The sequence below is a fragment of the Benincasa hispida genome, chromosome 5, assembly GCF_027475165.1.
Source record: "Benincasa hispida cultivar pf3 chromosome 5, pf3_genome.v1.1, whole genome shotgun sequence".
NCBI lineage: Eukaryota > Viridiplantae > Streptophyta > Magnoliopsida > Cucurbitales > Cucurbitaceae > Benincasa > Benincasa hispida.
The window spans coordinates 55,798,518-55,870,606 of NC_143482.1; the positions used below are offsets into that span (position 1 = coordinate 55,798,518).

The following is a 72,089-nucleotide window of genomic DNA, read 5'->3' on the forward strand; positions in this document are numbered from 1 at the left end:
CTTTGTCCTATAGTGGCAGAGCAGATGCAAAGCTATCTCCTGAGGATTTGACCGCTACCTGGGGAAAAGGAAAACATTTGAAGATGGGGTGAGCTTGCTAGCCTAGTGAGTGACTTAAGAAAGATAACTGATTCTCATGCAATATTCTTAATAAAGAGATTAAACTGAAATATAAACTTCTACGGTAACCTCGTACTGCAGTATAAACGTTTTCCAAGCATAAAACATACAAAGTTTTTTTATCAGAAAACATTAAAATTGTTTCTTAGTTGAGAATAACCCTGTTGTGGTTAAATCCCAACACCAACTGCTAGTCAAGAGAGAACCCATTTGCTCAATCTCTGACTTTAACTACCTACGTGCACGTGGCCATACTAAGTACCATCATACCTTAGGTACTTCTGCTTAGATACCTTCTCTAAACTTGTCCTTCAGTATCGAGCTGCTCAGATATCTTCTCAAATGTCCTTCGATATCAAATTGGTCGGATACCTTCTCAAATGTCCTTCGGTATCGCATTTCAAGTAAAACTAGTCATAAATGACTTTCTCTTTAAAGCATGTAAAGTATAACGCATATAAAACATGTCTTCAAAGATATTAACACATGTTGGATGTATTTAACACACATAAATAGCTTTTCAATAAACTTTTCATACATGCATGCGTTTAAAACATAACTCATGGTTTACTTGGAAATCACTTTGTAAAACTAGCTAGCATGAGAACAATCTTTCTTTAAAACATGCTTTCTTTAAAAAATTGTAAATATTTTAGTCACTCACCTTGATCGTTTAGGAACCTTTCTCTCTAGAAGTTCCTTGTTTACCTCGGCCTCCCTTTAGAACCCCTAAAATCCAGATTCAATTTAAAACTCAGATCACCCATAGTTTTATGCCTTATTTTGAGATACTTCCTTCTACAAAAATGTTCTAACATATCTCAGTAATCTTACCCTAAAATCTAAGCTCAGAAATCCTTGTGGTTTGGCCGAAATCTCAAAATATTCAAAACTAGCCCAAGCTTACCCGACAGCTTGACTTCTCTGCCTTTTTCTCAACTTCCAGCCTGATCCCTTAGAGTTTCTTCTCTGGAAGCCCTACCTGAAAACTAGACTTATGGAGCTTTCAGGTGGCTTTAGAATCACTTCAAACGCACGAGTATACTGGGAGAACCCCTCGTCCCAAGTTGATGTTGTTTCCAAACTTCACTATCTATTGCATTTTCTCTTGAAGCTTTATGAACAACACATAGATTTGCTATCAACGCAATGTTTAATCAACTTTCCTACTCTTCTTAATGTCTTTTGAACTGTGATCTGAAAAGAAGTCCTTGGTTCTATTTATAGGCGTCCAAAAACTCTCCAAGGTCGACACCTTCTACTTGGCCGCATGTCCAAGTGTTTCTTCCTCACACCATCAACGCAATCTTCAATCAACGCAATCTAAGGTGTCTTCTTCATCCTTAGCCAGCACAAAATGCTTAACTTTGCATGTCCTCTTGTGCAACCACCTCATTTGCTTAAGGCTTAAGATTTCTTCCCAACAAGCCACATGTCCAGATAACGACCTTGCATGCGTCTATCCAACCTCATATGTGTTAACCACAAATGCGCCCACAAACCCTTGGATGTTCAACACATAGCACATGTCCAGCGCATAGCATATCACCAACACATAGTACATCACCAACGCATAGTACATCACCAATGCATAGCACATCACCAACACATAGTACATCACCAACACATAGTACATCACCAACGCATAGCACATCACCAACGCATAGCACATTACCAATGCATAGTGTAGCACTATTGCATCCATTGCGTCCATCACATCCATCGCTGCTTTCCATCGCATAGCATTGCCACGTCCAACGCCGCATGCCTCCCTCGTCGCATGCCATCCATCGATGCATGTCTCGCACCGCGTCATCACATGCCCTCACCTCACCGCATGCTTTTGCACCACATGCCCTCGCATCACTGCATGCCCTTGCATCGCAAGCCCTCGCATCACCGCAAACTGCCAATGCATTTCCTTCGATCGCATGCCTTCGGCTACTTACCACCGCATTCATCGCGCCTGCCTCTATCGCCGCATGCCTCTATCCATCGCATCCAACGTCCAGCACCCTTGGATGCACAACTTGAGGCTGCCACATGCGTTGTTCTTGGCCACACTTTGGCTTCCTTCAATGCCCCAAATAACCCCTAAATTATCAAGGGCAACATATGGACAACACTTAGTCAAGTTTCTTGCTTCCAACGCATGGATTATACTTAGCCAATTTTCCAAGCTTTTCCCAAGAGTCAAGTTTTCAAATTCACTCTTTTCTTCTAATTTCCCACCCTTTTCTCTACCATTACACATTAGTTTCCACACCAACCTTCTCACCATACTAGTCTCAGTAGAAAACATACTCAAGTAGAGAAATTAGAGTTCAAGGTTCACACAATCTTTGTGTGAAGGCTTCACCACCTTCTCTAGGATCGGCTTGATTACCCTATTGGACACCTCAGCTTGGTCGTTTGTCTGTGGATGGTATGCGGTGGTGACCTTATGGTGGATATTATATTTGAGCAGCAATTTGTTGATGACGCTATTGACAAAGTGGGAGCCTTCGTCACTTATTATGGCACGTGGGGTGCCAAAACGAGTGAAGATATTTTTTCGCAAGAATTTGGAGACTATCGCCCATCGCTTGCGACGCACGATACCGCTTCAACCCATTTGGAAACATAATCGACGGCCAACAGAATGTACTTCTGACCATTTGATGGTGGAAATGGCCCCTTGAAGTCTATGCCTCATATGTCGAATAGCTCCAATTCTAAGATAATATTCATTGGCATCGCATTCTTCCATGAAATGTTTCTCGTGCATTGGCACCTGTCACATTTCATCAAATAGTGTCTTGCATCCTTGAATAAAGTTGGCCAAAAATATCCACTTTGTAACACCTTTGCTGTTATGCATTGACCTCCAAAATGTCCACCATACAGTGAATCATGGCATTGGGATAGAATGCGCTAGTGAGCCGTCTCTAGTACACATAGACGCAAGATCTGGTTTGACCCCCTCTTGTAAAGATTTGACTCATCCAAATAATAGGATTTACACTCGTGCATAAGCCGCCTCTTTTGGTGGTCTGTGTAATTTTCCAGGAATTGTTCACAGACCAGATAATTGACCACATCTACATACCATGGTAACTCTTCAATTTTGAACAGCTGCTCTAGGAAGGTTGCGTTTACCTCCGACTAGTTGCGGTCGACTTTCGGATTTTCTAATCTTGATAGGTAGTCTGCAACCTGGTTCTCCGTTCCCTTATAATCAATGATTCCATGTTGAATTCTTGAAGAAGGAGAACCCATCGAGTCAACCTCGACTTTGCATCTTTCTTGGTCATTAAGTATTTGATTGTCGAGTGGTCAGTGTAAACAATCACTTTGGATCCCAATAAGTAAGCCCTAAATTTCTCCAACGCAAAGATCATTGCAAGAAGTCCTTTTTCAGTGGTAGTGTAATTCGTTTGGGCAGGGTTCAAGGTTCTACTCGCATATGCGATGGGGTGTAGCATTGTTCTCTTCTTTTGCGCTAGCACCGCCCCCATCGCATAACCGCTAGTGTCGCACATCAACTCAAATGGCTTTGTCCAGTTCAGTGCGATCAATACAGGTGCGGTTAATAATGCGTTCTTCAGTATCTTGAATGCGTTGAGGCATTGTTCATCAAAGTCAAACGTTCTCTTGGCCTCCAGCAACGCACTCAATGGTCGAGCAATCTTTGAAAAGTCCTTCACAAAACGACGATAAAATCCTGCATGTCCCAGGAAACTCCTGAAAGCCTTCACATTTGCTGGTGATGAAAGCTTTTCAATGGCCTTAATCTTTGCCTTATCCACCTCTAGCCCTTCCTTGGAAACTTTGTGCCCGAGCATAATACCTTCATTCACCATGAAGTGACACTTCTCCCAGTTCAGCACAAGATTTGTCTCTTCACATCTCCTTATTATCTTCTCTAAATTGTTTAGACAGACTTCATATGTTTGCCCGTAAACCGAGAAGTCATCCATAAAAATCTCCACCGAATCTTCAAGATACTCAGAGAAGATGGCCATCATGCACCTCTGGAACATGCTCGGCGCATTGCATAATCCAAATGGCATTCGGCGAAAAGCAAACATTCTGTAGAGGCAGGTGAAAGTGGTTTTCTCTTGGTCTTCAGGAGCAATCATTATTTGGTTGTAGCCCGCATATCCATCTAGAAAACAGAAGTAATAATTTCCTGCAAGGCGGTCTAGCATTTGGTCAATAAAAGGCAAGGGGAAATGATCCTTCTTCGTCGCCGCATTGAGTTTGGGTAATCCATGCAGATCCGCCAGCCAGTGACGGTCCTCATTGGTATTAATTCATTGTTTGCATTGGGAACTGCCGTCATTTCTCCCTTCTTGGGCACACATTGCACGGGGCTAACCCACGTGCTATCGGCGATTGGATAAATAATGCCTGCCTCTAACCATTTGATTATCTTTTTTTTCACAACCTTCTTCATCGCAAGGTTTAGTCTGCATTGAGGTTCGATAGACCCTTTTTGGTTTTCTTCGAGATGTATCCTGTGCATGCAATATACGGTGCTGATTTCTCTTATGTCTGCTAGCGTCCACCCTATTGCTTTTATATACTTCTTCAAGATGCTAAGCAGCTCATTTTCTTATTCTTCTTGAAGTGCAGAGGAAATTATTACTGGCAAAGTTTCATTTTGCCCCAAGAAAACATACTTCAGGTGGCTTGGCAAGGTCTTTAATTCCACGGTAGGTGGTTGTTTTAAGGAAGGTTGTTGTGCTTTTCTCTCTTCATTCTCAGTCAATTGTCCTTCTGTGTTTGTCGTTTCCAGGATCACATTGCAAGTTACTACGGATGCGGTTGCATCCTCTCTTTCATCTTCATCGTCGGACTCTTCTTCTTCATTACAACCAGGTTCATTGTCGGAATCTGTTAGGTCTTCTTCTTCTGGATACTTCATGGCTTTAATAATTTCAAACCTGAGCTTCTTTCCATTCACACTAAACGTGATCTCTCTCTTGTACACATCAATTTGAGCGCGACCAGTGGATAAAAATGGTCATCCCAATATGATGGGTACATCCTTGTCCGCTTCATAGTCAAGAATGATGAAGTCTGCTGGTAAGATAAATTTGTCAATTGAGACCAGGACATCCATCACCTTCCCCTCTGGATGAACTAGGGACCTGTCTGCCAACTGAAGAGTCACCGTCGTGGGCGCCAGCTGCCCCACATTCAACTGTTTAAAAATTGAAAGGGGCATTAAGTTGATACTAGCCCCAATATCGCAAAGTGTTTGACCTATGTATATCCCGCCAATTGAGTAGGGTAACGTGAAACTTCTGGGGTCGTGCATTTTTGGTGGAATAATGGTGTTTAACTCTTGCGTTAACGCCACCGTTGCGAATTTTCCTATGCTCTTCTTCTTAGTCACCATGTCCTTCAAAAACTTAGCATACCTTGGCATTTGTTCAATTGCTTCAGTGAAAGGGATGTTGATATGTAATTGTTTTAACATGTCCATGAAGCGATGGTACTGCACTTCATCATTTTTCTTCTTCTTAAGTCTCTGAGGAAATGTGACAATTGTACTTTCACGGTTCCCTGATCCATAGGCTTAGAAGTGGATGTAACTTCTGATTCCATCATCTCATTTTCTTCCTATTCGTCTTGAGTCAACGGGGTCTGGGGTTCCATGGCAACTTGATTAGTCCTACTTGGCTCCTTTTTCTCTCCCGCTACTGTTTTTCCACTTTGCAAAGTCACAACTTGACATTGCTTCTTTCCTGTACTCCCCGAGTTGCGAGGGAGCTCAGTCGAACTCAGTAACGCCCCTTGCGGTCCACTTTTAAGCTCGGCCGCAATCTGTCCTATTTGGATTTTGAGATTGCAGATTGAAGTCGCCTGATTCTGGAGTACTGTTTCATTCTTCTCAATTACTGCTTTAATAGGCTCTCCAGGGAAGAAGATGGCGGCGCTTGCGAGTTGCTAGCTTGATTTTGCGATTGATCGTTTGTTCGCGGGAAAAATCCTAGCGATCATGCGCCATCGGTTGATAACTTTGTTGATGATTTTTCCACGCGAAGTTGGGGTGGTTTCTCCACCCGGGGTTGTAAGTATTGGAGAAAAGATTGTTCTTTACGAAATATATAGATTGTCGGTTCCTCGAACATTCCTCCATCAGATGGGCTTCTTCACAAGTGGCACAACTTGCGCTCATCTGATCGATTGTGTTGACCTGCCCTCTTTGCGTTCCCGAGCTATTGATTGTGATGCCTTGTATCAGATTCATCATCGCATTCATTTGGTTTTGTAGGGATGCGATGGCCCCATTGTTTGCGTCACCTTCTCGAATTTTCAATCTTTGATCGCTTTCCCTCCAATCTTCGTGATTCTTTGATATCTGATCAAGAATATTTTTAACCTCATCATACGTTTTGTCAAGCAGACCTTCAACTGCTGCATCATTGGCAGTCGTCTGTGATGTAGGGTTCAAACCAAGATAAAAGATTTCCATTTGGAGACAGTCAAGTAAGCCATTATGCGGCCAATCTCGCACCAATCTCTTAAACCTCACCCAAGCATCACTGAGCGATTCGTCAATATCCTGTTCAAAATTTGTAATCAACTTCCTCCTTCTTGCATTCTCGGTCGGGGGGAAGTATTTCTTCATGAACTTCTCTACTACTTGTTCCCAAGATATTATCTCCCCTGGTTCGAGAGAATAGGCCCATTTCCTTGCTTGGTCACATAGTGAAAATGGGAACAACGTTAGTCGAACCTCTTCAGCTGAGATGTTTAGGAACACAAAAGTATTGTAGATTTCAATAAAACTCCGGAGATAGGCATGTGGATCCTCGCCACGCCTTCCACCAAATTGTCCGGCCGTCTGAATCATCTACAACATAATCGGCTTCATCTCAAACCTCGATCTATCTAGGGCTGGCCTCATGATTCCTGGGGAGAAATCATAGAGGTTAGGCGATGCATAGTCTCGGATGGGTCTATTGTGGTCGTTTACCAGGAGAATGGGGTTTGCCATGATGTTGTTCACGTTTGCTGCTCTATCTTCCGGTTGTTCCACCATTCGAGGATTTCTCTCTTGTTATTGTTGGCAGCTGTTTCATTGTCTTCTTTTGGACATTCTTTCAATCTTTGGGTCGTAGTTGGGCTCAGGAACTTGTCCTTTGCTCATACGACACATGCTTTTTCCCTTACCAAAAAAGAGGCAGTGCACAGAGGTCGAAAGCTGCAAAGAAAATCAAAAAGTTACTGTTAGTGCAATATGTACTGCCGTAGTCCCCGGCAACGGCACCAAAAACTTGATGCATTGTAAATGTGACAAAATAATAGTGTATAATTGCGATGATGGTTTATTCGTTACACATGTAAGTTTTCCTAGTACAACCCAAGTATAAATCTCACTAGGTTTCCTGGTAAGTCCAGGGTCAAACACAGGGACTACTAAGACACTATGCAACGGTAAATTTTGATTCCTTTACGGTTACAAAAACAAATAAGTGATTGATGTGTTGTTTATGTAACGACCCGAGTTCAATAGGGGTACATGAATGAACCGGTATCACATCCGAATGAGAGGGATCCTGAGGACATGAAAGTATGGTTAAAAGAAAGGCTTAAAAGAATTGAAAGTTACTACCTAAACCAACAAGGTGCACCTTCCTTTTCGGTGGCTTAATCATAAGAACTTCAAAGTTAAGCGTGCTTAGCTTGGAGCAATTCTATGTTAGGTGACCTCTTGGGAATTTTCCTAGGTGCATGTGAGTGAGGACAAAGCATGCTGAAAGGACCCGTGTTGGTTTATGAGGACAACTTTTACTTCTAAAAAGCATTCAAGACAAGGGAGGAAGGGAGGTTGAAATAACCAGGTCGTAGGGGACGTAGGGGAATGTCGGGGCCGTTATGGGTCGAATCCGGATTCTGAATCCTAGTCCAGGGGTGTTACAATTTAAGTATATTTCCTATGCGGAAAATTCAAGTAAAGAGTTGATGAAATCGAGAATAAAATGAGTATGCGATGAACGGGTTGAGAAGGGATTTAGCTAACACTTCCTAAGATTGTGTTCAAGTTCTGCGATCATGCTACATACACACAACAGCATGTCATCTCTCAATGCAAATTCCATAGTTCCTACGCCTCTATTCTTGTCTATGCAATGATGAATGACACACACATACACAAGGTGACCGCATACTATCATATCCTATTTCTAGGTTGCATGTGATGCATAATAGTAAACAGAACTTATCTCTAAGTTTCTATCTCTTGCTTATGCGGTTCTAATATAACTCTCTCAAGCCTAGATTTTAACCTGACTCTCTCAAGTCTAGGTTCTTTCTTTAGACTACTCTCTCAAGTATCTCTAAAGGTTGAATAACGCATACATAAGACAAGATGATCGCATAAAGTGAAGATCCTAGGTCATGCTAGCTAAGTACTTCTCAACCCATTCGGAAATTTAGCTACTCATGCGAAATGTGAAGAGATTGAACAGATGTTGAGATGAGAATTCCATTTTATAAATAAAGTCAAAATAAAAAACAACAATGGAAAGTGGGGATAAGAAGCCCGGTAGCAATGTCTTGCTTCCCATGGCTTTTACACTGTCTTTTTACTCTACTCTATCCAGAAGAATGTCCTTGCTTTCGCAAGTGTTGGCCCTCTCTCCCTTTACAGTGCTTCCCGGCAGTCTTTCGAACTAACCAGAAATGATCTCTCGGTGTCTTCTTCTCTTCACTCGCCTCCGCCTCTAAGTATATGAATAACTACAGACTAACAACTATCTATTTGTATATCTTCTGTATATGGCGAACTGTGTTGAACTCCTTTACTGATGGTGGCTTTCGGGATTTATAGAGCTCAAGGTGAAGAAGTTTTTCTCTCTAATGATTGCAATGATGGGAGGTCATTAAATCTTCTATCTGATGCGCAGATTATTGGTCACCGAAAAGTTGAATCTACTTGCTATAGTGTGTCGTTAACGGCTTGTCAACTAAATTCGGATTCGACCGTCATCAGCTTTCCGTCCCATCATGATTTATTATGCTTTCACCTTGATGCGCCGTCTTTATGCGGCCACCTTTTTTAGCAAATTCTCGCGAGCACATACGATCGCATGGCTTTGCGGTCGCAATCTTTTAATGCGCGCGGACGCTGAATTCCTTGGATCGCAATTTGCTTTGCGCCAACGCATTTTTCCTGCACAATATAAGTAAATTAGCTGCTTTTATGCGATGGGCGCATGCGATCGCAATATTCTTAGTTTAACGCTTTTGGACATGATTTTGTATATTTTTATCATCTCATACCCACATTGTTTTACATCTTTATGCTGTAATAACGTGCATTTCTGCCTGTTATCATGCTTCTAGCCCCGATCAAAAAATTCTTGACTGATCTAGAGGTAGTTCCAGATATGTCAAAGTCCATCACCCTTTATTATGATAATAGTGGTGTTGTGGCTAATTTTAGAGAGCCCAAAAGTCACAAGCGCGGGAAGCACATGGAGCAGAAGTATCACCTAATACAAGATATTATGCATTGAGGGGACGTGATCATCACGCAAATAGCTTTGGTGCAGAACATTGTTGATCCGTTTACAAAGGCCCTCACGACTAACGTGTTTGAGGGTCACCTATAGAGTATGGGTCTACAGGACATGCCACATTTAGTCTAGGGCAAGTGAGAGATTTTGTATGGGGTGCGGATTGTATGTCCTAGTTTCTTGTTTTATTTGTATTTTTGTAATAGTTTGACTTTTATGATATACATCTCATTAACTTTAGGACAAGTGGGAGATTGTTGAGGTTTATGCCCTAAATCTCATGGGTCCTGTAGTTTGTAATTGTAATGTACAAATAATTTATTTATTTATTAAAATTACTAGTATTTTATGTGACATTTAGTAGCATTAACCCACAAAACCAATAAATTAAGATCCAAGGTTGCCTTTTGTAACTTAAACATGTATGTGGAGACATACAAGTGGATCATGTTTAAGAGACAACCTAAATGGTTTGTGGTAGATGGATAATGTTGGGTATCTTATCCTGGTGACACACGAATACGACCCGTTTTGTAGATGTTACAATTATTGTAAAGTGCTACAAATGATCTGATCCTGATCATTCATGTAGAGACATGTGAGCGGGGACGTTCTACGCAAAGAGTTTGTATATGACCGGACTACAAAATGACTAGTCTCACTATATAACACCGTTGATAGAAGAGACTTACATTTCACAAGGATGACTATAGGTGACTTGGCCTGAATCCTGTGTGAGTTGTGAACTCCTGCCTATAAAGGTGGTCCTTTGTTCTGCATGGTAAGAGTGACTAGTGTCGTCGACTCAATATGCCTACTATTTTGGAAATTCGTCCAATTTGGGAGTTGGAATGCAGCTATAGAAGAAGGAATTCACTCCTTCTTTATAGTTGAGAAAGTAGAGAAATTGCTCCCTTAAGGGTTGAGTCCGGGGTTTGAACAATGTGACGCCACACCCTCTCCTGGCCCAAAAGAGGTTGGATCATAGTTAAACTATGACTTATTGTTCATTAGAGAGATCAGTGGTACCTAAGGAGTTGATGTAACTACAGGGACAAAACGATAATTTTGACCCTACTGTACTTACGAGCAATTTGTGAAGGTCAACGCACCCTTGATTAGTTATATCCAATGGACACAGAAATATATATATGTAGTGTGAAGAGTGCAGTGCCGGTCTTTAGTGGAGTGACCGACAGTTAATGGAATTTTGGTAATTTAATTAAAGAGTTTAATTAATTATCCAAATACCATTAGTGCTTCAATCTATAGGTCCATAAGGTCCTTTCAGTATCTCAACTAGGATTATTGGGAATCAAATTAATTTTAGATTAATTTGAATTGTTCGAATTAATTGAGAAAATTAATTATATATGATATAACTAATTAATTAATTAATGATATGTGATGTAATATAATGTATTTGATGTATTATAATATATAATGTGTATTTTGAGAGGAATATATATATGAATATGATTCAAATATTAAATATATGAATTAGATTCATATGAACATTATAGGTTAAATTTCATATGAAGTTGATTTATCTTAGATACTATAGGTTTAGTGAGAGAACTACAAACTATAAGTTATATTATATTTGATATGATATAAACTATAGTTTATACGTTATATTATAATATATATGTATTATATAGTAAGGTGGTTATTATATAATTATATATTATTAATTAAATTAAAATTAGTTTTAATTTTATTTTATTTAAATTTTGAATTTAAATTAAATAACGAGGGAGTTATGTATAGCTCTTTCCCTTTATTTGTAACATCCCAAATTTTCACTTTTTATATAATTTTTGTAATTTGGCTAGTGGAGGACATTTTTGGAATTTTGGAGTGCAAGTGTAAATGCGATAATTTAATTTTTGACCTTACAAAATTATGCAATTTAGGAATTTATGGCAGGAATTAATCTCACTTTTTGGGAAAGAAAAGAAGTTAATAAAATAAAATGGAATAAGGAAAGTAATAAAATAAAGTTTAATTTATTTCCTTTTTTAAGTTTTAAGTTTTATTATTATTATTTTTTTATTATTTTTTTTATTATTTTTTTTTTTATATAAAAATAAAACCTCCTCCTCGTTCTTCTTCCTCATCGTGTGCCCCCCCCCCCCCCCTTGAGAAAACCCTAGCTGTCGTTGACACCAATCGCCGCTGCCTACCGCCGAAGACCCACCCCAGGTTAGCCATCGCTCCTTCCTCGCGTCAACGGTCTGAGCCACACGCACAAGCCCCAGTCGCTCGTCGTCGCTATCGAGGTGCTGCTCATCCGCCCGTGGGTCGCCGCTGCTCAGATCGGTGGCAACGAACTCGAACCCTAGCCACCGTGAAGCCATCGACGCTCAGCCTCAAGTTTTGCAGTCGCCAAGTTCCCAGTCGTCGATAATGCCAGAACGTTAGAGTTAGTGGTAAGTTATTCGTTGATTTTTTTTTACGATGGGTTTTGGATATCTTGGATATGCATTAAGTTTCGATATTTTTGGTTGACGATTCAGTGTGTTGAATTAGAGATTGGGTCGTTCCGAGTCACCGTCAAGCAAAGATTGCGAGCAATTGGCGAGTTTAAGTGGGTTCTTAACACCCTTCGTTTTGGCGTGTATCTACAGTCAATTTCGTGTCTGAAACTCGATTGTAATTCGACTTGACCAAACACTTCGAGTAAGTGTTTTGGAGATATTGATGTAGATTTTTTATTTGGGTTATATTCTTAGGATTGGAGTTTAATTTTGATTTTCACTTAGGGTTCGATTCAAGATTCTTTTAAGCAAGGAAGGAGATAAATTTGTTTCATTTGAGCTCAAACTCTAAGGTAAGTAATCTTACTATTGGAATCGTTTTTGTGCCAGGCGTTTTTGTGCCAGTATGCCAGGCGATACACTGTAGATTTAACATTGAGTATCCTATAGCAGTTTTTCTTTGATTAATTTTGATTATTTTGAGATTGGATGGACTGCTTATGAAGGACATATGAGCATGTGGTAATATATCAGAATATCATTATTTTTTAGCTCGATTTGGAATTTTATGAGTTATAGTAAATGATGATTGAGCCTGACCCTTAAATTTTGAGTTAAGTAGCACTCCTATTGGAGTGCCTTAGGAGTTCCTTAAAGCTAGATGAGCATTAGTCATTTGCGGATTTATATAGTTATGCGATTTATTATGAGAATGTGTAGACTGTATGATATATATTACGAAATCCCAAATACTGCATTGTTTACATGATTTAGTGCATGAAAGTGATGTGCTATAGTTGATTCATTTAAAACTAGATTAAATATGTATGTTGAGGTTAATTAACATGAGATTGACGATGAGGAGATTTTAGAGGATTTATGATTAGGTGAATGTTATATGTAATATGAAGTTAGATAAAATCCCCTTTTTTCTTTCCAGACTATGTGACTGCATGAAAGTAATGCATGTCCAAAGGCGCTAGTACATGAAAGAGATGTACTAGGGCTGGTGTGTATGAAAGTGATACATACCTAGAGGGTATTGGGGTGTACGAAAGAGGTACATACTCAGTGACTTTTGTGTATACGAAAGAGGTGTATGCCTAACCATGTGTACGAAAGAGGTACACATTAAGTGGGTTTATGTGTATATGAAAGAGATGTATGCATAACCATGCGTATGTAAGAGATTGTGTTTCCTTCGGGATTCATCAGAGGTTGTGGGTCCTACGGGACTTACTAGAGGTAGTGGACATACTCAACTACAGTAGAATAAAAATAAGTTTTTCATGTATATATGTATCCCATGAGGCCTAGAGCAGTTTATATGTTCCACTGTTCCACTAGAGGTAGGCATCTAAAGAATATAGATGTCTAGCCTGACCCCAGTGGTGGGGTTACTTATTGAGTATTTCATATTCATTCTTTCTTATGTTGATGTTTTCAAGTGAGGGTAGAGATGCACCGGCGATGGCGTAGCGGAATTCGTGATCGTGCCACTGGGACTAATTTTTACGCTTTCGCATCATGAAATTTAGAGTCCTTATTTTTTCCTTAATGTTTAGTTTTACTGTTTGGAACTTATTATCAAGGATTGTTTCTTTTATATACATTTAATAGTCTTTACGAATTATGGGTACCCTATTATTGTTTTAACAATTGCATTTAAAAATGGCTTTTGAACTTTTCTTGTCTATTTAACATTTATTTCAACAAAACTGAGCGTCGTCTTAAATCCTATGCATGCATTTATTTTAGTAACAGCCTAACCTAAGTCCTAGGGGGTCGGGTCGTTACATTATTTCTCTCCATTAAATCGTGGGATGAGGGGAGTTGTGTTGGATCATCTTCTTCCCTATGAATACAGAAGGTTTGTGCTTTTTTTTTTTTTTTTTTTTGGCTTCCTCAATAAATCTCTTCGAAAAAGAATTCCTCTAAAAAATCAATCTCTCCCTCTTCCCAAAATTTCACAAAGTCCACAACTCTTGTTGATTATCAACCCTTAAGAGAATACCCTGGTTTCCTTTGTGGTGGTGTCTAACCAATTGGTGTTGCCCATTTCTGGATGTTCGTTGTTTTTGGTACAATTCGAAGGAGATGATTTGTGAAGAATTTTGTGACTTCCAGGGTTAGTTTTCTTTAAAACCATAATTTCCTCTCTATTCTATTTTCTTTAAGCATGTTGTTTTTGTTGAATGCATGTCGTTTTTAATCTCTGTAATTTATGTTTATGTGAATAATTAAAATTGGGATGTGATCTCACTTCCGCATGGTTTTCACAAATCTTCAAGTAATGGGTCACTTACTTACTCATTCTTTCTTATATTATGTTTTTCAAGTAAGGATAGAAACAAACCAGCGAGTGAAAGCGAGACTCGTGACCATGCCATATGGGATAAGAAAACCGATTCCGCTCAGTTTATATTTTCAAGTTATTTAAAAGTTTTGATTTGGAACTCAATGTTGATCGAATTTTTTTATTGTCTAATTGTTATTTTTCTTAGTTGTTTTAGGGACCCCGAACAAAGGTTCTAATTATTTGTTATTCTTAAATTTATGGATTGTTTTGGAAATTTTCCTTACTTTTTAATAATTATTCCTCAATGGTCAAAATGTTTAGGTTTTAAATGTACATTTATGAGGAACAACCCTTGTTAGTAGTCTTGAAGGGTCGGGTCATTACATTTAGTTTACTTAAAATTAAGAACAAAAATATCGTTATTGGCATAAGAATCGGTAAGTCAGGTTTACAGATATATTGAAGAATAATTAAATATCGATGGATATTTTTAGAAAATCCACAAATATCACGAAAATTCATAAAAATATTGAAATTTTTTTGGTGAAATATTAGAACAAACTTATTTGGATAATAAACTATGACTTTAAGCATATAAATCAATAATTAGAAGTCAAATATGATTGTCAATAGAATAATTAGTAATGAAGATAAATATATATATATATATATAAGAGGTATTAATATTTTATTAATAAAGTCTAGGTCATACAAAATGAAAGTCAAATACAAGATTCAATAATAAAAAGATGATCTAAGAGGTACTAACACAACATTAGCATAATGCATTTGATAATGACAGTCCTAAGTCATTGTATGTTAAAAAATATATAACATAATTGGAAGTATGTCTTCCATGAGTCTCAATGCTAATAGGAAGATATCTTGGATCAAACTAAGTTTCATTTAAATGAGGATGGTTTGAAGATTGTAGATAACTTGAAACAAGTGACTATCCAAACTCATCCCCTTTGTACTTGAAACAAGTGAGTCAACATCAATCGCCATCATGTGTGGATCTTCAATGAATGAAAGGTTTTCCTATTGTTCCAATTCCTAGTCCACCAACTCTATGGTCATGGTTGGAGTCTTGTGTAGCATCCGTGAATTGAAATTCTCTAGTGAAGGGGCTAATTCCTGCTCTACCAGCTTTATGGCCATGGCCTAAGTCTTTTTTTTTTTTTTTTGTGGTTTTTCTAAATTGAATTTCTTTGAAAATGAAAGTTTGTGGATGAAAATTTAGGAAGATTTGAAAATTGAAAAAGGTAGAACATTGGAAAAGCTTGATATTGGAAAAAGAAAAAAAGAGATAAGTAGAGATAATTAGAGGACATTAGATGAAATATTCATGATATTTCCATGATATATCCACAAAATATCAGCAATGTATCCAAAAAATATCCACAATTTTGTTGAGTTGTAAAATATATTAGCCCAAAAAGATATATCGGAGATATATCGCTAATCGGTGATATATCATGAAATTTGGAGAAAAAAGATCTTACCCCTAATATCTTTATTGAGTATGTGATTTTACGAATATATCACGGATATATCATCAATATATCAAAATATTTTCATCCTTGCTTATAATATGCCCTTAAAATAGTCTCTCGTGTTAGGTTATTGGTAATTTAACAAGTGAAGATATGAAAATTTGAATCTTCAACCACAAAAGAGATAGTACATATCAATTACTACACACAAATTTGTACAACATGTATTTGGTTTCTTTCCTTTTCTTCTTTTTTTCTTACAATTTGTGAGGTAGGTGAATAAAAAAATTAATGTCGAAGTTGATAGTATAAATTTTATTTTAGTTGAGTTATGCTTATTTTGAGCCCATATATTTGGTTTGTGAATATATACGTTGTAAAATTAGTATGAAGTGTCAAAGGAGGTTTCCATGCTCTTTTTTTTTCTTCAATTAATAATGACTTTTCTTTCAACTTTCTATTTTCCAAAATGTAAAGAAATTTGCAAGTGATTTATTTGTTCTCTTAAAGGCCCTAATATAGATATGTTTTCTTTGTTTTCATAGTTTTGAGTGTAATTTTTTAAAAAAATATTTCTAAAATGGATTATAAAGACAAATAACCTTACTTTGTAAGAATATTTGAAACTAAAAAAAAAAATAGTAGTATTGTCAAACATTTCTTAATTATTCAAAAAAGCCTCTCAATAGTTCAAGTTGTTTCAATTTAAAGTAAATATCAAGTTGAATTTACCTCGTTCATTTCATTTTCTTTTCTTTCTTTACACCTTGTCTCATTCTTTTTGTTGGGGAGTTTCCCATCTCTTTCATGTTTCATCTTTTCATGTCAATAGCCAAATCATACACATACTAATGTCCATGGTCATTAATTACTACTCTTGAATCTTTGAGATGGTCCCATCTTTTCCAGCCTCCAGTAAGTTCAAACTGTCAGTGTTAAGCCATATTGAAAGTGATTTTGAAGTAACAAAAATTCTTTTCTATTATTTTCAAAACCACTCCTAAATAAATTTCAATCTAGTGTGAAAATGGGTTTAGAAGTATAAAATTAAAGATCAAATTGATTTTACAAAACTGATTTTAATTATTTCCAAAATCACTTCCAAACATGTCATCGTAGAGTCGGAACAACTGATTTTTCTACCTATAGAAGTTTATCGATCAAAACTAGGTCGGGCGAGGCTCCCAAAGATTAGTAGGGTGGGATCTACATACCAAAGTCAGAAAAAGAAACTTCTTTTCTTCAATCAAATATAAGAATTGGTATATTAGAGGATGAGTAGTTGTATTGCTTCACATTATGACATTGTTGATGTATTGAAACATTGAATTGTAAAACAAATTTCCTTCCCCATCATAATTTATAGACCACACAGTAGAAATTCTCATGCACAAATCCAACAACATATATGTTCACAAAAAAATGGAGTTTCACATCAATAACAGAACAAAATGCCAATATAGTTTTCTTAAATGTAATAAATGGGTGGTAGGATTTCTGATCACAATCAAAACAAAAATCCACCTGAAATTGCCAAAACAATTTGAATAAAAATTCCCCAGTTGATGATCCTATCGGAAGATGACGGTTTTGGTTCTGAAGATGGAGCAACCTTTCCATCACTAACAGCCGAAGGAGCATCTGCAACAGGAGCGATATCAGGTGTCGGTGCTGGGGCTGGGGTTGGTGGGATGTCGGTTCCGAAGATTGCCTCGGGCAGCAGAAGTTTGTCAACTTGGTAAACTGCAACGGGATCACTTGAATGCACACTGCTACTAACTTTTGTGTTGGTCCAGCCAGAGCCAATATGGATAGTCCCTGAAACATCTGTGAAGTTCAAACTGTACTGCCCGCCAGCGAATGTCGGGATCGGATTCTGAAGGCTGAGGTTCCTGAATTCAGCAAGGGAATAGTAATGTGGCAGGCCATGAAATAGGATAAGAGATTTGAGTTGATCTTCAGTGAGATTCGAGAGAGACGGTTTCTTTTGCGCCGAGAAAGCGCTGTCTTTTGGGACAAATATAGTCACTCCTTCCTCTGTGTTATTAGCTTGGTTTTGGAAGGTGTCAATAACTTTGGTGGACTGGAGGTAGCCGAGGAAGGTGTGAAATGGACCAGCAACAGTGAGCAGATCTGTAAGGTTGACAAAATCTGGGGCTGGTGCCGGTGCCGGGGTTGGGCTAAGTGAGGGGGGGCTGGCTGTTTGGGCATTGGCAGATGAAGAACTCAGAAGCAACAATGCACTACAAACAGTGAAAATCATGGAAAAATCCATTTTCCACAACTTCCTGCAGAGAGAAAAGGTGTCCAGCATCAGATCTTAGCTATTTTAGGTAGTTTCAAATCACAATGTGAAATTTATGTGCTTTACAAGTTCACAGTAACATTTTCACAAACAGTTCATATGCAGGTATGAAATTTTCAATAACATGCATTGCCAAAGCTTATATAACTTCCCAAATTGACCAAATCTCAGCTAGAACTAAACTAAACAAGTCCAGAAACTCAGCAAATTAAGTATCTGTTACCCCAAAACCCAGATCTCAGAAGCTCACTAACAGACTAAAACAAAGCAAAAACATGCCAACAAAGAAACAAGAAAACAGCACATTCAAAGATCCAGAGAAGTAAATCAAACAGTAAAACTAGAAGGAAAAAAATAATAAAAATTGCAAAATTCAAAGACATACAAACACAAGCAAACAATTCAAATTGTCCCATCAGCACTTCAGCCACACACATTCCCACAAAACCCAATTCAACAAAATCTCAAACAAAAAAAAAAAGTAAGAAAGACCCAGATCTAGATCAGGTCAGTAGAAATGATAACAGGCAAAACCAAGCAAAACCCAAATGTAAAAGAAGCATAAATTAGCAATGCAAAAGGCAAAAAGGCAGAAGAATGAGAGGGACACTGACCAGCCAAGCAAGAGAGAAGGTCTGTCTGACAGAGAAATAATGGGGAAGGAAATGAGAAATACAAATAAAGATGGAAAATTGAAGCAAGTATTTAAAGAAATGGAGGAGAAAAGCAATGGGCTGGTGAAGAAGAGATAGTAATTGGATCATAAACTAAGGGTTGGGATCTTCCTTAGACATAAAAAAAACCATACTTTATTGGGAAGGCTTTTTCTTAAGAAGTGGGACATGTAGGGTAGCCTTTCTTAATCACATTTGAACTAATTCTTTTTTACCTTTTCTTTTTTTTCTATTTCTTACTTCTTAAACCCAACCTTGCACTCTACCCCATCACTCCATTATTTCCACCTTTTTATTCCTTCTTCTCTTACAAAATTTTGTTTACAACATAGTTTGATCTCTCTTTTTTTAAGTTTATTGAGTTAAATGTAGAGTATCTATTTCTTTAATTTAAGTTTATCAATTGTTATTGTCGAACATTTTTTATTTTCATAATGTGAAGATCACGTAGTATTGAAATAATATAATTTTTTAACCAAATAATCATAATTCAAACCTCTAGCCTTTAAGTCAAGTAATATATATGTCTTAAACAACTGAGTTAGGCTTAAGTTGACAATTCAACAATGTGATATTATTATTATTATTTAAACAGATATTTTTTTAAAGGAATAGGAATTACAAATATTTTTTTAAAAAAAAAACATATACATTAATTTAATTTTTTTTAAAAAAAAATGAGCCTGACTCAATTGAAATGTGATCAAGTTCGATTTCTCCACTCCACATATTTAAAAAATAATATATATTTTTTTTAATGATCGGAGTCTATGTTTTTATCTGATTTATTATTATTATTAGGAGGTGAAGGAGTAAGAATTATGATCAATTTATTCACGAATGACTCGTGCCCTCATGGTAAAATTATAACAAAGAGAGAGAAAAAAAGGAACGAGAAATTAATGAAAATATCGTGAGAGGAGAAAATGAAGGAGGATATATCGGGGGCCCACTAAGGGAATTTGGGTGTCGGGTTTGGTGCTCCAACTCCGAGGTCCGCCCTGCCGCCAACTCTGTCTCTCTTTCAATGATTGTAATCTAATAACAAAAAGACCCAACATCCCATTTCCCAATCCCCACCACCGGCTGCCGCCGTTCACGGTGGTTTCTGCCGATCGGGACGACCCTATGACGGAGATCGGATCTACATTCTCATTTGTATTTTCAAAAAGGCAATGATGTCCCACCCATTTTCATGCTTCCCTTGCCTTTATGTAATAATAGGAAAAAAAAAAAAAAAAAACTTGACACATGGCAAGCATTCATTGGATGTTATCTGGGTTGTACCAGAGATAGATGGAATACCTAGTTTTTTTCTTTTAAAAATTTCTTATAAGTTTATGAACATTCAATTTTGTTGAGGTTTGAGACGTTGAGTTAGTTATTATAGTTTGTCAATTATAATAATTTGTAGGTTAAGCAATATGTGTTTGAGGTACATAATATTTTAATATAGGTTCTATCGATTATAATAATTTGTAGGTTAGACAATATGTCTTTGAGGTACAGACTATTTTAATTTGGATAGAAAATAATAAACATTATAACAAACAGAGAGCTAAGTAGAAAATAATAAACATGGCAACAAATAATAAATACTATAACAAAAAAGAATTTAGAATAGTAATATTGTAGTTAATTTTAGGTTCTAATAGTTGAAAACGTCAACTATTCTGATTGGAGCCACAAATATGTAGTACATTCCACCCATTTGAAGTTGGAGTCCAAAACTATCCTTTATTATTAAATTTGCTTGAGATTAGCTGGTGATATCATATTTAATAACATAAGGGAAAATGTAGCCATGCAATTAATAGAATTAATGGTGTAGACTTATTAGTCATACAATTATTTTGATATGTTAAGAAAAGACACTTCAAACTTAATAATCAAATGGTTAATTATACGGACATTCACATTTTTAGATCTAATGAATAAATTTTTCTTTAAAATATTATTTTCAACTATTCTACTTTTGATTTGGGTCTGTTTTGATTCTTGTATTTTTATAATATTTGTTTATATTTTTGTACTTTTAAATTTTCAGTTTTAGTTTCTCTACCTTTAAAATATTCGGTTTTTATATCAATACCTTCAAGATGTCTATTTTGGTCTCTCTACTTTTAAAAAGTAGAAATTTTGACATGTTGTTACAAAAAGTTTAAGGAAATTTTCATAGGTAAAAAAAATATCAAATTATTTACAGAAATTAAAAAAAAAAAAAACACTAATAGATACTGGTAGACTTCTATCGACGTCTTTCAGTAATAGACTTCTATCAGTTTCTATTACTAAATTTATCAGTTTCTATTACTGATAGAAACTGATAAATTTCTACCAGCCTCTATTAAATAAGATTAAAATTTTATTATTTTGTATTAATAGGTTTCCTTATTTTTTCTATTTTTGAAAATCTCCCAAATTTTAATATAAACTTTTTTTCAATATAGAAAATTTATGATTATATTTAAAGAAATTTAGTAAATGAAATAAAAGGTTAAAATTTCTTTTGAACGATGCAATAAAAATGAAAGGATTAAAACAATCACAGATTAAATTAAAATTTTAAAAATTTACAAACCAAAATGAATAGAAGTTAAAAGTATGATGATCATAAATAAAATAGTATTTGATCAATTAATTACTCTAAACTTTTGAGGTTATATTGATTTAAACCTTAAATTAGTAATTGTATCAATTTAAACCTCAAACTAACAATGGTATCAATTTAAATCCTGAACTTTCATAATTTTATCAATTTAAAACCTCTATTATTTAAAAAAACTTATGAAAGTTCATGGTTTTAATTGATACACTTACGAAAATTGAGGATATAAAATGATACAATTATTAATTTGGGTTTAAATCAATACAACTCCGAAATTTTAGGATTTAAATTGATACAATCCCAAATTCATAATTTAAATTGATATAATTATTAATTTCAATTTCAATTGGTACAATATCTAAAGTCGAGGATATAAATTGATATTTTTCCTAATTTCCTCATTCAATTTTTTTTTGCAATTTTTCTTGGAAGAGTTATTTAGAAGAAAGAAAATCTCAACAACCTTATTGTCGGTGACAGCCACCTCATGCTTATTTGGAGAAGTGTGATAATCAATTTTTTTTTCTTTTTTTGTTTAATTTAATTTTTAATTTAGCCAGCTAATTAAAATTATGTTTGGAAGGAATTGGGAAGTTGTGACCCATTAACCCACACCGTTTAATGATTGATCACACCTCCAAATTTCATATTAATTCATCCTATTATTAATTGTATTCAATCATTGATTTGGAGTTTCAATCATCAATCTTATGTCTTTTCATTTTTTCAATTATTCATTAAATGTGATAAGTGATTACATTTTATTGCCTGTATTGAGACAATACCATTTATATAAGGAATGAATAATTATATTTTAACTTGATATAATGCATCTTCATAATTTTCATCTCTTTTAATTAATCATTTAAATTATTAATCAAATTCGAAAAAAATATAAATTTTTAAACAAATTTTCAAATTTTGGTTTAGCTTTTAAAAACACTCATAAAAACACAAATAACAAAGAAATCAATAGAATGAATGAGTATTTATAAGCTTGATATTTAAAAACAAAAATCCCAAATCAAAAGTTTATCAAACAAAACCTTAATTAAACTCAACTAAGTATATCATAGTATTAAAATGTATAGTAAAAAAATAAAGGATGGGAGATTGGACCTTCAAAACTTTTAGGAGGAAGGTCATGTAAATTGTTACTAAGCTAAGCTCAGTTTAACTCATATGAATCATATCATTTTTAAGGAAAAATCATAATAATTTAAAAGAAGATTTTCAAAAATAGAAAAAATAATAGAAACTATTTACACAAAATAGCAAAAATTAATCTTCTTTGATAGAGGTTTTATAGATGTGAATAGAAGTCTATCAGTGATAGAAACTGTAGAAATCTATCATTGATACTATGTGATAAATGTTAATATAAGTCTATTAGTGTCTATCATTGTGTTTTTTTTGCTATTTCCGTAAATAATATGATATTTATCAATTTTAAATAATATTATTTGATTATTATAAATATATTTAAGTTTAAGTTTAATTACGAATTTAGTCCATCCTTTATATATTCAATATAACTCTTATAGACTAATTTTTTATATAGTTAATCATTGTTACTTAGTAATTTGGTCTCAATATTTCCGAAAATTTTAAATTTAGATTCCTATGGTTTGATTTAAATCCACAAATCATCTTTGAATCAATTATTTTCACCGGCCTAAAAACTCACTTATTTTCCTCTAATCTTTACTCTAATACAAGGTAACTAGAACAATCAACCAACCAAAAAATCATAATAGCTCATTATCATGTAAATATATTTTTTTAAAAAAAAAATTCATCTATTTACAATAACATACAAAACCAAAATTGTAATTTGATGTTGATTACTTGTAAATAAATATTTTTTCATATGAAATTGAAATTATAATGTTTTAACTATGAATTAAAGATAATATTGACACGTTTTTAGGCTTTCATAATGTCGGTATAGCCTAATGTTACTATTAAGAAATTCATTTTCTTGGGAAAGAGATACATTATATTATTCCTATTTTATTTTCTTTTTTCACAGTGTATCATTCATAGAGGTGTCAATGAATTGCTTCCTTTTTAATTTTTAGGTAAATATAAATAATAAAAAATATCCATAAATTTTGTATTTTGTTTCAAAGTTATTCCTGAACTTTTAGAAATATCAATAATGTTCTTAATTTTTCTTTAAAAAAAATCAAAAAGTATAATTTTTTATGAAAATGGTTAGTAGTACTTTGTTTCAAAAATATCTTTGTGCTAAGGTTGATTTATACATTTAAACTTTTATCAAATTCACAAATATTCTTATCGTTAGTTTATGATTGGAAATTATTAGTTCCTCATTTAAAAAAAAAAAAAAAAAAAAAAAACTGTTTGAACCTTCTAAAATTGCATTAATACACTTAACCTTAAGATCTAAAGGTTAAAAAATGTCATTACCATTAAAAAATTGTACCTCCAATCTCTAACGTCACGTTTGGTAACCATTTGGCTTTTTATTTTTGTTTTTTAAAATTAAGCATATTTTATCTACATGTCTTACAATCATTTGCATATTTCTTAAGTATAATGGTTGAATTTTTAGCCAAATTTCAAAAACACAAAAACAACATTTTGAAAGCTATTTTTTTTAATTCTCAAATTTGACTTTGTTTTTTAAATTATTGGGGTAAAGTAGATAACAAATGAAGAAATTTGAAAGTGGAAATAGTGTCCATAGACTTAATTTTTTTAAAAAATGCAAAATGGTTACCAAACGGGGCCTAAACGATTGCTGATCCATTTTAAAAGTCAATATTAGACTTAATTTAAAAATAAATAAATAAATAAATAAAATGATTACCAAACGGGACCTAAACGATTGTTGATCCATTTTACAAGTCAAAAAATTAGTCTATTTGTTGTAATCTATTAATAAAATTCTCAAGATCGAAGATGATATTCTTTTTACGACATTTTTTTTATATTTGACAATTCATTGTTTTCCTTAGTTTCGATGAGAGAATTTGATTTTGGGACTCTTTAAAATTTGTTTAGATTTTAAATTTAAGTTTTTAGACCTCTAGTCGTAGAAAAAATTGGTATAAGAGTTAGACAAATGAAAAAAAAAAAGGAAGGTTGTTATGGTGAAGGTTTAAGTGAAAGTGGGTATATAATAAAATGTGCGAAAGTGGAGAAAATAATACAATTGATTAAAATGTTGGATCCCACTTTATCATATGACGATAGTGGGCATAATTCAACAAGCATAAAGTATGTACTATCAAACTTAATGTTAGAGGTTTGAATCTCCCACCACTACGCTAAACTAAAAAGAAGTTATAATTGTAGATATATTATATTTTTGGTTTGAAAAACACTACTGGTTTTGAATTTTTTAAAAAGTAACAATTTAGTCTTTGAACTTTAATTTGTAACGGTTTAGTTCATGCACTCTTAAGACTAGAGTTGTCCATTTAACCCGTGGGGCCCTACCCCGAATGGGGTGGGGAATCTTCGATTAAATGGGAAATGGAGAAAGGAAGCAGCCATTGGCTAAACGGGGATGGGGACGGGGGCAAAAATTATATTCCTTGTCCTCGTCCTCGTCCCCGATCCCTCTGCTTTTCCGCCCTCTCCAATTATATATATCTAATTTTTATTATATATTTTCATATAAGGTATATATATAATTTATTTGTCTTATTAAGTAGAGACTAGGATATATTATTGTAATATTTAAATTTTAATTTTTAGAAATGATGAAATTAAACATTTTAATCGTATATTTGTCACATATGAGTGAGATATTTAACCATCTAAGTAAAAAAAATTTATATAGTGATTTAAGTTAATTATTATTTTTTTTTTGTAAAAAAATTCGAACAAGGAAAAAATCTCTGCGGGAAATCTGATCCCCATAAATACCCATGGGGAGTCCTCTCCCCTGATCCCTGCAAGAAATTTCGTGGGGATAGAGAATGAACTAGGTAGTAGGAACGAGGGATAAGGAAGCCATCCTTGGCCTTGTCCAGTGGACATCTCTATTTAAAACAATAACATTTTAGTTTACTAAATTTAATAATTAACCATTTAATTAATTCTTATACTTAATAACGTTCCCATCTTGATAAATATTATTAAGAGTTAATTAAATTTTTTGCACAATTTTTTTGCACTTATAGATTAATAGACTACTCAAGCTTCACATATTTGTATATAAACTATAAAAACCAAGTCATTCTGTAATTTAAAAAATGATAATTAATTTTGATAAGATTTATCATAGTTAGAGACTGAATTGTTACTTCTATTTGTTAATCCTCGTTTTATTAATTTTTAGATATTGTATTTATATTATTATATATTTTAAAAATGAATGAAAACAAATTGAGAAGAATTTAATCTGTACCTTTTACTTTTTATTATTTTACCATTTTTTTTCTTTTATGGGAAGTGACAGATTTAATCTGTTCCTTCTTTAATTTTTTTAGGTTCATTTAAATTTATGTTTCAAGTTTTGTTACTTAAAAATTAAGCTTATAACTTAAAAGCATTTGCTAAGAATTCAATTGTCTTTTTTTTTTTTTTTTGAAAACTTTCAAAAGAAAAAAACAATAGTTCTTTTTTTCTTTTTGAAATAAGATATTAGCAGTTCTAATATATAGGGGTATATATATATTTATTTAGTTCAAGGATAAACTTTTGAAAGATATGAGTATTTTTAAACAGAATACGTACAATTCTGATCCATAATTCACAATAAGGAAAAAAAATTTAACCTTTTGTTTTCTTTTTAAAAAAATTTAATGGTATTATTGAATCTTTTCAAGTTTAAAATTATTTTTTAAACAAAGTATGGAATTAAGGAGAATTGTTTTTTCTACCATTTAGTAAAAAAAAAAAAAAAACTCGTAAAAAATATATGATTATCTTAATTTAATTATAAAAATTAATTTCAAATATTAGAATATGTATGTATGTATGTATGTATGTATGTGTGTGTATTAATAAAAAAACGTGTTACGACCTAGAATGTTGAAGTTTTAATTTAAAATTTAAAAGTAAAATCTAATTTTATAAAAATTTTATAACCATACAAAAGGTAGACACCAACTTAATATATTATAATGAATAACTTTAAAATGAAAATTGATCTTATGTCTCTTCTTACCACATTTCTATCTCTAAAAAAAACTTGCTTTCATTGTATTAGTTTTTTATTATTGTTTTTTTTTATATATATATATTTCTAAAATATCTTCAAATTTATGGTTGATTTACTGCATTCTAACAAACCTTCCAGTCGAATATACTCTCAAAATATACTTAAAAGGATCAAGATGAGATTCAATAAATAAGAACGAAGAATAGTAAATAAATTTCTTTTGTGGGCTATATAGCCATACTAAGTTAAAAATATAGATGAAGAACGTAGAATTTTGGAAGGAAGTTAAAGAACATACATGCGAACAACTTTTTGAATTTTCTTGCATTCCACTAAACTTCAAGAGAACCTAAAAACCACTTGAAAGAAAGTAACAATAATAGGCCATTATATAATACCGCCACATAATTTCAATACTCCATAGCAAAACATATGTGTTATAATTCTTAAGTTGTAAACAATTAGTCAAAAATGAAATTAAACATAAAAAAAGGAAGAAATTAATATTAAAGCAGAGTAAATAAATCTGCTATATCATTTATTAACCAAAAGAGGCCTATAAATAGGCATAATTACAACAGTGACTAACCATTTAACTACCCGTATAATAAAACTTATAACAAAAATATAAACTAATTTCTAATACTCTCCCTCAAGATGGTATGGTTATATCAAGAATACCCATCTTGGATAGTAAGGAGAAAAACAAAGTTTTGGGCAAAGCCTTGGTGAAGATATCAGCAAGCTACAAGTGAAACCGGATAGGAAGAAGTTTGACATTGCCACGAACAATGTGATCTCGGACAAACTGGCAATCAATTTCAATGTGCTTCGTCCTTTCATGAAAAACCGAATTTTCAGCAATATGGATAGCAGCCTCATTATCACAGTAGATTAAAGAGGGATGAATAAGAGGTACCGAAAGCTCATGAAGAAGTTGTTCAACCCATAGCAATTCACTTATAGTAGCAGCTAAAGCTCGGTATTCAACTTCGGCAGAAGAACGGGATACCGTAGACTGCTTCTTAGCCTTCCAACTAATTATGGAATCACCCAAGAAGATGCAGAAACCGGTTATAGACTTCCTTAAATCAGGACAAGATCCCCAATCAGCATCAGAATACACCTTTAATTGGGTGTGGACAGGTTGTAGCAGAAAACCTTGGCTTGGAGAAGCTTTCAAATACTTAAGTAAGGACATGGCAACATTAAGATGAGGTTGTCTAGGTTAAGCAACAAACTGACTGAGCTTATGGACAGCAAAAGCTATGTCGGGCCGAGAAATAGTCAAGTATAGTAGTCTTCCAATGAGTCTCCGATACAATGTTGCATCAGGAAGGAGGGTGCCAACATCAAATTGGAGCTTTAAAGCCGGATCAAGAGGTAGAGGAGCCAGTTTACAAGCCAACAAACCATGATCTTCTAGGAGCTGCAATGTATAATTCCGTTGTGAGAGAAGAATACCCTGAGACGATCTTGCAATTTTAAGGCCCAAGAAATACCGAAGAGACCCTAAGTCTTTGAGCTTGAAGGCCTCGTGCAGATGATCTTTGATCTCATGTAGTACAGGTAAAGAAGCACCGGTAATGACTATGTCATGAACATAAACAAGCAAAGCAACAAAGGATTGAGCAGAACCTCGAGTGAATAAGGAGTAATCGGACTTGGACTGAGAAAATCCCAAATAAAGGAGTGCCTTTGAGAACTTGTCAAACCATTGGCGTGATGCTTGCTTAAGGCCATATATGGATTTATGCAAGCAACAAACAAGATGCTCCCCCTGTTTGTGAACAACATTGTGCTTATAACCCAAGGGTAGATCCATGTATACCTCTTCAACTAGATCACCAAGTAAGAAAGCATTATTAACATCTAGTTGAAGTAGAGATCAACCTTTTGAAAATGTAAGAGTAAGAAGTAATTTGACAGTAATAAGCTTTGCAACAGGAGAAAATGTCTCAATGTAGTCGAGGCCTTCTTGCTGCGTGCATCCCTTGGCTACTAACCGTGCCTTGTAGAGGTCAATGGTCCCATCTGCACTATACTTGATTTTATATATCCATTTGCATCCAATAGAGTGTTGGCCTTGAGGTAAGGGCACAACAGACCAAGTACGGTTGGTTTCCATTGCTAGAAGTTCATCGTGCATAGCTTGGCGCCAATGTTCATGAGGGACAGCCTGGTGATAAAACTGAGGCTCATATGTGGCTGAGATATTGAGGGCAAACATCTTGTAGATAGGATTCAGTTTGTCATAAGATAAAACAGCTTGCAAAGGATACTTAGTAGCTGTCTGCTGAGAATGATTGTGTAAAAGGAGGTTGCAATGATAGTCCCTGAGATATAAGGGTGGTTTAGTCGTCCTTGTAGAGCGGCAACAGTGAGAAGAATTGTTTAGTAAAGACAGATGGGGCTGATCAGTGACTGTAGCATCATCATCAGCAGGTGCAAAGGGAACAAAGGGAGCAGTAGGTTGAGAAACGTCATGTGAAGTAGGCTGGTCAGAAAGCTCAGGAGTAGCAGAAGCAGATGATGAAGAGGCTTCACTGCTGGATAAATCACCTAAAAATGGAAGTGATAATAGTAAAACTAGATCAGGAAAAGGGTCAAGTACCTCTGCTTGAGAACTGATTTGATGAAAATGGAATATGTCTTCATGAAACACAACATCCCTTGAAATAAAGAATTGCTTCTTCTCAACGTCATATAAGCAATAGCCCTTAATGCCAGTGGGATATCCCAAAAAAACAGAGGCAATGGCCCGATGCTGAAACTTAGTCCTGTGAGAAGGTAAAGTAGAGGCAAAACAAAGACAACCAAAAGTTCGTAGTGAAGTATAGTCAGCATGTTCAGCAGTCAAACGATAGTAAGGTGTTTGCCAAGACAAGATATGAGATGGAATGCGGTTGATCAAATAAGATGCGATCAATATGCACTCTCCCCAAAACAAGATAGGTAACCTAGCTTGAAATAACAGAGATCATGCGACATTTAACAAATGTTGATGTTTTCTTTCTACTACCGAATTTTGTTGAGGCCGTTCAACATAAGAAAACTGATGGAGAACACCTTTGGCAGCAAAAAAAATCAGTAAAAGCCAGTTCTGGTGCATTATACGATCGAAAAGCTTTTATGGAAAAACCATATTGAGTTTCAATCAACTGAAAGAAGCGAGGGACAATAGTAATAGCTTCACTTTTGTTCCTCATAAAAAAAACCCAAGTGTACCGAGAATAATCATCAACTAGTGTTAAAAAGTAACGATATCCAGCATGAGTAGGTTCATTGTAAGGGCCCCAAATGTCACAATATATAAGATCAAAAGCATGAGCAACAAGTCTATTATGGCTTTGAAAAGACAGTCGTTTTTGTTTTGCTAGAGGACAAATCATGCATTTATTACAAGTACTATCCATGTCTACATGTAAAATGTCTTTTAGGAAACTAAGATGTTTATATGATGGATGTCCAAGCCGATTATGCCAAGTAGAAGCAGAGAATGTAGTAGTGGAAGAACAAACAAGTTCTGTAGTATGTGAAAATGAATGTAAGGACTTATCAATTGATGCTTGCAACAAGTATAATCCATTCCATTTGTTAGCCTTGTCAATCGTCTTCAAAGAGTACTTGTCCTGAATGAGGCAAAAATCACTAAAAAAAGGTGACCATGACGGGCAGATAGGAAGTTAAAGAGCTTATGGAAATTAAGTTGAAACAAAAATTTGATATATATAGCACATTCTGTAGCATGATATCTGTACTGATTTAAATATCCCCAACAAATTCAACCAGAAGTTGAGACTGATTAGGCAAAGTAACAGTTGTCGGTTTAATTTGTCTTCGAGTAGTGAATAGGACCTTATTATGACAGATATGAGCTAATACACCAGAATCAAGTATCCACTAATCAGAAGATATATCAGAAAGGGAACAAATACCTGCAACGTGAGCTGTAGGAGTGATAGAATTTGCCTTATTGGACGTTGCTGCTATGGTGGCTGTTTTGGACTTGTTGAGATGGGACTAGAGCATAGCCAATAAGCCTTGGCATTGTTAAGATGTTAAAGAGGATAAAGAATCAGAATGCTCTACTCTTGCTGATTCGGGAGGTTTGTAAAGCTTGTGCTCTGGTTGATATCCATGGAGTTTGTAACAACGATCAACAGTATGCCCTTGAATATTACAGTGGGTGCAGATCGATCTATCCTTCTTGTTTTGATTGGTGTTACGAGAATAGCTTGGAGCAGTCTGGTGGGAAGCAGAAGAACCATTTTTCACAAGGAGGGCAGTGACATTAGATGAAGATATCGCATTGCCAAAGGATGAAGAATAAGCTTTCTGGTCAATCTCCTGTGCAACTAGAGAGAAAGCCCGATTGATTGATGGTTCTGGTTCTATTAGTAACAACTGAGATCTGATAGGAGCAGATGAATCGTTTAAACCCATGAGGAAAGCCATAATATACTCTGTTTGGAAGTAAGTCTATAGGTTCTTGACACCACCACAATTGCATTTTCCATAAGAACAAGATGAGCGGTAGGAGATGCGTTCATTCCATAACATTTTCAGCTTGGCATAGTATGTGGTAACAGAATCTTGATTTTGAGATAAGTTGGAAATTTCACGGCGTAGTTGGAAGACTCTTGGTCGATTTTTACGCTGGTACCGTTCTTGCAGATCAGCCCAAATTTCTTGAGCTGAATCGGAGAAGTTGATGCTAGCAAAAATCTCTTTGGAAAGAGAGTTAAGAATCCACGTGGTGACAATGCCATTATATATGATCCAAGAACTGAGTAACTCACCGGAAGGTCGAGGGATTTCACCATTGATGAAGCCGAGTTTATTCTTGACAGTGAGCCCGATCTTCATCGCCTGACTCCACGAGTCGTAATTCGATTCCGTAAGAAGATTGGAAACGAGCACAAGGCTGGTGCTGTCTGAGGGATGAAGAAAATAAGGGTTTTGATATTGTTCAAGAAAGGAAGATAGGGAAGCTCGAACATTCTCCATGGAGTTGGAGTTTCCGGATGAGGTTGGGTCATCAGATCTGGTCATGATCGTCGTTTCAGATGAAGAAGGAGAACGAAAAATCATGAGGAATAAGGCAGCGGCTTGAGGACGGAGGCGAGCGAGATCGGCCCGAGAAGAAGAAAAGTCATGAGAAAAGGAGTGGCTGGAAGGAAAACGAAAAGTCAAAGAGTTTTAATTTTCTCTGATACCATATTAAAGCAGAGTAAATAAATCTGCTATATCATTTATTAACCAAAAGAGACCTATAAATAGGCATAATTACTATAGTGACTAACCTTTTAACTACCCGTATAACAAAACTTATAACAAAATATAAACTAATTTCTAATAATTAATGAAAGTAATATGTGGAATTGCATCAATGTATCAATCATTCCAAGTGATTTAGTTTGTATTTTTTATATAGACACTTTTGGTAATTTTTTCAAATTTTATGGTCTTTCACTTTTTCATATAACTTTTACAAGTTTGTACATACTCATACATAAAAGGATGGATGCATCTTTTCGATGTCAATCACCGTTGTCTGAATATGTACAGTCCATCAATATCAATTGTATCTATTGGGCTTAAAAGACAATTAGATTCAAAGAGTCGTGTCTTATCAACAAAGTGTAAAATGATTTGAAAGACATGTAGATTCAAACAGTTACGTCTTATCAACAAAGGACAAAATAGACATTTACTAATATTGTAGGATAAAAAAGTATCGGAAAGATTTTCCCTTATAGTCTTTTAAGGACCAACTTTCCTTTTAATTTATTTTGATTTTGTACTAAAAAGCCAAAATGAAATTTAAACTTAGTGACATAAAATAATCAATTGAACTCAGGGGTCAATTAATTTTTTTTTTCTTTTGGGATTTTCTAAATAAGTAGAGTTGGTAAAATATTGTTTAAAAAATGTCTAGAAGGGTTGGAAGATGTGGGAGCAATGTCAAGAACCAAACAAACAGATTTGGTGGTTTAAAGCTGACCAAATTAATGCAATTTTAATCACATGTGAGACCATCTCACTTACGTCACTAATTTCTCTTAATTTTCCCATTTTAACAACGGTCAATTTTTAATTTATTATTTTTCTTTAAAACAAGAATAGTAAAGTTTAGGCCATATTTTCTGTTTTTATTTTTAAAAATTAAGTTTATAAACACGGTTTCTACCCTCATATTTCTTCATCTGTTATCTATTTTCTACCAATGATTTAAAAAACCAAGCCAAATTTTGAAAATTAAAAAATAATTTTTAAAAATTTAATTTTGTTTTTGGAATTTGGTTAAGAATTCAACATTGTACTTAAGAAATATACAAATCAGGGTAAATCAGGGTAAGAAATGAAAAGAAAATATGTTTACTTTCTAAAAAGCAAGAATAAAAAACGAAATGGTTACTGAACCAAACTAATAATTTTGATTTCAAAAGTAAGTCGGTGAAGAATTGTTCTTCACAAGAATTGACTTTATTAAATTGACTTTTTAAAATAATGTAAAGAATATAGATCTATTGTTTTCACATTTGAATTCCAATACATTTTTTTTAATAGTGAAATGTATTTCAATAGTTTGATTTAGATCTCATCTTCATGTTTTAAAATATATATATATATATTTGAGAATGGAATATTTCATTAAGCCTCAAAGGACAGTCAAAATGAAAGTGCCCATTTAGGGAAGTTGTTACACCAAACACCTGACAATTTAAAACTTCTAAAACTTGTTTTAAATTTCTTTTCCGAGTAAAACTATATTTATCTTCGATTGATGAGTTAAAAGTTCAAGTCTTTACTTTATATTATATGTTATTGATTTAGGGAAAAAAACAATTTGTCCCTAGATTTTGGGTATAGTTTCTATTTAGTCCATAAATTTCAAAACATTACACATTTAGTTCTTAAGATTCGAGTTTGATTTCAATATAGTCCTTAAGTTTTAAAATGTTACAATTTTATCATTGACATTTAAGTTTTGCTTCAATTTTGTAACATCTCAAATTTCAGGAAAATTTAAGTTAATTACCTAAAATTATTGAGTTTAAATTTACCGTTCATTTGGAAAATTGGGATTAAATTGAAATAATTGAAAAACTTTTATTAGTTAAATTGAATTTAATTGATTAGATATTCGAACGGATTATCTTGAAAATATTGAATTTTGCTTCCTTTGATTTTGGATTTTAGGGCCAACTTAAAAAAATAAATAAATAATAAAAGAGATAATTAATTTCATGTGGTTTTGAATTGATATATTTAGAAGGATTTAATATGTATCAAATTGATGGATCTTATGCCCTTTAATTTTGGTTTTTGAAGCGATAATTTAAAAAGTTAATTGATTTCTAAATTTAATAAAATTTTTAAAGATTTTGGAGATATTGTGATAAAATATTTTATTTATCTTTTCAAAATTTGGAAAAAATAAAAGAATTGAGATTTTTTTAAAAAAAATTAAATGAGAATGAAAAGAGGTCAAAAATTGGGGAGAAAGCAATTCGATTTTTCAGCAACAGCTTTCACAAAATTGTCAATTGCCAGAGTTTGAACCATTGGATTGTGCTCAAATTTGGTCGTTCGAGACATATAGAGTTTCATTTTGAATAGTTGGATCATTGTTTGAAGCTCTGATTTGTTCGTAATCGCTGCTGAATAAAATCTGTAAACTAGAAATTCCCCTTCCCTTCCACTCTCACAAACCCTTCTCATGCAAGACCCTCATTACCAGCTGCTAGCCTAAACAATTTATGCCGTTCGACAACAACACACGCTGCCTATCTATGGCAGCCACAAGTCGACGCGCTGTCGGTCGCCATTGCCCCGATCTTTGTCGGAATTTTGAGAAAAGCCTTGGGTAAGACTTATTTTTCCTTATAATTTGGGAGATGAAGTTCACCACTTTGATTTTGGGTCAAATTAGTAATCTCTTTGGTTTGAAACTTAGATTCAAGGTTTGAAATTTTTGAGGCATTGACCATCAAGCTAGATACCATTTTGTTTTGCAGAAAATTAGTGAAGATCGATAAGTTTTGTAAGTTGTTGAATGGTTATTCTTTTGGATTGAGAGTAATAATGGGAAAATTAAGTTATTGATTTTGGATTTAATTCATAATCAGATTGGCTAATTAAATCGAGTATTGGAATTTGTCTTGGACCAAGCCACAACTTTATGTTGATTCAAGTGTGCTAAAGAAGTTTTAAAGAGATTTTGTTTTGCGTTTTTTACCAAGTTGAGGTAAGTAATCTTACTACTGGAATTGCCTTTGTGCCGATAAATTTATGATTTATGTTGGGGATTGTAAGACTAGTTACTGTTATGAGATTTAATGGACTGTTTAGAAAAGATATATAAGCATGTGATAATATGTCTGAAACATGTTAATGTATGAGTATGATTTATAATTTTATGAGATATATTAAAAGGACGATTGAGCATAACCCTAAATTATGAGTTAAGCGACACTACTACGGGAATGTCTTAAAGTTAGGTAAAAGTTGGAGCAATTTGTTGATGTGCTTATTTATGTGATTTATTATGAAAGTGTGTAAGTTATATGATGTATTATAAAATTTCAAATGTTTGATTGTTTACATGAGTTAGTGCATGAAAGTGATGTACTAGAGTGGATCCATTAATACTAGATTAATTACGTATGTTGAGGTTAATTAACATGATCAAGACCTTGATCAGGAGATTTTATAGAATTCATGATTATGTGAACATTATATGTAATATGAAGTTAGATGCAATATCTTTTCCTTTCCAGACTATGTGACTGCATGAAAGTGATGCATGTCCAAGGACGCTAGTGCGTAAAAGAGACGTACTAGGGCTGATGTGTATGAAAGTGATACATACCTAGAGGGTACTGGGGTGTACGTAAAAGGTACACGCTCAGTGGGTTACGTGTATACATAACCGTGTGTACGAAAGAGTTGCGCATCCCTACATTTATAGAGAGGATCTGGGGTGTACGAAAGAGGTACACGCTCAGTGGGTTACGTGTATACGAAAGAGGTGTATACATAACCGTGTGTACGAAAGAGTTGCGCATCCCTACATTTATAGAGAGGATCTGGGGTGTACGAAAGAGGTACATACTCAGTGGGTTATGTGTATATGAAAGAGGTGTATACTTAACCAGGTATACGAAAGAGGTATACATTCAGTGGGTTATGTGTATACGAAAGAGGTGTATACGTAACCATGTGTATGAAAGAGGTACACATTCAGTGAGTTATGTGTATATGTAACCATGTGTACGAAAGAGGTACACATTCAGTGGGTTATGTGTGTATGAAAGAGGTGTATACGTAACCATGTGTACGAAAGAGGTACACATTAAATGGGTTATGTGTATACGAAAGAGGTGTATGCATAACTATGCATGTGTAAGAGATTGTGTTTCCTTCGGGATTCACCAGAGGTTGTGGGTCCTATAGGACTTACTAGAGGTAGTGGACATATTTAACTATAGTAGGATAGAAATAAGTTTTTCATGTATGTATGTGTCCCATGAGGACTAGAGCAGTTTATATGTTCCATTAGAGGTAGACATCTAGAGGACATAGATGTCTAGCCTGACCCTAGTAGTGGGGTTACTTACTGAGTATTTTATACTCACCATTTTCTCATGTTTATGTTTTAGGTAAGAGTAGGGACGCGCCGGCGAATGACAAGCGGAATTCATGATCAAGGCACTAGGACCAGTTTTATGCTTCCGCTCATGAGATTTAAACTTCTTTTCATGTTCTTCTTAGCTTTTAGTGTTGATGTTTAAAACTTATTATTTAGAATCGCTTCCAGATTTATTTATTTTCATTTATGATTTATGGGAACCCTACCATTGTTTTTAATATTTTAAATTTACCTTATTTAATTAGCATTTATTTCACCATAACATAGTGTCGTTTTAAGTTCCATGCATGCATGTGTTTAGTAACGGCCTAACTTAAGTCCTAGGGGTTGGGTCGTTACAAATTCTATCTCTATGTTTCAAGATTTACACTTTTAAACTCATTTATTCACTAAATACTCATTTTCTGTTTTTAGTATTAATTTATGTTAATAAATTAAAAAGAATTAAAAGAATTATAATTAATTAAGTTTCACTATTTTTTTTATCACGTTTAAAATTAAATTCAAAATTTCACTTCATAATTATTTTTAATTAATTAATAGAAATTGACGTAAATAATTGAAAATGAGTATTTAATAAAAATTTGAGATTAAAAATGTAAAATATTGAAACCTAAAGACCAAATTGAAACGAAACTTAAATCTCAAGGGTAAAATTTTATCATTTTGAAACTTAGGGACTAAGTTGAAACAAAACTCAAAATTTATGGACCAAATGTGTAACATTTGAAACCTAGGGAATAGAAACTATATCCAAAATCTAAGGACCAAAAGGATATTTTATCTATTAAGTTATATATATATATATATATATATAATATATATATATATATATATATATATTATATATATATATATGTGATGTCTTTTGAATCATGCTTGTCTCAACAAATTTTATGGTAGACCTATATTCACTTTTGGTGAATAAGTGAGTATTTACTCTCCTTATTTACACTATAATTTTGTATTTATAAATATACATGGATTCCACATTATTATTATTATTATTATTATTAATATTTTGAAAAAAAATTGGGAGGGTAAAAGGTAATTTTCTAATATTGGTGGGAATTGACTTAAGCTTGTCTGGAATTTTCACTTAGGGTTCAAATCTGTCAGAAATAGTCAGAAACAACCAAACCAAACAGCCTGTTTGCTTCTCTACCTCCCCCACTAGTTTTTTTTTCTTCTTCTTCTTCAATGACTATTTCATTATTATCATTGTAAAAATATAGATTTTTAAAATATAATTCCATATTCATATTCATAAATAAATTCATAATGTCGACTACGTTACAATAAGAAATCTAAAAATCTGATTAATCGACAATCCATATTCTATTTTACGTTTTTTGAGATTCACTAACTTTAACAAATACATGTTTGATAGGCAGCCAAGATTTTGTTTCTAAAAATGGTTTTCAGATTATGTGATCCGAACCATACAAATTTTAAAACAATATTTTTATGTGCTATTCGGATTTTGAATTTGAAAATTTTTAAATACATGGTTGTATAAAAAAATAGACAAAGTATTAACAAATATTGTATTTCATCTAATAAACTCAATTATTTTTGTTGTATTAAAACATGTCTTATATAATATATTATAAATTATATGATATTACAAAATAATAATTATACCAAATTTTTATCGTAAACCAAACCAAGTTCATAAATTAACAAGTAATAGTTTATATTCAATAAGTGATAACTATAATTAGTTTCATGGTTTATAAATATATTATTAAATACATTTCAAACAATTATTTAAATTAAAATTTAATTTTTGAATGTGTTACCAAACACATTTAAAAATATAAAATACAATTCCATTTCAAATTACTCATCAATCTGAATGTTTTGATATGTTCATAAATTCAACCTTATCGTAAGGATAAATGGATACTTTCATTATAGTATTAACGAAATAATAAAAATATCATAGAAAAAATTACTACTAATAAATAAGAACATAATATTGAAAATGGAAAATTTTATGTTATTTAAGAGAATTTTTTTCAATCCATTCGAAAATTTTCATCAATTCCTTCTGTCTTTGACTTTTTAATTGTTTTTACCCTCAAAGTGAACGCCTAATAAAAATAAAACTTTCTATTTTTAAACATTAGATATCAACATTATAATTTTACTAAAGAAGAGCCTATCAAGACACAATGTTTACAAACAAATTGACAACTAAAACATCCAATATCCCAAAAATAAAATCTACATGGATAAAAAGAAAATAGCAAAAAAAATGTGGAAGGCCAAACACACCTTTTATTAAAGGGCATCAAACAAAAAATCTCCTCTTTTTTTTCTTTCTTTTTTTCATTCATTCATCTTCTCCAACATCCCAATACATTGAAAACTTGCAAAAGTTTGGATGCAGCATAAACCTAGTAATTAACATAATACTTGTTGGCCTTAATTATAATTACATGTAATTAAAAGAGAAATTGGCAGTTTTTAAGAACACCAGCTGATCAGCTGGATGATGGGGATTGCTTAAGCCAGAACAGCACTGCTCCTACTACCCAAATCATTGGCCTTATGTTGCAGCCCAGTCCTTTCTGATGTCAAATGTGTAGTTAATTTCCAAGTAACACTTGTTATCATCATCAAGAAACTGCATAAACATATAGAAAAGATTTACAGTTCACTAACAACTACAAATATAAAGTTATTTTGAGCACAATGGAGAGAATCCTCATTCTTCATGAGAGAGAGAGAAATAAAAGTTCAGTTTGGAACTCAAATATATCTTTGTATCTAACCCTTTATTGAGGCTGAAAAATGAGGGAAAAAGTGCTTCTATTGAAGATGATTAGGGGAAAACATTCTGTTCGAAAAGACCGAAGGGATCTGTCATTTGTTTCTGATTTTGAGGAACCTCAGCATGGAATGAAAAGGGTATTCATTAAGGAAAAAAAAATTATGGGAACAAGGAGAAGAAGGTTTGTCAAAAGAACAGTCATGGAAAAAGCATGGCCTTTAAAATAAAAGTGGTGGTGGTTTTGACTGGGGGGGGGTGGGGGTGGGTGGAAGAACTCAGAGAACATTCAAAATAAAAGTACACATTTGTAAACCATATTATTGTACAGAAGAACATGGCCCATGTCCCTTAGGAAAGAATAGCCAGCACAACAGGCATCAATTAATGGACTCAATGGACCACATGATTTGGACAGCATGAAGACTTGGGAATAATGTAAAACATCTTTAATTATGAGAATGATAGAAGGGTTCTGTCTTTTGATAGAGAAGCATTGTACCTATTATTATAGAGAAGTAAAAAAGGAAACTCAATGATGCTTAGTTTCATGCTAGCTGGGGAAAAATATTCTAAAATAACTGGTTAGAAAAAGCTTGGAAAGGTTAATGAAATTAATGGCAAACAAGGGTTATGCTTATAATCCCGATCGGTTGGAAATTGGGAATCGAATATCGACTTCCAGTTTGAGAGCCTAGAGATATTTGAACTCATTTGACTATACAGACAATATTAACAGGCCATAGGTTGTGTTCAAAGATTGCATCATTCGAGCTATGCTCGAGAAGGTTATACTAGGTGGAATAAGGAGAAAAAAAAACCAAACTCTACCTCACACGAAAGTGCTAGAGCTGCAGCAATTGTTATGAGGCAACATCAAAGGACATCTAGTGTTTAAAAAACAAACTGACCTTAGATCTTGCTGAATACGATCCACGGGCGAACATGCCGGAGGGTGTGGTGTCCTCTGGCATTACATGAGTGTAGGCCTCTAGCTGGGGACTGAAAGTTCCAAGCATCTCTTTGGAGCTGTCAACTGAAACATACAAGATAACCAAACTCATCATCAGTCAGACAATCAAAACACGAACTTCTATAAACGATGAGGCGAATCAGATGGAGAAAAAAACCTTTAACACCAGTTTTCCAAACAGTGTTGGTGTACTTAAGGCCAGCAACAATGTTGTTAGTCACTTGGAAGGAGAATTTCAGGCTATAACGACTGCCTTCTTTCAGAGTAAACCACAATCCTTTTGGATTCCCGTCTTCGGGAATTGGAAGAACCAAGTCTGGTCTCTCTGGAGACACTATTGACAGACTTAGAATCTTCACCTCTGGCTCAAGAGTTTCTACAAAATACACAAGAAATGGAACTGACAAACAAAACCAAACGAAAATCTAGAATAACCAATATCCCTGTGGATAAGGGGAAAGGTGTTGCTGCAGATACCACAAGATAATTTCATAGAAGCATTTCAGAACAATGGCAGGCAATGAATTTTGAAATGATAGAAGAAAAGGAAAGCACTCTACAAAATTAGGAAGAATTCTAAATTATGATTACCTCCAGCATTTTCTAAATCCACAGCCCCAAGAAGCTGCTCCTTCCACCTCCTCAGACTCTCATCATCCTAAACTTACATACCACAAAAGAACAGAAACAAAACTCATACACTTAACAAACACAAAGAAAATGAATTACAATACAATCTTGAATCAAATGTAAGAAACAAGAACAAAGATTAACCTTATCTTTCTCGAGCTCTTCTTTCAATGTGCGTTGAGGCCCCAACTCAATATTACTTCCCTCATCATCAGTCTCATCCTCAGTTGCATAGAGAGAAGTTTCACTCAATTGCCTTGAAATCTTTTCAGCAGCTTCATTCTCATTCCCATGGTTATCCAATATATCTCCCTCTTCACGATTCTCATCAAACCCCATGTTCTTGGAATTTGAAGCAGCCCCAACAGCCAAAGACATTAAAAGGGTTACACCAAGACAAAGAAACAAAACAAAATCCACAAAAAGAAGAAAACCCCACGAATTAGATCATAAAGAGAGCTCTAATTACTCATCCTCCATTCCCATATGAGAAAACCCAGTAAAGAAATTGAAAGAAGGGGGCAAAAACAGAGGTGGGTTACTTCTTTGTCGTGTAGAACAATGGGGAAAAAACAAAACCCAGAAAGGGAAAAGGGGAAAAGAACTCAAACGAAGAAGAAACACAATCACATAAACCGTCAACAGAGGGGAAAACAAGAAATGGGGGTTGAATTTAGCTCTTGGTTTTCGAATTCGAAGCAAGAGAGAGAGAGAGAGAGAGAGAGAGAGAGTTCTGTGGTGATCCGAAATGATCGAAAGAGAAAGAGGGAGCAAAAAGAAATGAAGGATTGGATTGGATTGATTGTGTTTTTGGCGAAAGAGAGAAAGAATGTGGGTATTTGAAAAATTCAAAGGGGGGGAATTAACGCAGAGAATTGCGGGGCATTTTTAATTTGAATTGAAAGCGTACCCGTTTTTCCACTTTACTTTAGGAAGTTGCATAAGCTTCTTCTTCTTCCTCCTCACTCCCTTCTTTGAACCTTTTTTTTTCTTTTGAAACGGTCAACGGTACAACCACAGGCCACAGCCCCACAACTCTAAAAATTAATGATCAACCTCAAAATGTTTGATTTGAGAATCTTAATTAATAATTATGTTGTTAATTAAAGCTAATTTGTTTAGTGAAACATTGTACAAGTGTTTGTAGTTTGAACTATAGCTGCTTGCTTAAAAAAAGGACTAAATTCTAATAAATGTATCTCAATTTTGCCATTTGTTTGAAAAATGCTCTTATGCTTTCAAAAATTGCAATACAACCCTTCAATTTTTGTAAAACGTTTCAAAACTATCTAAGAATAAAATCATTTTAGGAGGTGTTTGAACACCTTTTGTTTGGCTCGAGTTTGTGACCCACAACTAAACATCCATCTTCTTATATTGTGGGCTCCTCGAGTTCACAATTTTTTAGAATTTATAACTTCATTCCTTACCATAACCTAAAACGATGCGATGATCCAATTCATTGTTTGCTATACCATTTCATATCTTAAATTTTATATAAAATTTTAAAAAAATTTACGTCAAAGATATTTTTTTAATTTTTAATGAAAGTTTATGAATAATATCGTAAGTGTTCTAAAACAAACAATAAAATTCAGATGTTAGGATTTGATAAAAAAACAAAAACGAGAAAAAATATATATAGTTGACCTATGGGCCTGAATTTATCAACAAGCCCAAATTTTAATGGGGTTGAGAACAGACTATGGGCCTTTTTGTTTGGACTGAGCAAGAACCCAATACATATAGTGGGCCATAATTAAAAAAGCCTAAAAATTGTAAATGATTCGATTTTGTCTAGAGACAACGGGACAAATGACCAAAATAGAATTATATTTTAATAAACTAACCAAATATATTTTTTCTTAAAAAATGATCAATCGACTAATTTGGATATTTTTTAAGATATACCAATGGACAAAAATACTTATGCCATCAATTTGATAAATATGGTGTATTTCAAACAATTATAACAACCTAAAATAAGATCTAATAAACTAAACCACCTCTAATCTCCCAAATTTGAATTTTGATTATATATTGTGAAGTAAATAATAAAAAATAATTTGCTTAAATCAAACTAAAAAAATAATGTCTACAATAATGTTATTTAAAATTTCATTGGCTTATCTATTGATTATATCCGCCAATTATTTGAAGATAAATACTTTTAATATGTACCGAGTATATCCATATATCCATCAATATATTGATAGGTCGACAAGTTATAAATAATCAATAACTCTGATATCTTTTATATATACATATAAAACATAAGAAAAAGGAAAATATTTAGGTGCAACTCGGAAGCACCCATCTTCTATGCATCCCGAACTGCACCTAATGAAATATTGACACGTTGCATTTGATTTTTTTTATTTATTTGTGTGATAAAAAAGAATAGAATATAGTGATTAGGTGCAGTCTCATTGTTCTGAGAAAAATATCTTTGCTCTTAAACGTACAGTAAATTTGATGATTAGTACAAAAAGCAAAAATGGCACAAGGGGTAGTGAGTGATTAGAGAAATAAAATGTGTCAACAAATTATTGGTTGAGAGATTCCACATGTGCAATATGGGTCCCAATTTGGTGGGTCCTTCTCACTACCCACCCCAATGTACAAGGGGCAAAATTAATGTATAGCAATTGAAGAACCCTACTTCTACACCGAGGGGCATTATTGGGATTGCATTCTCCTTTAATGTCCTCTTCTTACACCAAGGAGGCATTTTAATAAATGGAGCCATTGGAATTTTAAATGTCCATACTAATGTAAATATGATATATATCAATAGAAATAAAGAAAAAATGTTGATGTTATAGGGTCTTTTCATATAAATTATAAAGAATATATATATAAAAAAATTAACTAATCAACATCTTTCATTTTCTTTAAAAATTAAAGTGTTTGGTTGTTAATATTTTTGTTCTTATTACTAACATTTTGTTATTTTTTATATTCTAAAATGTCCAAATATCTAACATGTTGATAAAAAATTAATTCAAAAAAAGTGTTAACTATCAAATTTTTCTTTAAAAAAATATATGAATACTTTTTCTTTTAAAAAATGAGCTAAAATATTTCTTTTATTGTTAAGTTATAGAAAATATTCTTAAACTTTATTTCTCGTTTGAGAGGTTCTTACCTTCTTTTCAAAAGTTTTAATAATATTATCTACCTTTCATGAATATTTGAAAACTATCATTAATTGAAGTAGAAATTTTGTAGAATTTCGAAAAAAAAATCAAAACCTGAAAAACAGTGTGACAATTTTGGTATAGAATTCTAAAAAAGTTATTCTTAAAAAAATAGTTATGAAATGGGGTAGTTTTCAAATAGAGGGCAAATTTAACATTTGATAAGTTCCTTTTAAAAGTTCAACTTTTTTTCTTCATCAATAGCCTCTTTAAAAGTGTAACTTTATATAAACTGAGTTTAGTTTAGTGGTATTAGCATGTGTTCCGATCTAAAATTCAATATCTCCCTCACAATTGTCGTAAAAAAAGGTGCAACTTTATACTAATATTGAGTTTAAATTTTAATGTACTTTTAATGCATAATTACAAATTTTGATTAATATAAAATACATTTATTATTATTATTATTTTAATTTTGTCTTTTTGGTGATGAGATTCAAAGAAAGTTAGTTTTTTTTTTTTTTTTTTTTTTTTTTTTTTTTTTTTTTTTTTTTTTTTTTGTTTATTTATTTAAAAATTTTTTTGAAGCAAAAGGAACTTGAGGTGTGGTTGCTAGCGTACGAAACCTTCAATTATAAGCATTCTCACCGGGATCCACAATAATGTTAATTAATTAAAAATTTTCTTTTCTTATTTAATTATCCATTTTAAAAAAATAATTGTTTAAATATTATTGAAGTGAGATGTCTCATAGTTTTATATTGATTAGATCAGAGAAAATTTCATAATATACAAGTGATGACAATTATTTTCTATGCATTGTGAATAATATTTCATATTATTGTGGAGATATATTAGAGGATTCGTTGTCTAGATAAAAATATTATATTTTAATGTGTGAGAAAATTCAATAATTGATTTATTTTAATATATATATATATATATATAAACGAAAGTGCATGTCATTTCCTCTTAATTTATTTGAGACATTTTATTTTCAATCTCAAAAAGCCAACTTTATTGGGTTGACAATAATGATAAAAATTGATAATAACTATTATTTAACATTAAAATAATTATAATATTAATATTTCAACTTAATATTAATTGATGGATGAATTAAATATTAATAGAATAAATGATGGAAAAAGCTAGCCTAGTCATGAATGGATCACCACAAATTACACAAGTCGCATTCAACTAATAGGTTCAAGACCTTATATTATAAATTAATAATCAATTTTTTATTTTCTTGATTAAATTATTTGCTCAGATAAAATGGTACAAAAATATAATTATAAGATCAAAAAAAAAAAAAAAAAAAAAAATTAAAATTACTTGAACAAAGGATTAATAATTGATTGTGTCTAAAGCCCGACAGCACAAAGCACGGCGTTTTTGGCACACAAATGCCAAAGAAAAGATAAGGCTAAAATTGGAAAATGGACCCTCTAATCCAAATGCAAAAAATGCTACCAAAATTTGAGACATAATATATATGCTATCAATATTTTGTTAGTAATGATTATTAGTTAAAAATGTTTTTAGTTGCTTAATTATGTTTCCTTCATCATAACGCTCAACTAATTATAAAGATTGTAACGTAGATCTGAAGATCAGAATTTCGAATATTCATTCTCATATATTATTTTGAATTCAAAGGAAATCGAATCATATGTGTTGTGATATTCTTTAGAAGAAACATGTTTTAATTTATTTTAATACTTCGAATTTTTGTGTTTATTTTATTTGGTTTAATGTGTAATAAACATGTAAGAGTGAAGATTCGAACTTATGCCATTTTAATTGAAGATATATGAATTAAGAGTTACGTTTAACTCATCTCTAATATATGACTTTGGAGGCTAAACTTTATAACAATTTACTTTTGTCTTGTAACTAAAATTTCTAACTTGAGTTTCTTTCTATTTTGAAATATAATATTTAACCTATTATTATGTCATATTAAGTATTTTTTTCATCAAAACAAATACGACATATAATACATATTAACGATTAAGAGGTCTATGGTTCGAATTCCTCCATCCATATTATGCTAACAATTTTTTTTATTTTTTATTTATTTATTTATTTATTTTTTTTTTTTTTCATAAATGATCCAAACGAATATAGCTTGACAACTAAATAAAAACATTAAGATCTAAATAAAACAACCATCAAACATTAAACGAAATAATTATCATGTCAAAGTTTTGACTAAAGTTTAGCCAAAAACGTTTTCTCCTCCCAATAATAGTAAAAAATTATATATCACAAATCTAATAATGTATAATATTAATATTTGTACAATTGGTGTAATTACAATATAATATTTTCCACGTCTTATTTCTCTCTCTAAATATCTTATTTTAAAAATAAACTAAAGTTATTTGCATTTGTGTATATAAGCCAACTCTTAGGTCCATAAAGTTTCACATACATTTTCTGTCTTTTCCCTTAGCTTTTCTCCCTTCTTAAGCATTTCTTCATATTCCCTAACAAGCATTGCCATGGCCGCCGTTGAGGTATCTCAATAATATTAATTCACTTTCTTTACAATTTGAGTATTTGCATCGCATTTTATGTCAATAGAAAAAATTATTCAATGAAACTGTCGTTTCAAGACGTAGCTTACCTGATCATAAATGCTCTTTGAATGTGTGAAATTAAAAAATTTACATACCTTAATAAGAATTTACCTTTTTTTTTAAAAGAAAAAATCTCGTACATCCACGTAACTATGTCAAATTATTAGCCATATTATGATAATTTTCTCGAATAATTTTTCTAGAGTATGAAAGAAGAGTACAATTATCTTTGTTTTGGGACTTCTCGAAATGAACATTTTGAAAATAGTGTGTTAAATTTTTTATATATAAAAGAGTAGAAACATGTATTACCAATGTTTTCTTTTTCTCCAATCAAGTTCCTTATTTTCTTGCTATAAAAATTTCTAGCTTCGTCACATGTAAAATTTACTATGATAACTTGTAGACTGTATCTCCAAATGCCACTCTCGTAGAAGACACAATAATTCTCAAAGAGACGATCATAAAAGAAGAAGTTGAGGAACTATCGCCACCAATTGTCACATCAGAAGAGAAAGTAGAGGAAGAAGAGAGTGTTAAAGTTGAAGTTGTTGAAAAATCATCCGATTCAGAAGCCGCTGCTTCAAATGAAAAAGTTGAAGGAGAGGCCAAAAAGGAAGAAGAGGAGGAAGAGGCCGAGGAAGAAGAGGAAGTTGTGATCCTATCGGATGAGGAGAATGTCGAGGAACTAGAAATTGAGGCAGTTGTCGAGGTCGCCAAAGAAGAAAACGACAACGCCGACAAGTCATCGGCTGAACCGGAAGTCGGAGCTCCGGCAGAAGAGGAGGCAAAGGAAGAAGATGAGAAGAAGGAAGTCCCGGAGGAGGAGACAGAGTAAGGAAATTTATATGAGATATTATGCATGGGGATGGGAAAGGGTTGTGGGTTAAAAGCGAGAGTTTGTGATGAAATTTGTGTGCTTTTTTAAATATATTTTATAATTTTGGGTTATTTTGTAATTTTCTTAATTTAATTAGGGGGCTAGTTAAGTAAATGGTGTGTGGAATATTGGAAGTTTGGAGCCCACGTAAAGCCTGTTTACACGTGTCATCCTGCCACGTGGCAATAAAGTGTTGGCTTGGGTTGGTTGGGTATTCTATAATATTGGGTTTTTTTGCCCATAAATTTTAATCAATAAGATTTTTTTTTTTTGGTTGTGGGAGGATTCTAAATTTATTATTGGGAATGAGATTATTGTATTATTGTTGTATCCCTCTCCTAATTTGCTAAAAAGGATTCAATCAATTATGTTTAAATAAATAAATATTTATAGATGATATGGTTGGTTCATAGAGAATTCTCTTGAAATTAGTTTTGTTGAATTAAATATAATCAAACTATATTTTATAGAGAAAATCAACTTAAAATTATATTAATTAATAAGGTTAGAACTTTGACATTTTTAGGGCCATTTTGAGACACCCTAGAGCAATGTACTTGATGTTATAGTAGTAACTCTAGAAGCATACATGTGTATATAAATTCTAATGAACTACATCGTCTTGCTTATGAGAGTAATAAAATTAATTAAATTATCATGGGGTTGACAAATATAGTTTAAAATCGATAGGCTCGAAATTTCAGGAAATTTCGATTTTCCCTCAAGTTCTTTATTTTCATCGGTATTTCAATATTTCCATCGAAATTTTGAGTTTTTCTTATATATATATATATATAACAATTAGCTATGCTAGCTCAATGAAAGTTTTTTTTTTTCTTTACTATAAAAAATTTATTATCAAGAAAACGTATATGTTCATTCAAATCTTTTCTATTGAATTTTCACATTATTTCATCTCAATCTTGAATTGATGTGAGTTCTTTAATATTTCTCTCATTTTTTCTTAAGCTTTATCTACTTTTAGAGTTCTTGTTTTCTTTTTTCTTTTCCATTATATTGTGTTACGTTTAATATTATGCTTTTTATGTTTAATAGTATGAATTTTTTATCCATATTATGTTATGTTATGTTAGTTTAATGCTACGATTTTTCATTTTTGTATTTACTTCATTTTATAATAAACAATTTACAATTATTATATATGCAAATATTTCATGTTCTTTAACTTTGTAATTTTCCATATTTGATATTATTTTGTAATTATTTTTCAATTTCTTTTTTAAATTTCTACTCTCGCATCAACATTTGCACATATATTTTACAATATACATCTAAATGTTGTCTTACTTTATATAAATGATGATTAAAAATGGTCAATTATAGTTTAATTCAATCACGATCAAAGTTTCATTAACTAATTATAACAATTTCCATGGATTTTCTTTAATTTCCATAAAGTTTCTGAAAATTTCATCGATATCGATATTTCTATTAATATTTTCAAAAAATCAAGACTTCGATATTTCTATCGACATTGATATTTCGAACCTTGGTGATAAATAGAGGACATGACTTTGGTAAAGGACTAGGAGGTCATTGGTTTAATCCATTGATAGCTATCGTAAGCTGAATCAGAAAATCACAGATATTAAATAAACTAATAAAATTAATTTATGAGGCCTAAAGTTTTCAACTAGTTGCCACCAAGGTTCAAAATATCGATGCTGATAGAAATATCGAGGTCCCGATTCTATGAAAATATCGACATCGATGGAAATTTTGGGAAACTTTATGGAAATTGATGGAAATTGTTATAATCAAGGATGAAAATATCTTGATATATTGAAGATATATCTGCGATATATTCGTAAAATTACATATCTGATATAGATATTGGGGGAATGTCTTTTTTCTCCAAATTTCACGATATATCTCTAATATTAGTGATATATCTTCGATATAGCCTTTTTGGGCTAATATCTTTCACAGCTCAACAAAATGATGGATATTTTGTAGATATATTATGGATATTTTGTGGATATATCATACAAATATCATGGATTTCATCTACATGTCATCTAATTATCTCTATATATCACTTTTTTCCCCAATATCAAGCTGTTGAATGTGCTACCTTTTTCAAATTTTCAATCCAAAGTTTTCAATTTCAAAGAAATTAAATTTAGAAAATCCAAAAAAAAAAAAAAAACTTTGACCATGACTGTAAAGCTGGAAGAGCAGGAATTATCACTTTCACTAGAGAATTTCAATTCACGCATGCCACAAAAGACTCCAACCATGACCTATCAGGAATTGGAGCAATAGGAAAACTTTTCATTCATAGAAAACTCACACATGATGATGTTTAGATTGATGTTGACTCACTTGTTTCAAATATGGAGGGATGAGTTTGGACAGTAAATATGGACATGGTCAATATGTCTATAACAATAGTAACTACAACTATTCTCATAGTAACTATAGTCATCAAGTGATTATAGATCCTTTAGGTATTGCGATGAGTTTAAGACATCATTCTATACACAGGGACAACTTCCTTGTGAAAGTGATGAAGACTTAGACTTAGTGTCTCTATGCTATCTACATTCTTCGGACCATCCTCATTTGAATGAAACATAGTTCGATCCAAGGTATTCTCCTATTGGTAGCATTGGAGTTGGTGTTGAGTCTCATGAATGACATACATACTTCCAGTTATGTTATACATTTGTAACTTATAATGACTTGGGAGCAATACTATCATTATTAAATGAATTATGCTAATGTTGAACTAGTACCTCTTAGATCATCTTTTTATTTTTCTAATCTTGTATTTGAACTTTATTTTGTATGACCTAGACTTTATTAATAAAATATTCAGTTCATAATAATTTTTTGTCTTCATTATTATTTATTATTCCATTATCAATCATATTTGGCTTCTAATTATTGATTTATATGCTTAAAGTCATAGTTTATTACTTAAATAAGTTTGTTCTATATTTCACTAGAAAATTCACAATATTTTATAAACTTCCATGATATTTGTGATTCTTCTCAGAATATCCATCGATATTTAAATATCCGTCGATATATCCATAAATCTGACTTATTGATATTTACCGATGAAGATATTTTTGTCCTTGGTTATAATAAGTTAATAAAATTTCGACTGTGACTGAATTAGACTATAATTGACAATTTTTAATCATCATTTCTATAAAGTAAGATAATATTTAGATGAAGACAACATTTAGATGTATATTATAAAATATTTGTCTAAATATCAAAGTGAAAATAGAATTAAAAAAATAATTACAAAATAATATAAAATATTAGAAATTAATTACAAAATTAAAGGACACAAAATATGTGAAGATATTAAAAAATAAGCTGACCCAAACGTTGACAAATATTAAAAAAAAGAAAGTAATAAAATTAATTTATGAGGCCTAAAGTTTTCACGTAGTTGCTGCTAGTTGAAGTAAGGAGATCCTATTTGAATTTGTTGCCTTAAATACTTTATGCTGTCTAATAACTGTCCATTTTAAAATTAAATTTCAATTGAACTTTTTTTTTGGGATAAAATTTCAATTAAACTTGAACCTAACCATTATGAAAATGATTTGAATTTAAATAAAGATAATATTATTATGCTTATTTTGTTAGACATGTAAAGTTTGAAATTGAAATAAATTCTAAAAGCGGTTTCTAGGTTTCAACCTTCACGAGCAAAGAGTAATATTTTTTTTGAAACAAGATTATTTTTGTCCTGAACTTGAGGAGCACCATGGAAATACGAATATCAATATAATATAATATAATATAATATAATATAATATAATAATAATAAAATAAATATTAAAATAAATTAAACATAATATATAAATATATGAAATAAATAAATAACAAAAGTAAATAAAATAAAAAGGATGGATTTCTCCACTTTCTCCAATATTTTTGGATTTTGTCCAATGTGTGTATTCCAAAACCCACCAAATGCATTATTTATAGGCAATTTGGCAAGTAGGACGTGATGTACACTAATAATGTAACGACCCGACCCTCTAGAACCTAGGTAAGGCCGTTACTAAAATAAATACATACAAAGAATTTAAAACGACGCTCAGTTATTTGAAATAAATGCTAATTAAAAACAAGAGAAGTTCAAAAGACATTTATTAAATGCAATTGTTAAAAACAATAATAGGGTACCCATAAATCATAAAGGTTAATAAATACATATGAAAAACAATTCTTAATAATAAGTTTCAAACATCAAAACTAAACATTAAGGGAAACATGAAAAGAACTCTAAATCTCATGATGCGGAAGTGTAAAAACTAGTCCCAGTGGCTCGATCATGAATTTCGCTGCGCCATCGCTAGTGTATCTCTACCCTTACCTGAAACATATACATAAGAAAGAATGAGTATGAAATACTCAGTAAGTAACCCCACCACTGGGGTCAGGCTAGACATCCATGTCCTCTAGATACCCGCATATGGCACATAAATACATATACCAGATAAGAGACTGAGTCCTATCCTATTGTAGTTAAGTATGCCCACAAAACTGGTGAATCCCGAAGGAAACACAAAACTGGTGGATCTCGAAGGAAACACAAAACTGGTGAATCCCAAAGGAAACATAAACTGGTGAATCCCCAAAGAAACACAAAACTGGTGAATCCCGAAGGAAACACAAAACTGATGAATCCCGAAGGAAACATAAATTGGTGAATCCCGAAGGAAACACAAACTGGTGAGCATCTAACTAATCAATGAGGATATTCACAAAGTCTTAACGTGCTAAGATTCAACATTATACAGTTCTAAAACATACATAAAAATCCTTGATACCATGGCTTCATCACATACACATATTTCTTAACAACATGTTATACATCATCCATGCCTAACTTATATCATAAATCCACAACATGCAAGTATGCCTCAATACCAGCAGATCAGACATCGACATATGAAAACACATACTATCACATACTAACGATCAAGTACTTAGGTGTGTATGTAAACAAATCAAAATTCGTGCCAGAACATACTTTGATTCAGGTCATACTGTCAATCAATATGCTAACATTTACCATAACATACGCTTATCATGCTAGCATACAACTAAAGCCTGGCCCGTGGGCAGTTCCAGTAGTAAGATTACTTACCTAGAAATCAAATTCTGATTTTTAATCCAAGCTAATGATCTCCAACCAAAAACCCCTGAACTAAGTCCCCTAATATAGAACATAACACAAATTTTAAATTCTTGGAACCAAGATCCATACATACAAATTAAATTTTGGGATCACCAATGAACGTACCCAACGAAACTTGATCAATCAACACTCGCGAGATTTCGACTCAAAATTTCCTCTTAGCAGATTTTAGAACCCAAAGGATGACGACTTGGAACCTTCGAGAAACTAAAACCAAACTCTCCATCAGTCCAACAACCAAAAGTGCCTAACAATTCACAACAAGAGTCACAACGCTTACCAAAAATACTTGTCGAACAAACTCGAATCCGCTAAATAGCACGTTACGCACTCCGAAGTACTCCAATCTTGGATCTGGATTCCAAATATAGAGATAACAAATTTTTAACCCAAAATCCAAATGGGTAATCCAACTAGATCAACCAAAATCTTGCCCAAAAATAATCACTTTCTTACTTAAAGCATAAGTCTAGTGGTGTAAGCGGGTCCTGGCGACGAACAGGGCTGGCGGCACTGGAAGCAGCCGACAGCGACGCGGTGGGCGGCGGAGGAGAGACTAGGTTCGAATCTGGGCAGAGGAGGACGTCGGCGGCTCGAATCTGGGCGGGCTGAGAGCGGCGGACGTGTGGCGAAGAAGTCGGCTAGGCAGAAGCTTACACGGCGAGCGGCGGTGGAGACTAGCTTGGGCTCAGGCGGCGGCAATCTGGAGAGTTGGGCGATTGGCAGCGTGTCTGACCGGCAGGATCTGACCAACCGGAACCCACGAACGGCGGCGATAGGACGACTGAGAGGCACGGCGCAGAGAGGCGGTGAGGAAGCAGAAAACGGAGGGGGGGGGTCGGGTGAGGGAGAAGGTGGGGGGGTATGCATTGCGAGGAAGCTTCCAGGTCCTTTTAATTATAATAATAATAATAATAATAATAATAATAATAATAATAATAATAATAATACAATCAACACTCAGTATGCATTGCGATGATGGGTGCACCTTGTACCAACAAGATACAATTTGTGTTCATCCAACTCAAATGCATTGCGTTGAGGGGTGTGTTGCGCTCGTATGTGTTCTTTACCCATCCTTAGTAAAAATGCACTATGTTGAGGTAGTGTTGCGCTGGTAGAAATATCGTGCCCCTGTCCTCTAGAAATGCATTGAGTTAAGGGGTGTGTTGCGGGGATACATGTGTTGTTGCCCGTCCTCTGCAAAGATGCATTTGTGTTGATGAATTCATTGCGTTAATTCTTCACCTTACGCCCATTTAAATAAAACATTAAGATAATTTTTTTTGCAAACTGAGAAGTCCAATCGTTTTGTCTTCCAAGGAAATGATGATTTAGCAGACGAAAAGATGTCCTTCTCTGATGCTTCATAAATGTGAGGAGTGCAAACGGCAGGCTTTTTGAGTAGCTTGAGGCCTGCCACCGCAGAATTAGCGTTAGGCCCATTAAGGCCCAACCTATAAATTCCATCTCCTCCGTCTATGAGTCCATTTGATCTCATTTGCAAACAGAAACCCTAGAGCACTCTGCATACTAGATTGTTTCCCTCTTCCTAAAAATCTAAAGAATTTCTAGTTTTCTTTTACTCCGGCATCCATGGCAGACTAGACTTCCCGGCCATCTTCTTCACCTTCATCACCTTCGACAACCCAGCTTACCATGCGAGAGGCAGCATTCCTTGTAGCCACTCGCCGTCTCGCTGCTCAGCCACAGACTGTCCCTCGAGTCGCCAAAAGACCCCGACGAAACCCCTTAGCAGCCAGGCCACTCTAGTTCAAGAAGGGGCAGAGTTCTGAAAGCACCCCACTCCCAACACTTTCCTTTGAAAGTGAGAAGAAAAGACAAGACGATAAGGAGTGTTTGGGAGAATTCTCAGCAACCTAAAGAAAGGAGGAGGACTTCCCGAGGCTGGGGTTGTGAACCAACCACGACCTACGGAAGAGGTGACGGAAGAGGAGTCAAGGAGAAGTGTTCTGGTCATCGTGGATCCTAGGGAAACTATGCAAGTAGAATCCTATGAAGGACCCATCAGAGTCGCTTTGGAGGAAGCGGCGGTGGAGAAGCAGCTTGAAGGGACTGAAGAGAAGAAGAAGAAGAAGAAGAGCAAGGAAAAAAAGGCCGGAGGAGATGAGCTATCCTATCTAACCAAAGCAGAGAAGAAGATCAAAGAGAAGGAGGATGAAGAAGATGAGGAGGCTAGGCTGAAGAAGAAGCAAGAAAGAAGTGAGAAGAAAGAACGCAGGCGGGAGAAAAGGCGCCTGAAGAAGGAAGAAGAAAGGAAAAAGAGGGCTGCAAGCCCAGAGCTGGATGGAGAATCCTTCTTCGTAAGGGAGGAGAAGAGGGAATCAGTGTAACTTATAGAACCAGCGCAATCGAAAACAACACAGATAGTTGTGACTGACGAAGGAGAAGAGGGAGATGTTACCCCCTTGATGCGACGTCGCAAAGAGAATGCGCTGCAAGGGTCAACCGTTGACCCTCCAATTTTGATTGACGCATTAGAAGAGAAGGAGAGGAGGAGAAAAGAGGAGGAAAAGAAGTAGGAGGAAATGAGCGGGCAAAACTCATCATCGCAGAAGGTAGTCGAAGGAGAAGATTGCAGGATGAAGATGTGTGCCACAATAATGAAATATCGAGAGTCGAAGAAATAAGGAGGCTCAAAGAGGAACAACGCATTTTTCTGGCCTTCGAGCAGTTTGAAAAAGAAATTGAAAAAGAAGAGAGAGAAGAAGAAGAAAAAGAAAGGAAGAAGAAAGAGAAGAAGAAGAGGAAGTGCCGAGCAAACATTTGACACATCAGAGAAAAGAAAGGCAAGGAACTTCCTGAACAGGAGAATGAGGAACAACGCAAGGAAAGGGAAAGGAAACAAAGGCAAGAATCCCACCTTGTGTTAACTAAAGAAAAAGGCAAAGCAGTTGTAGGAAGTAGCAAGCCCACATTGGCAAAGAGGTGTCCATCGAGGAAAAGAGAAAATGATGCTATGCTGATGGAGATGGGATTTTTCCCCGTGCCAATGCCACTACCAGACCTGATTACAAGCGTTATACTGGAGCACAGATGGGAAACATTTTGCCAGTGCCCAGCCATTGTCATTCCAAAGGTAGTGCACAACTTCTACAACAGATGGCTACATGGCACCAAGGATGTGGTAACCATAAAAGGGCAAATGGTGTCTTTCAGCACAAAGGACATCAATGAATTATTCTTGATGAAGAGCAAACCAGATACACTAGGTAATAAAATCATTGATGATCCTACTGAAAAACAAATGGAAGGTGCACTGCAAACATTAATGCAACCAGGCATTAAGTAGATTCATTAAAAGGCATCAGAACGCTGGCGTCCAAGACACTGCTTCCCAAGGCGCGGCTTTGGGTATATTTGATAAAACGACGACTCATCCCAACTTCCTATGACAAAAAAATTTTGAGGGATCGAGTCATGGCCGCATATTGCATCACGCGCGACATTTCAATCGATGTGGGCCAGTTGATCGCAAGGCAAATTCGAGGTTTTTGGGACACACAAGAGGTCAGTATTTCTTCCGATGGACTGTCTCAAGTTTATGCTTATAAATGGGTGTAGGCATTAAGGAAGAACCCATGCCTGAAGTTCATGGCCTCATAAACGTCAAGATTTTGAGGTTGCTCCTTAAGGATTCCCCACACTGCCCCGAGCTCCCATTGAAGAGGCCCGTTATTGATTTGAATGCGCCGCAGCAACCTAAGCCAAAAAGACAGTGCAAAGATGACAAAGGAAAAGGGAAAGTCCAAGATTAAACAACTCAAGAATTAGAACCCTTGGACCCTTTGCCTTTGATAATTTGCCCTCTAAGCCCTCCCGCACAACCTTCTTCTTCCCTTCCTGAGCACTTTACCAATCTTTTCCTTCCTCCAGATTCTCCAACCGCATACCTAGCAGCCCCATCATCACCTTCATCATCATCACTGCAACTTCCCCTTCTACCGCTGCACGTTGATGACCCACACGATTTGGGTGAAGGCACTTCTGCCCAACCCCAAAACGTCGATGGTGAGGCATCGCAGGCACAACCCACCATTGCTTCCTTAGCTGCTGAACTAGCAGATATGCGGTCCCTTCTTGCCCAACAACAACAACTCTTCTCCCACTAGCAAGAACTCTTCTCCTAACAATAAGCCTTCTTCGGCCAGAGAATTGATGCAGTAGTCGAACGAGTTGAAGATTTACAACACAGTGCTGCCATGACAAGGCAGGTGTTGATCAATATTCAACGCAACACTTATACGATCCACCTACACCAAAGACAACTAACGGAGCGCAACCATGAGTACTTCAATTTTCTGACAGCATATCTTCATGGACCCATGGTACCCCCGCATCTCTGGCAGCATCTGATTTTTGAAGAAACTCCTCCCGTACCCCATTAAAACCCTCCTCTGGAACCTCCTCCTCTTCAATAATCTTTACATTTATTTTTGCGGCCATTCTGTATTTTTACTTAACTTATTATTTTTCTATATTTAGCTAAATTCTTTGATTCTTCGTACATGCAAAAAAATTTTGTATTGCGTTAATTGTAATTCTTTGTATACTTAGTTAATTTTCAATACAACTTAGTAACAATGCTTTCAAGTACGCAATAGCCTCTTCTTTATCATCCTTTGTCAACTTTGCAATATTCTTAATCTTTCATTTTACGTTATTCATTGCGCTGCCATGATGTATAATATGCATACAGTTAGTAACATTTCCCACACTTTGTATTTTCTTACTAACACTTAGTTAATTCGTAGCTATAGCAAGACTTTACCTTTTATCCTTTAAAACTCTGCTCAAACCTGCTTTTTGAAATTTCGTCTAAGTGTTTGTCTATTCTGTCCAAACAACGCAATGAGGACCTTGCGCATCTCTAAATTTGGAGGTGGGGAAGGTCTGAGTAGATGAGATCAAGAGTATGCGATCATTAAGAAAAATGCGTTCAATCTCCAAAAAAAAAAAAAAAAAAAGAAAAAAATATTTCATATAAACTCCAATGTCAGCGCAAGGGAAACCTAAAAACCAATCCCAACCTGATAAGAGTTAGTTGTGAAAGGAGCCTGCTCATAGTTGGATGTTCGCATGACACCCGTGGGAGCAAGCCAAAACGAAAGTGGATTTCCAAGAACAACGTAATATGAAAAGAAAAAAAATGAGAAAAAAAAAACAAAAGAAACAAGAGACAACTCCCCTAAAACTCAAGAGTTAAAATTGAGATTGGCACAAAACCGTAGTTGGATGTTCGCATGACACCCGTGGGAACAAGCCAAAACGAAGGGTGTAACCATGATCAATAGTCTCTAATAAATAACGCAAAATTTGACCACCGCATCCGGACGCATCAAGTTCTTTTGACAAGAAGAGGTAAGCATTCTTTTTAAAACTAGAAAAACATTTTTGAGCAGAAATTTGTTGTATAGAAGAATAAAGTAGGGCTTTGTTATGAATTAGCAAGGATAGAAAGAAATTGCGTTGTCAAGTAATGTTACCTAGTGGAGCATTCGAAGCAAACAATCGACGAAAAATTTAGGATAGGAATTGAGTAATATTACCTTAGTAGAAGATATGCTTGAGGACAAGCATATATCTAAATTTGGGGGTGTGATAACTTGTAGAAATACAAGTTATTTATACTGTTTTATTTAGATATTGCAGCCAAAAGAAAGGAAAGTTGCGTCGATTGTATAGAAATTAGCTAAGAAATGCGAGAATTATAAATTGTCATCAATACACCCACTGACACCATTGTGATGGTAGAAAAGAAGATTTCAAGTTTTTTTTACAGGAAATCAAGTCACCGCATGCGTTCATGGCTCAAGATAAAAAGAACAACGCATCTACATTGCATTGCGCCCATCATTCAGGAATGAATAGACGATCAACGCAATGACAGCGCATGTGACAATCGATCAAGAGCTTTGTGATCAACGTAACTTCAACCGCATGCAGTAATAAAAAACAACACCGCATGCGGACAAACGATCGAAGATGCAAAAGAGCAACACAATTGTAAAGGATCCAGACACATGTACAAATGACCGTTGTGCATTTCTGACGGGATTGATCACATAACAGAAAGAATATTCACTCCACCATTTCTGGAGCTACCTTAACAATAAAGTGAGGTCCACACTGCAGATAGTCAAAGCTAAGCCTATAAATAGCCTCTAAAATTCCATTGCAAGATATACTTGATATGGGCATATTTTGATATTTGTATATTGAGAGAGATATTGGTCTGAAGAGCCTGATCGGAAAAGATCCGGGAAGAATTAAGAGACAAAGCCGAGAGGTGAGTTTAAGGGCAAATCCTTTCAATCCCCGCTGTTGAAGCTCTGTACCAAGGTCACTTCTACCAGACGAGCAAGCCTGAGAGGGAAGCTCTTCTCTACATTCAATCCATAAACCGACAAGAAAATCCATCATCCAGATCTGTGTCAAGACGTTGGCACTCTTCTATATTTGTTTCTATCTCTTTATCATCAATTGCATTCATCTTCTTAATCTCTATCATTCACACCATGTATCAGACGCTAAATATTAGTATTGAATGTCATGATCATTTTCATCTCCATCTTTCTGTCTCTTTCCATTCATCCATGAATCGCTTTCTCCATGATGTTCTCTTAATCCCCTGGTAATTAGAATGAATTAAACAAGTAAATTAATCTGTGCTAAAGAAATAACTATGTTTAGTTAAAGCATGCTAGACGGCATCTTCACCTGTGAGAGCAGAAGCGAAAGTGCCATTCTGCCTGTCGAGAGAAGGTTAGAAGAATGCATTAACTAAAGTGAGAAGTACTTCCAGAGATGGAAGCAACCTTGCATTCATTATGTTCATCCCTGCTTCACCACAGAGATATTAGAACATGGCCGATCACTGAGAGGTGTACGTCAAGGGAAAGCGAAACCTTAGTTATATCATTAACGCAATTAATAACTTCCGATGTTTGTACTAGTTACCTTTTCTATTTCTGATTCATACATAAAGACTTGCCACCGCATACCACGATCCTTTGTATGATCTTCATAGTCAGTCTCAAACTCAGTATCATGTATCATGTATCCTGTATCCTGTATCTTGTATCATAATAGATTAGGTTTACTTTTATCGCACTTTATTTCATTATCGCAACTTTACTTTATCTACACAATTTTAATTTATTGCAATTTAAATACCTGTACACACACACTCTTTATTAATTGTAAAACTGGTCGCATATATCATGAATGTAATGCATTAACTAAGCAATCCCTGTGTTCGACCTCAGATCACACCGAGAAACTTGCATTGGAATTATACTTGGTTTCAATGTAAGGAAACTTGTGACAACGCATGTCATACTACAAGCATTTCATTAATAACACATACATCTAGAAGTAGTATCGCATAAAGTATGAATAAGCATAAAACAGCATCAACATTCCATTTCCATCCCAAGTCAACAAGTTTATGGCAACATGAGCTTGTATGATCATCATTCATCCATATCCACACCTATGCTTATTTAGAAACATTCATAAAATAGTAAGCGTGTCAAGTTTATGGCGCCGTTGCCGGGCACATGAACTTGTATCATGCATCATATATCGTAGTGCGCATGCCTAAAATAAAATCATACAATTAAGCGTGACATGGGCTTTGGCTTAGGGTTTTGGAAGAGGGAAGGATATGAAGATGAGGAGAGGGAGGAGAAGAACTTTTATTCTCTTTTCGTTTTTTCAAAGAGAACTCTTCTCTCGGTGTTTCTTCGAGGAAGATGAATCAGACACCATCCTTCTCTCTGACCCCTCTCATCACGTATTTGGCTGTAACTCCCTCCCTTTAATTAATTAATATTAATTTAATAAAATAAAATGAATAATAATTATACATATAATAACAACCTTATTATATGTATATAACCTATACGTTATATCCCATATAACACATAATCTATAGTTACATCTTGTATCAAATATAATATAACCTATAGATGTATTTTCACTCAACCATACATGACATTTAATATAAATCACATTTATAGTAAACTCACTTATATGAATCTCATTCATATAATTAATGTTTGGATCATATCCAAATATTTAATTCCTCTCAACTTATTTATGGTATTTAATATATATCATATTTATATTAAATTTATTTACATGAATCTCATTCATATAATTAGTATTTGAATCATATTCAAATTCCTCTCATATTTCCTTATATTATAATGTATCAAATACATTATATTAATTATTTCACATATATAATTAATTTAATTAATTATATCATATTTAATTAATTCCCTCAATTAATTTGAACACTTCAAATTAATCCAAAAATAATTCTCAATTAAATCCCTGTTGAGCTACAGAGGGGACCTTATGAACCTGTAGGTTGAAGCTCCAACGATACTTGGATAATTAATTAAACTCTTTAATTAAATGACCCAACATCCGTTAATTGCCGGTCATTCCACTAAAGACCGACAGCTGTACTCTTCGCACTACAGATAAATTTCTGTGTCCATTGGATATAACCAATTAATAGTGCGATGACCCTTCACAAATTGCTCGTAAGTACAACTGGGCCAAAATTACTGTTTTGCCCCTGTAGTTACATCTAACTCCTTAAGTACCACTGATCCCTCTAATGAACAATAAGTCATAGTCCAACTATGACCAAGTCCCTCTTGGGCCAGGAGAGGGTGTGGCCACTATGTTCAAGCCCCAGCCCTTAAGGGAGCAATTTATCTACTTGCCCTTGTATCAGGGAAGGAGTGAATTTTGTCTCGTGTAGCTGTATTCCCAGCTCCCTAGTGAGACGAATCCCTAAAATGGTAGGCTTATTGAGTTGGCAATTGATAACTTGTAGAAATACAAGTTATTTATACTGCTTTATTTAGATATTGCGGCCAAAAGAGAGGAAAGTTGCATAAGTTGTAGAGAAATTAACTAAGAAATACAATAATTATAAATTGTCGTCAATACAACCACTATCACCATTGCGATGGTAGAAAAGAGTATTTCAAGTTTGTTTTGTAGGAAATCAAGTCACCGTATGCACTCATGGCTCAAGAGAGAAAGATTAATGCATCTACATCTCATTGTGCCCATCATTTAGGAATGAATAGATGATCAACGTAATAACGAAGCATGCGACAATCGATCCAGGGCTGAACTTCAACCACATGCGGTAATAAAAATAACACCGCATGCGAGCACACGATCGAAAGATGCAAATGAGCAACGCAATCGCGGAGGATTCTGACATATGTACAACTAACCGTTGTGCATTTTCGACAGAATGATTGCATAACAGAAGGAATATTTATTCCACCATTCTCGGAATTTGCATAACAATAAAGTGGGGACAACAAGTCAGAGAGTCAAAGCTTTCATCTATAAATATCCTCAAAGAGTTCACTGAAAGATATACTTGATACGGGGGATAATTGATACGAGGCTATTGAAAGAGAGGCTGATCTGAGTGTTGATCGGAGAAGATCCGGGAAGAAAAGAAACAAGGCCGAGAGGTGAGTCTCAGGGTGAATCATTCCAAATCCCCGCCGTGAAGCTCTGTACCTAGATCAACTCTACCGGTTGAGCAAGCCTGCGAGGGAAGCTCATCCTTCCATTCACTCCATCTACGCCGACAAGCAATCTCTCCATCCAGATCGGTGTCAAGACATTAACACTCTTCTGTATCTGTTTCTAATTGTTATTCTTCAATTGTAATTAATCTTCTTAGTTTAAATCATTCATAACCATGTATCAGACGCTTGATTTTATAATTAAATTTCATGATCACTGTCATTTCCATATCTCTGTCTATTTTCGTTCCTCCATTAATCACTTTCTCCATGATGTTTTCTTAATCCCGTAGTGATTGATATGAATTAAACAACTAACTTAATCTGTGCTAAAGAAATAAAGATGTTTAGCTAAAGCATGCTAGACGGCATCTTCACCTGTGAGAGCAGAAGTGAAGATGTCATTCTGATCTGTCAAGAGAAGGTTAGAAGAATGTGTTAACTAAAGTAAGAAGTACTTCCAGAGATGGAAGCAACCTTGCGTTCATTATGTTCGTCCATGTTTCACCACAGAGATGTTGGAAACGCGGCCGATCACTGAGATGTGTACGCCAAGGGAAAGCAGAATCGTACTTATATCTTTAATGCAATGAAGAAACTTGGGTTGTTTATATTAATTATCCTTTCCCTTTCTGCTTCACACATAAGCCTTGCCACCGCATAACACGACCTTTGTATATTCTTCACAGTCAGTCTCAACCTCGACATCTTGTATAATGTAACCTGTATCTTGTATCATCATAGCTTAGGTTTATTTTATCGCACTTTACTTTCATCGCAATTTACTTTATTATCGCATTTTTATCGCTTAACTTTACTTTACTGCACAATTTACTTTATCACATGTACAAACAACACTTTTATTAAATTGAAAAACCCCTGGTGCATATATCACAAATATAACGCAATTAACCTAAAACAATCTCTGTGTTCGACCTCGGATCACACCGAGAAACTTGCGGTGAAATTATACTTGGTTTCAACGCAAGGAAACTTGTGACAACACATAGTATACTACAAGAACATTAATTAATAACACATATCTAGAAGTAGTATCGCATATCATCGCAATCATCCATGCGTTGTATGACATAAGAAGATTAATTTTATTCATTCATATTCATACATGTCAACAAGTTTATGGCATCATAGCATTTTATGTTATCAAGCTTAGATTAAAATTATGTCATATACATTACAAATTTATGGCGCCGTTGCCGGGGATTGGTTAATGGTTATTGTTTGAGTATGTTTGTGGTATTTTGCAGGACAGATCTCTTTGTACTGGCTGTTCAACGCGGAGAGCAGTTTGACAGTATGAGTACTGGTACCGAACCAGAATTCGTAGCTGACCCATAGATCGAGCGTACTTTTCATGCATGGGCACGCCAGAATCGAGCAAGGCAAAAGAGAGCAGCTAATATGGCAGATAATATGGACAATGTGGCTCCCGCAGGAAATCAATGGATGGTATGGCCAGCGCAGGACCCAGTCTTCCTTGCTGCTGACCGCAACATTCCCATGTGGAACTATGCGACGCTTAACTTGTACAATTTTTTGTCTGGGATTTCGAGGCCTACAGTAGAGGAGAACACAAGGTTCGAAATAAAACCAATCATGCTCCAAATGATCCAAAATGCAGGGCAATTTGGGGGTCTGCAAGGTGAAGACCCGCATGCTCACCTGACCAGTTTTATCATAATGTGCGGCAACTTCTCATTACCTGGCGTTACCCCTGAGGGTATTAGACTGTATTTATTCCCTTACACCTTGAGGGACGAAGCCAAGAGGTGGGCTCACTCACTGGAGCCGAATGAGATTACATCATGGGATCAGCTAATGGAAAATAAAGCCAAGTTCTTCCCGCCGGTTGTCAACGCAAGGCGACGGAAGGATATGCTGAACTTTGAGCAAATGGAAAATGAGACCCTGAGCACCGCCTGGGTGCGATTTCGAAGATTGGTGAAGAACTGCCCACATATTGGGATACCCGATTGCATTTTGATGGAGACATTTTACAATGGCCTGAACAGATCGACACAGGCTGTTGCTGACGCCTCCGCGGCCAGAGGTTTTATGGACAAGACGTATACCGAGGCCAAAGTCATCCTTGACCGCATATCGCGAAACATGGATGATTGGATTGATGATGGTTATGGAGGTAGAGGCTCTGAAAGAAGAAAGAATGAACTGCCATTGTCTTGGCAGAGACAATGACGACACTGGCTGCAGTGACCTCAATCCTCCAATCGATGGAAATCAATCAAGGAGCCATCCCCTAACAATCAGCGCAACCCGCTGCATCGACTCAAGTGGCCGCAATAAGTTGCGTTAATTGTGGACGGGCTCATGTAGCAGAAATGTGCCCATCGAATATCCAGTAAGTATGCGCCATCCAAAATAACCCCTTCAACAACACCTACAATCCGGGTTGGAGGAACCATCCTAACTTTGGTTGGGGAGGGAATCCTAACCAAGGGAGGCCAAGTAACCATGAAAGTGGCAGTTGAGGGAACCCTCATCCTTTTCACCATAACTTGAATCAGAGGCAACCAAGGCAATCGCATAATCAACAATCCTCATCTTCAAACACCTCTGGAAGCTCATTGGAGGCCCTGCTAAAACAGTATATGGACAAAAATGACGCAGTGATGCAAGTGCAAATGTCTTCAATTCGAAACTTAAAGATTCAAGTGGGCCAGCTGACATATGAGCTTAGAAACAGAACACCTGGTACGTTGCCCAGCAACTCCGAAGCCCCAGGATCTCATGGAAAGGAGCAATGTCCCTTAGGACATTGGGTAGGCAAGCTGGACCGCCTGCAAAGGTGTGGATTGCGCTCATTCAAAGAAAGTCTTCTTCCGGTCCATATCTCACATCTATGTTTAAATGCTTTCTTTAATTTCTGTCTTTATGAATTTCTGAACTTTTTCTTTTACTACTTCATTTAATTTGTTTCATGACTTTATGCATTTATTCTTCAATTAACTCTCTTGCATTCATTTCTATGTTTTCTTTAATTCCTTTAACTTTTCTGTATTTAATGCGTTATTCTTTAATTGGTGAATGATTGAGTAATGAGAAGAAATTTTATTACCGCAAGTCATAGCAACTTGCGTTGATAGAAAAAAAACAAATTTTAAAATAAAACACATTCAATATGCATGGCGATAATGGACGTATCCTAAACCAACAAGGTACGCTTTGCGTTCATCCAACCCTAATGCATTGTGTTGAGGAATGTGTTGCGCGTGTGTGTGTCCTTTGCCCGTCCTTAGCAAAATGCACTATATTGAGGTAGTGTTGTGCTGGTAGCAATACCGTGCGCCCGATCCTCCAAAAATGCATTTAGTTAAGGGGTGTGTTGCGGGGATGTATGAATTGTTGCCCGTCCTCTGTAAAGATGCATTTGCGTTGGTGAACACATTGCGTTAATCTTTTCCTTGCGTCCATTTGAATAAAATATTAAAGATAATTTTTTTTGCAAAATTGAGAAAAATCATTCCGTATTCCAAAGAAATGATTAGTCTGCAGACGAAAGAACGTTTACTCTGAAACCTCATAAATGAGAGGAGTTTAAACGGCGGGCCTTTTGAGTGTCTCGAGGCCTGCCACCGCAAAAATAGCGTTGGGCCCACTAAGGCCCAACCTATAAAAAGGACTTTCCCCGTCTATGAGCACACTTTGCCTCATTTGCAACCTGAAACCCTAACGCCCCTCCATACTGAGCTTTCTTCCTCCCTGAAACCCTAATGTTTTCCAGCTTTCTTTCACCTCAGCATCCATGGCCGACCAAACTTCCCAACCTTTCGCTGCACCCTCAACACCTTCGATAGACCAACTTTCCATGCGAGAAGCAGCATTCCTTGCTGCTAGTCGCCGTTTTACTGTTCAACCTCACACTGTTCCTAGAATCGCCAGAAAACCCCGGCGAAACCATTTAGCCGTCAGACCACTTCAATTCAAAAGGGGCAAAGTACTGAAAGCACCCCACTCTCAACTCCAGTAGTCTCCACTGAAAGCAAAAAGAAGAGACGAGATGACAATGAGGTATTCGAAAACATTTTGAGTAACTTAGAGGGAGGAGGAGGACTGCCCGAGGCAGGGGTTGTAAACCAACCACTGTCTGTAGAGGAGGTGACGGTGGCGGTGATTGAGGAAGTGGTGGAAAAGGAGACAAGGAGAAGCACTCTGGCAATAAGGGATTCTGAGGAAACTACGCAAGTAGAATCCTATGACGGACCCATCAGAGTTGCGTTAGAAGAAGTCACGGTAGAGAAGCAATAAGAGGTTGAAGAGGAGAAAAAGAAGAAAAAGAAGAACAAGAGAAGGAAGGTTGGAGAAGGTGAGCCATCCCATCATCACAAAGAGAAAAAGAATAAAGAAAAGAAGAAGGATGAAGAAGATGAGGAGGGCAAGCTAAGAAAGAAGAAAGAGAAAGAAAGGAAAGAGTGCAGGCGTGAGAAAGGGCGCCTGAAGAAAGGAGAAGAAAAGAAGAAGAGGGCTGCAAGCCCAAAGATGGATGGAGAATCCACCTCCGTGAGGGAGGACAAGGGGGAACCAACACAACATAGGGAGCCGACGCAACCTGAAACAACGCAATTGGTTGTGGTCGACGAAGGCGAAGAAGGAGAAATTACCCCCCTGATGCGGCGTTGCAAGAAGAATGCACCGCAAGGGTCTACCGTTGACCCTTCAATTTTGATCAATGCATTAGAAGAAGAGGAAAGAAGGAGAAAGGAAAAGGAAGGAAGAAGGAAAAAATGGCACGGGCACAACTCATCATCGCAAAAGGCAATAGAAGAAGAAGACTACATGATGAGAAAGTGCGCCGTAATAACGAGATCTCGAGACTTGAAGAAATAAGGCGGCTCAAAGAGGAACAACGCCTTTTATTGGCCTTTGAGCAGTTTGTAGAAGAGTTTGAAAGAGAAGTGAGAGAAGAGGAAGAAGAGGAAAAGAAAAAGAAGGCAGAAGAAGAAAGAAGAATGAACGAGGAGAAGGAAAGGAAGCACGAAGTCAACAGGCAGTGTTTAATTAAGAAGAAGGGCAAGGAACTTGCCGAACGTGAGAAGGAGCAAGGAATGGGAAAGAAAACAAAGGCAACAATCCCACCTTGTGTTGGCTGAGGGAAAGGGCAAAGCGGTCGCAGAAAGCAGCAATCCCACGTTGGCAAAGATGCGTCCAAAAAAGAAAGAGAACGACGATTTGTTGATGGAGATGGGATTTTTACCTGCACCAACGCCACTACCAGATCTGATCACGAGCGTGATCGTAGAGCATGGTTGGGACACATTTTGCTAGTGCATAGCCATTGTTGTTCCAAAGGTAGTGCGCGACTTCTACCATGGACGGCTACATGGCACCAAGGATGTGGTGACCATAAAAGGGCGAATGGTGTCTTTCAGCGCAAGGGACGTCAATGAACTATACCAAATGAAGGATAACCCGGATGCACCGGGCAACAAAATCATTAATGATCCCACTGAAGAACAGATGGAAGATGTGCTGTGAGTATTAACGCAACCACTAAGTAGTCGGTTTCTCTAAAAGGCATCAAGACCCTAGCATCCAAGACTCTGTTTCCGGAGGCACGACATTGGGTTTATTTGGTTAAATGGAGGCTGATCCCAACGTCCCATGACAAGATAATTTCAAGGGATCGAGTTATGGCCGCATATTGCATTGCGCGCGACATTTCGATCGATGTAGGCCGGTTGATCGCAAGTCAAATTCGAGGCTTTGTGGGGCATATTAGAGGACAATACTTCTTTCCATGGACTATCTCAAGTCTGTGCCTATCAATGGGCATAGGCATTGAGGAAGAGCCCATGCATGAAGTCCACGGCCTCATCAATATCAAAATCTTGAGGTTGCTCCTCAAAGACTCCCCACATTGCCCAGAGCTACTTTTAAAGAGGCCTGCAATCGATCTCAATGCACCGCAAGATCCCAGGCCAAAGAGACAGCACAGAGATGATAAAGAAAAAGAAAAGAGCCAAGAATTACCATCGCAAGAGACAGAACCTTTGGACCTTTTACCCTTAGTAATCCGCCCTCCAAGCCCTCCCGCACAACCTTCTTCTTCTTTCCTTCCTGAGCACTTTACCAACCTTCTCCTTGCCCCAAATTCTCCAACTGCATATCCAGCAGCCTCATCCTCACCTTCAGCATCATCACCGCAACATTCCCTTCCACTGCCGTATATTGATGACCTACACGATTTGGGTGAAGGCACCTCTGCCCAACCCCAAAACATTGATGGCGAGACATTGCAGGCACCACCCACTGTCACCTCCTTAGCTGCCGAGTTAGCGGAAATGCGGTCCCTCTTCTCCCAACAAAAACATCTCTTCGCTCAGAAACAAGCCTTCTTCAACCAAAAATTTGATGTGGTAATGGAGCAAGTCGATGATATACAACGCAGTGCTACTACGTCAAGGGAGGCGTTGATTAATATTCAGTGCAACATTTATACAATCCATCACCACCAAAGACAGCTTGCAGAGCGCAACCATGAGTACTTTAATTTTCTAATAGCATATCTTCATGGTCCCATGGTGCCTCCGCATCTCAGGCAACATCTGATGTTCGAAGAGACTCCACCCATACCGAATCAGAACCCTTCTGCTCCTCAACAATAATCTTTACATTTTTATGCGGCCATTCTATATTTTTATTCAATTCATTATTTTTCTAAGTTAACGAAATTCTTTGATTCTTTGTATAGGCCAACAATTTTTGTATTGGGTTAATTTTTAATTGTTTGTATACTTAGTTAATATTCAATACAAATGAGTAAATATTCTCTCTATTTTCCTGTGCCTTTTTCTTTATCATCCTTTGTCAACTTTGCGATATTCTTAATCTTTCTTTTTGCGTTATTCATTGCACTACCATGATGTATAATATGCATACACTGAGAAACATTTCCCATACTTTGTACTTTCTAACTAACACTTAGTTAATTTGTAGCTTAGCAGTACTTTACCTTTTACCCTTCAAAGTTCTACTCAAACCTTCTTTTTGAAATTTTGTCTAAGTGTTTGTCTATTCTGTCCAAACAATGCAATGAGGACTTTGCACATCTCTAAATTAGGGGGTGGGGAAGGTCTGAGCATATGAGATCAAGATTATGCGATCTTTAAGAAAATGCGTTCATTTTTCATTTCCACAAAAAAAAAAAAACATTTTCATATCAACTTCAATGTCAGCGCAAGGGAAAACTTCAAAAACATTTCCAACCTGTTAAGAGTTAGTTGTGAAAGGAACCTGCTCGTAGTTGGATGTTCGTGTGACACCTGTGGGAACAAGCCAAAACGAAGGTGGGTTTCCAAGAACAACACAATATGAAAAGCGAAAAATGCAAAAGAAAGAAAATAAAAGAAACAAGAGAAAACTCCTTTGAATAGCATGAGTTAAAGTTGAAATTGGCACACAACCGTGGTTGGATGTTCGCATGACACCCGTGGGAATAAGCCAAAACGAAGGGTGTAACCATGATCAACAGTCTCTAATAAATGACACAAAGTTTGACCACCGCATACGGACGCATCAAGTTGTTTTGACAAGAAGAGGTAAACATTCTTTTTGAAACTAGAAAAGCATTTTTGAGCAAAAATTTGTAGTATAGAAGAATAAAGTAGGGCTTTGATACGAATTAGCAATGATAGAAGGAAATTGCGTTGTCAAGTAATGTGCCTAAGTGGAGCATTCAAAGCAACTAATCGACGCAAAATTTAAGATAGGAATTGAGCATTTTTACCTTAGTTGAAGATATGCTTGAGGACAAGCATATATCTAAATTTGGGGGTGTGATAACTTGTAGAAATACAAGTTATTTATACTGCTTTATTTAGATATTTCAACCAAAAGAGAGGAAAGTTGCGTCAGTTGTAGAGAAATTAACTAAGAAATCCAATAATTATAAATTGTTGTCAATACACCCACTAACACCATTGCGATGGTAGAAAAGAGTATTTCAAGTCTGTTTTGCAGGAAATCAAGTCACTGTATGCGCTCATGGCTCAAGAGAGAAAGATTAACACATCTACGTCACATTGCGCCCATCATTTAGGAATGAATAAACTATCGATGCAATAACGGCGCATGCGAAAATTGATCCAGAGCTGAACTTCAACCGCATGCGGTAATAAAAATAACACCGCATGTGAGCACACGATCGAAAGATGCAAATGAGCAACGCAATCACGGAGGATTCTGACACATGTACAACTAACCGTTGTGCATTTTCGACAGAATGATTGCATAATAGAAGGAATATTTATTCCACCATTATCGGAATTTCCATAACAATAAAGTGGGGATCATAAGTCAGAGAGTCAAAGCTTTCATCTATAAATACCCTTAAAGAATTCACTGAAAGATATACTTGATACGGGGGATAATTTGATACGAGGCTATTGAAAGAGAGGTTGATCTGAGTGCTGATCCGAGAAGATTCGGGAAGAAAAGAAACAAGGCCGAGAGGTGAGTCTCAGGGCGAATCATTCCAAATCCCCACCGTGAAGCTCTGTACCTAGATCAACTCGCGAGGGAAGCTCATCCTTCCATTCACTCCATCTACGTCGACAAGAAATTTCTCCATCCAGATCGGTGTCAAGACATTGACACTCTTCTGTATCTGTTTCTAACTATTATTCTTCAATTGTATTTCATCTTCTTAATCTAAATCATTCACAACCATGTATCAGACGCTTGATTTTATAATTAAATGTCATGATCACTTTCATTTCCGCATCTCTGTCTATTTTCGTTCCTCTATTATTCGCTTTCTCTACGATGTTTTCTTAATCTCGTGGTGATTGATATGAATTAAACAAGTAACTTAATCTATGCTAAAGAAATAAAGATGTTTAGCTAAAGCATGCTAGACGACATCTTCACCTGTGAGAGCAGAAGTGAAGATGCCATTCTGATCTGTCGAGAGAAGGTTAGAAGAATGCGTTAACTAAAGCAAGAAGTAATTCCAGAGATGGAAGCAAACTTGCGTTCACTACGTTCGTCCCTGTTTCACCACAGGGTTGTGGGAAACGCAGTCGATCACTAAGAGGTGTATGCTAAGGGAAAGCGAAACCGTACTTATATCTTTAACGCAATTAAGAAGCTTGTGCTATTTATATTAATTATCCTTTCTGTTTCTGCTTTGCACATAAGCCTTGCCACCTCATAACACGATCTTTGTATATTCTTCACAGTCAGTCTCAACCTCGGTATCTTGTATCATGTAACCTGTATCTTGTATCATCATAGCTTAGGTTTATTTTATCGCACTTTACTTTCATCGCAATTTACTTTATTATCGCATTTTTATCGCTTATCTTTACTTTACTGCACAATTTACTTTATCGCATGTACAAACAACACTTTTATAAATTGAAAAATCCTTGGTCGCATATATCACAAATATAACGCAATTAACCTAAAGCAATCCCTGAGTTCGACCTCGGATCACACCGAAAAACTTGCAGTGAAATTATACTTGGTTTCAACGCAAGGAAACTTGTGACAACGCACAACATACTACAAGAACATTCATTAATAACGCATATCTAGAACTAGTATCACATATCATCGCAATCATCCATGCGTTGTATGACATAAGAAGATTAATTTTATTCATTCATATTCATACATGTCAACAAGTTTATGGCATCATCGCATTTTATGTCATCAAGCTTAGATTAAAATTATGTCATATGCGTTACAGCAATCTGGCCACTCTCACCCATACAAATCAAAGGACCACCTTTATGAGCAGGAGTTCACAACTCACTCAGGATTCAGTTCATGTCACCTATGGTCATCTTAGTGAAATGTAAGTCTATATTAGTAACGAAATTATATAAAGAGACTAATAATTTCGTGGTCTGGTTTTATAGAAACTCTTTGTATAGGATACCTCGCTCACATGTCTCTACATGAATGATCATCATTTGTAGCACTTTACAACACTTGTAACACCTACAAAGCGAGCCGTATCCGTAGTGTCACAAG

At 35.0% G+C, this 72,089-nt stretch overlaps 4 protein-coding genes, 1 long non-coding RNA gene and 1 other non-coding gene across 8 annotated transcripts; 3 read left to right on the forward strand and 3 right to left on the reverse strand.

Moving 5' to 3' along the window:
• The first annotated feature begins 6,602 nt into the window (after positions 1-6,602).
• LOC120078887 (small nucleolar RNA R71) lies at positions 6,603-6,709 on the forward strand. The gene has a single exon (XR_005482164.1). It is a non-coding gene; the product is annotated as a small nucleolar RNA R71 (small nucleolar RNA).
• A 5,007-nt stretch (positions 6,710-11,716) lies between these two features.
• On the forward strand, positions 11,717-13,800 carry LOC120077986 (uncharacterized). Of its 2 annotated transcripts, XR_005481883.2 has the most exons (4): positions 11,717-12,067; positions 12,155-12,317; positions 12,401-12,468; positions 13,564-13,800. It is a non-coding gene; the product is annotated as an uncharacterized LOC120077986 (long non-coding RNA). The 2 variants fall into 2 exon arrangements; XR_005481882.2 differs by lacking the exon at positions 13,564-13,800 and having other exon boundaries at positions 12,401-12,666.
• A 3,439-nt stretch (positions 13,801-17,239) lies between these two features.
• LOC120077985 (fasciclin-like arabinogalactan protein 7) lies at positions 17,240-19,001 on the reverse strand. Of its 2 annotated transcripts, none has more exons than XM_039032137.2 (2): positions 18,830-19,001; positions 17,240-18,198 (listed from the first exon to the last, which is right to left on the reverse strand). In XM_039032137.2, the coding sequence occupies exon 2, from the start codon at positions 18,183-18,185 to the stop codon at positions 17,418-17,420; it is 768 nt and encodes a 255-aa protein (XP_038888065.1). In that variant the 5' UTR covers positions 18,186-18,198; positions 18,830-19,001; the 3' UTR covers positions 17,240-17,417. The 2 variants fall into 2 exon arrangements, with proteins under 2 accessions (XP_038888065.1, XP_090170212.1); XM_090314086.1 differs by lacking the exon at positions 18,830-19,001 and adding an exon at positions 18,601-18,750.
• A 12,118-nt stretch (positions 19,002-31,119) lies between these two features.
• On the reverse strand, positions 31,120-31,692 carry LOC120077373 (uncharacterized). The gene has a single exon (XM_039031258.1). It carries the CDS (start codon positions 31,690-31,692, stop codon positions 31,120-31,122), a length of 573 nt encoding a protein of 190 aa, XP_038887186.1.
• A 6,866-nt stretch (positions 31,693-38,558) lies between these two features.
• LOC120077117 (rho GDP-dissociation inhibitor 1-like) lies at positions 38,559-41,638 on the reverse strand. Its single transcript, XM_039031014.2, has 5 exons — positions 40,819-41,638; positions 40,636-40,702; positions 40,202-40,420; positions 39,983-40,107; positions 38,559-38,927 (listed from the first exon to the last, which is right to left on the reverse strand). The coding sequence occupies exons 1-5, from the start codon at positions 41,050-41,052 to the stop codon at positions 38,850-38,852; spliced, it is 723 nt and encodes a 240-aa protein (XP_038886942.1). The 5' UTR covers positions 41,053-41,638; the 3' UTR covers positions 38,559-38,849.
• A 4,608-nt stretch (positions 41,639-46,246) lies between these two features.
• On the forward strand, positions 46,247-47,612 carry LOC150036265 (uncharacterized). Its single transcript, XM_090314167.1, has 2 exons — positions 46,247-46,339; positions 46,809-47,612. The coding sequence occupies exons 1-2, from the start codon at positions 46,325-46,327 to the stop codon at positions 47,238-47,240; spliced, it is 447 nt and encodes a 148-aa protein (XP_090170293.1). The 5' UTR covers positions 46,247-46,324; the 3' UTR covers positions 47,241-47,612.
• The last annotated feature ends 24,477 nt before the right edge of the window (positions 47,613-72,089 follow it).

Bases quoted from the DNA above. Each gene is read 5' to 3' on its own strand.
- LOC120077985 (XM_039032137.2), bottom strand. From the start codon at position 18,185: ATGGATTTTTCCATGATTTTCACTGTTTGTAGTGCATTGTTGCTTCTG.
- LOC120077373 (XM_039031258.1), bottom strand. From the start codon at position 31,692: ATGACCAGATCTGATGACCCAACCTCATCCGGAAACTCCAACTCCATG.
- LOC120077117 (XM_039031014.2), bottom strand. From the start codon at position 41,052: ATGTCTTTGGCTGTTGGGGCTGCTTCAAATTCCAAGAACATGGGGTTT. The intron at 40,703-40,818 runs GTTAATCTTTGT...ATGTAAGTTTAG, and splicing joins AAGAGCTCGAGAAAGATAAG to GATGATGAGAGTCTGAGGAG. The intron at 40,421-40,635 runs GTAATCATAATT...TGTATTTTGTAG, and splicing joins GGATTTAGAAAATGCTGGAG to AAACTCTTGAGCCAGAGGTG.